Source organism: Mixophyes fleayi, chromosome 4 (assembly GCF_038048845.1).
Source record: "Mixophyes fleayi isolate aMixFle1 chromosome 4, aMixFle1.hap1, whole genome shotgun sequence".
NCBI classification, from domain to species: domain Eukaryota; kingdom Metazoa; phylum Chordata; class Amphibia; order Anura; family Limnodynastidae; genus Mixophyes; species Mixophyes fleayi.
In genome coordinates this window covers 205593813-205665901 of record NC_134405.1, presented here as the reverse complement: position 1 = coordinate 205665901, position 72089 = coordinate 205593813, and the positions used below count along the sequence as shown (strand labels likewise).

General features: G+C 40.6%; 1 long non-coding RNA gene across 2 annotated transcripts; it reads left to right on the top strand.

Moving 5' to 3' along the window:
- Positions 1-24069: 24069 nt before the first annotated feature.
- On the top strand, positions 24070-70501 carry LOC142152491 (uncharacterized). Of its 2 annotated transcripts, XR_012691345.1 has the most exons (6): positions 24070-24229; positions 25386-25473; positions 39173-39261; positions 66497-66568; positions 67117-67173; positions 68823-70501. It is a non-coding gene; the product is annotated as an uncharacterized LOC142152491 (long non-coding RNA). The 2 variants fall into 2 exon arrangements; XR_012691344.1 differs by lacking the exons at positions 24070-24229; positions 25386-25473 and adding an exon at positions 29336-29441.
- Positions 70502-72089: the final 1588 nt, after the last annotated feature.

Genomic DNA, 72089 nt, shown 5'->3' with positions numbered 1-72089 from the left:
GTCCTGGAAGCTGCTAACAGTGGCAGGCTTATCTCCTCACACTGGGATGTAAAAACCTCCAAACACCATTACATCAGACTCTGCGTCTTTTACTGTTACACTAGCTTATCAATGGATTCATTTGATACAACCTATTTACCCTGCAGTTATGAATTATCCCTTGTAAATAACTGCAAGCTCTCTAATTTACACCTAGGGGTTAGTTTGTGTTTATACTACCTATTGAAGGGAAGTAAATTAGCTAGGGAAATACATGATCAAATACAATGGATGTCTGATCTGCATATCTAAAGCTGGTCTCTGCACAAAGGGTTTACCTAACTCAATTACCTGTTCCTGGGCTCATTCGGTCACACCTTTATCTGAATTGAACATCAGGTGAATTTAGGTATTCATGCAAAGATTTATTTGGGTCCTGACATCCAATATTCTATTTCAGCATATCAGATCTATGCTTTATCCTGACACAGTACATGACTGTACTGACATTGAATCAGAATGAATAACACCCAAGTCATAAGGTTCCTATCGTAATCACACTGAAGGGGGCTGTGATGAGTGATTCATCTCTTTTAAATAAGAATTGAATATTCTGTGGATAGACACGACTGTCTAAAATTTCTGACAGATAGTGCATGTAGGCTCAGGGCTATAATCTGCCACTTCTTTAAAGCAGATCATAGGCCATCTAAACTGTCAATAAGGCATTTTATTCAAGCAAAATAACAAACTAAAAAAATGTTAATAGTGCAAATTAAGTTGTATTAAAATTAACATGATATATTTTAATTATTCAATTCTAAATCATGTCATCATTAAAACCTACCTTACAGAAAAGCTACTGGCAAAATCCTACCAGAACTGAAAATATGTGCGATAAAGCAGTGATCATTATTTAACCCAAAGGCAGTCTTTTGAATAAAACTGCATCTATTATTATTATTATTATTATTATTATTATTATTATTATTATCTCTGTTGTTGTAGTCTCCTTATAAGGCACCGTCATGCTTGGTAACCCCAAAACTTGATTTTACAAATTATTTTATAATATATACTATATTTATATTTTGTTGGAATTTGTACATACATAATCCTGATAGTTACAAAATACTTTTTCAAAACTACAATATAAGTTCTGATTTCGGACCATTGGCTCTTTAAATTGACAAATGTGCAGACAAAATTTTTAATATTAACTGATATTTGTATTGCTCAGTCAGAATATTGAAGGCATGATTTTGGTTGATATGGTTGCCACACTGGAGCTGTAATGCTGTTATACTGAATTCTGATATTCTTAAAAGGCTGACAAAAATTACTTTTCACATATATGAGCACTTATGAATATGAATTTCTTCATGTCATTGCATGTTCATGGTCTATGAACTTGCAGCCTGCAGGTTACATGATAAGTCAGGGAGACAGCAGCAATGACACTGGATAAGTTAGAAATGAAGACAATAAAAGGCCTCTTTTCAAATTAGGACATACGTACCTGTCCCCCCGGAGTGCACTCACCACTCACTACTGAAGTGAGTGGAGGCGGGCTTGATAACAATTCCTGTTGTCAAAGCCCTATCCCGACTATGCAATGCCACACATTTCACAGCAGGGGGTGGGTGGTGGTGGGGGAGACAGTGAAGCAGGGCCTGAATAAGAGTTCTGGCCACCCTAGGCTAATACACCTGTAGTGCCCCCCCCCCCACCCCCTCAAATCATTAAAGGAAAATTCAGGAGCATTATCCAGCCAACAAATTTAAACAGATTCTCTCTTTGATGTTCTTTGTTGCTTGTTCTTGTAGCTTTGTTGTTGTTGAGCTGTCTTCTGGAAACTTGGGGTTCTGTTTTGAAAATGTGCAAATATTACAAACCCTCAATTATTAGGCTCTTTAGAGAGCATCCTCATGAACATCACACAATACAGAGATCATGCACCCCCACCAGCCATTTCATCACACCCCAGTGGCCAATTCATGATGTCCCTGGCGATTTTATCACCCACTTCCCAAGTTAATTTATCACCTACTCCACAGCCAATTCATCGTCCACCTTAGTTCCCCTCACATACCTTCCACTTGACAATTTAAAACATTGGTGAAAGGATGTATGCATAAATGTCTCTTAACTCCCAGTGGCCAAATCATGAGCCTTTCCCCCCCCAGTTATTAAATCATTGTGACCCTTATCACACTGACCCCTCAATACACTGTGCTCTTTATCACACTCTGCCCTCCGCCATCACACTCTGATCCCCTTGCAGCACACTCAATCCCTTCCATCATACTTTCACCCTTGTAGCACACTTTGCTGTCCCCACTACAGGACACACTGCCCCCCACTGCAGCACACGCTGCCCCTTAGCAGACTACCCCCCTTGCAGCACACTCTGTCCCTCAGCAGACTGTCCACATTGCAGCACACTATGCCCCTCAGCACTCTGTCCCCCTTGCAGCACACATTGCCCCCTTCCTCACACTCTGCTGTCCTCCTTATTTAACTATGCGGATATGCCCCTCAGGGCTGGTGCAAGGTTTCTCTGCACCCTAGGAAAAATGTCAAACTACCCCACCCTCCCTCTTGCACACACCACATATCCACTTCCCAGACCCTCACACACTTGACTTGTGTAAAACAAAAAAAAAAAAAATCCTTACCTCCTCCAGCGGTCCAGATGCAGTGATGTTTGGTGCAGGGGCAAACACAGGACTTCTAGATGGGAGGTATCCAGGTGTTAGAATTCATAACAGAAAACACAATAAGCCTATGTATTACGCACTTGTTAAAAGCAATGGGCATCTTCTTTCCTTTATTGGTCCAAGTAGAAATGACAATTAATACGAATAGACAGCCCTAGCGTTTCCCTTCATCACACCACTGACCCCTTCCCCTCCCTTTCTGCATCACACCACTGACCCCATCTCTGCATTGCAACCACTGACCCCCTCTCTGCATCACACCACTCTGCTTTACACTCCCCCTCTCTGCATTTCACCCTTGCTCCCCCCCTCTACATCACATCACTGCTCCCCCCCTCTGCATCACATCACTGCTCTCCCGCCCTCTGCATCACATCACTGCTCTCCCGTCCTCTGCATCACATGACTGCTCTCCCCCCTCTGCATCACATGACTGCTCTCCCCCCTCTGCATCACATCACTGCTCTCCCCCCTCTGCATCACATCACTGCTCTCCCCCCTCTGCATCACATCACTGCTCTCCCCCCTCTGCATCACATCACTGCTCTCCCCCCTCTGCATCACATCACTGCCACCCCTCTGCTCCCCCTTCTCTCTGCATCACATCCCTGCTCTCCCCAGTGGCAGACTGGCCAGGGTGTCAGCTTGCCCGATGGCAAGTGGGCCCTTGATGCAGTGGGCCCCCTTAAACATTAGACAATATGTTAAAAATGTTGTTAATAATAGATGCATCCATAATACATATTCCCATTGACGTGTTCTTGCGGCGAGGTCCATTATGTATTTCTAGCAGAAATACATAACGGACCTCGCTAGTGTACTGTAGAAATTTGTTACAATATGCTACAACAGTTTACATACAAAATGCAGAATACAGCAACACAATAATAACAACTACAATTATTATCAAATACAAAACTACAAATAGCCAACTTATGGCAAAAGCTGGATTTAAAATTTATTGTAGATGTTCATTTTTCCCAGCGTGGAGTATTTTTAATTTGGTTTTAATCTCAGGAATATAACCCCTACCAGCATAGAAAAGAAAAAGCATAAATCAGTTTAGCATTATTATTTGGTAGGTGCTTAAAGGTGTTATCTGTGACAGACTACTTTCATTTGTGCCAAGTAATGATGGTACAGGACAGGGACTTTTTGATATATTGGGCCATATTCAATTAGCTTTTCGGTTTGCGATTACGCTCGACTGCACCAGTCCCGATACCGTAACATCGCAGATTTCCGTGCGCTCCCGATAGGGTTGCGAAGGGAAATGTAGTGTATTGTCACTTTACACACACAGCCATGCGTAATCGCTAATTGAATATGCCCCATTGACTAAAACATTACAGTATCTTAAAATTGATCCCAAAAAATGTTCATCTGATAGTACAGATGGAGCTGCAAGCTACCATGGCCAGTATAATGGTTTACACAGTATAATTACTGATGTGGCTGATCAGCATGTTCATATATGGTGCTATGCCCATGTCTTGAATTTGATGTTAACTGAAAAAACAAATGTTGCGGACCGGCAGTTACTTTTCACAAGTTGCTCCAGAATTTAGCAATGTTTGTGAAAACATTATACAATGGAATGGCTGTATGGAAAAAAGCTGCTGAAAAACATCTAGGACAAGAAAAAAAATGAAATGATTAAAGCTAATTGGTGAGACAAGAATGTCAGGAAAATCCAATGCAACAACAGCTATATTTGGACGTTTTGATGATGCCACTGTCAGTACTTTTGTAAATCTATTGACATGCTTATCAGTGATACAAGATTCAGAACAGTTTGCTGCAAAAATAAAACAAGAAGAAAATGTTTTACTTCAAAATCTTCTAAAGTTTTTAACAATATTGACAGCATTTAGTTACTTGTATATATTTGAAACTACAGTCCTGTTATCAAGCTATTTACAGACAAGTGGTTTAGATATGTTTACTGCATGTAGTTTAGTCGATTCAGCTACAATAAAGTTGAAGGAACAGACAAGAACATTTGATAACGTTCACAGAAAGGCATTGGATGTTGTAAATAAATGTAATGACAAAACTTCACAGTTGAATATGGATGAAAAACAAACATTAGAAAGTGACTCCTTGGAAACAAAATTGCCAGTTAAGAGGCAGCGGAAGAAGACAAGACTGGCAGATGAGCTTATAGATGATGAAAGAAATTCCTCAGATTCTCTAGCTGATTTTCAAGTAAATGTGTTTAACCTAATAATGGACCTCATTCTTCAGTCACTAGATTCACGCTTTGTACAATACAAAAAGTTGTATGAAGATTTATCCTGCTTGAACCCAGCAAAGTTTAAAACTATTGCAGAGATGAGAAAGATGAAGATGAAGCATTGGACATTATTATTAAACTGCCCCCACAAATCTGCAAAGATCAAGTAATACTGGAGTTGTTTTCTTTTGTTTTGAACTTTGATGTATTAAAGCTATTGTTTAATGATGGTGAGAATATGGGTTCCAGTTGCTGCAAGTGTAAAATTTGTAGCATTACCCATCGTGTGTACTTAAAATTGTGGCATCCAACAGACTTCATGACAAGTCATATGATAACCTTTATGAACTTTATAAAGTCATCTGCACACTATCAGTATTTCAAGTCCAATGTGAGAAGACATTTACAAAGCTAAAGATCATAAAAACAAGACTACCAAATTCACTGTCTGAGGAGAACTTGGAATCATACATGTTGCTATCCATTGAAAAGGAATTGTTAGATGGCTTGGATGCAGAAGCAATTATTGACAGATTCGAACAATCATCTAGTGAATTCAAACAATTGCTCTTCATATAAGGGATTGCATAAAATATGCTTTTCAACTACCTGTTAAAGTGTAAAATGTTCAGTACAAGCAAACTATTTAAAAATCTCCACCATTCATTTAATAAAAAAATCAATTATAAAAATCTGTATTTACATTTAGTATCTACTGTATACTGCCAATAATATATACAATATATGTACACTGTAATTACTAAAAAATATACATTGTGATAAAGTACAGCATTCACAGGAATCCGACACAGGTATGCTGAACCATTTAACTGTTTATTAGCAGTTGTCAGGATGTTAAACAGTTCCAATGCTGATTCAGCAATCATATCCAGTAACAGTACACAAAAATCCCCACCACCCTACATCTGGCTAGACATATCTTCTCTACCTGCAAGCCAGCCACTTACTGGCATCGGTGATCCCACCCACACGTACAGACAGTGTCTTTATCCTCCACTACAAACAAATCACAGCAAACCAATCACACCCATGTGGTGCAAATGTTTGCTCAAAGAGGAACCTAGGGAACCTTAAACCCTGTCTGCAGCCTGCTGCTGCAGACTGGCTGTGTTTTTAACAGTTCCCTCATAGGGGAACTGTGGCAAATATGCCTCTTTGCCACAATATTTATTTCGCCAAAATTTTAACTGTACCCTTTTTCCACTTATGTATTTTTTGAAAATTGTATTTGTTTCTTACAAAAATTAAATGAGAGCCCCCCAGGTCCCAGGCTGCAGCCTGATCAGCCTATTGGTTGATCAGGCTCTGCAGTGAAGCGATCACGTTACCCAACAACACTTGTCACTGAAACACCTGAGATCCCATAGGGGAGGTGTTAATTGTCGGCAAGTATGAATTAGGAGCAAAGCTAAAAAAGGAGCACATTATCACCTAGGCAAAGCCATGTTGAACTGTGAGGGAGGGGTCAAATTTAAAATAGGCAGATAGATTTAGAGTGGTCATAGGTGGTGTCCTAACGCAACTCTAATTTGCAGTGTAAAAATAAATCTGTCCAGTATTTATGTGCTACATGCAAAAGCAGCCAGTATTTTCCTTGCATGCCAAAAAATAAATGCAATTGCATCTTTGCATTGTAGCATGGTTTGTCCATGAGCAAATTTGTTCCTTGTTTCGTGCTTTTGCTCCTATCTCTAAATGAGTCAGTTTTGATAAAGAACCATCTGGACATTTTCTAGAGATGGCAGTAAGTTTAATATCTATTTCTGTGTGACACAGTAACAAGAACTTTTAGAACAGTAGAACAGAGGGAGTTACTGCAATAAGACCTAAGTTTAAAACGAATGCTGTCATGCCAAAAAGTATCAGGGATCAAGGGGTAATAAAATATGCAGGTGCCCCAGAAACTGCTCTGATCAACCACCATAGTATTTATTTGCTTTGAACGGTCTCCTCATTCTTACTCAGTATTAGGGTCTGTCAGTTACTGAGGGTATGAGCAATGTGTATAATTCATGCAACGGTGTCAAACTGGTAAATATAATAATGTGTTGCAGTGTTATATATTGCTACGGGATATCAGTGACTTGATGTATCTTAGAAATGAAGCAAAAAAGGGGTGTGGCTTGGCACAATAGATGCTCCTTCAAAATGTTGATACAGGTCCCAGCAATTTTTGTAAGGGACATTAAGGTCTGTGTGTCTTGAGTACCAGATGCAGTGCAATCTGTATTATGTGCTCTCCCTCCTTCCTCTGCGGGCTCCGGCTGTGCAGGTAAGTGTAGGGAGGTATGAATGGCATGTGGGGTAGGTTTGAGTGTTTTGTGGAAGAGTTGTGAGGGGCATTTGGGGAGTTTTGAGTGGCATTTGAAGAAGTCTGAGGGGCATCTGGGGATGTCTGAGGGGCATGTGGGGAGGTGTGGGCGGTATGAAGGGCATATGAAGAGGTATGAAGAGTATGAATGGGACATGTGGCTGGATCTCAGTGGCATGGGAGGGGAATGTGGGGAGGTCTGAGTGGCTTGTGAGGGCATTTTGTGACATGTAGGAGTCTGAGGGCAGGCGGGGCTATTTTGGAGCAGGTGGCAGGTCTAAGTGTCATGTGGTGTAATTTTGGAGCAGGTGGGAGTATGAGAACATTCTGTGATGAGTGATATGGAGGTGCTGAATTGTTTAGGGACTGTTTTTCTTTCATTCCTGAATTGAAGGAATAAATGGCCGCGTATGCCGTATTGTGCTGTTGTAGGCTGACTGTAAGTGTAACTGCTTTGTGATTGGGCTATGACTGTGTGTAAAATAATCACTGGGTGTCTCTTTATGCAGTCAACATATGGAAGCACTGACTGCAATAGTGACTGTGACAGTAGATATTGTGGTAATCGCCTCATGTACAAAATTAAAGTATACATTTCAGTGGATTTGCAGACGACTATTGACTGTATTGAACAAGTTAAAAGTGCAGGAGAAAAGTGCAGATGCAGTACGGCTGTGAGCATATACTGTAACATAGATAAACAACCCTCTGCACTATTTTTTACATCTTAATGAACCGCAAGGAATTTCATATATGCATTTATAATTTTAGTGACAGACGATCACCTCCTGTTCTAGCTCCCCAGGACTTAAGTCAAGTTGTTTCTTTGGAGTCCAGTAAGCCATATTAATATTTTGGGAGTCATTTTGAACTAGTAAAGAAAGAATAATTATCTTAATGTATCTATATGGCATCATAGTATCTGCAGCACAGTGGCTTAGTGGTTAGCACTTCTGACTCACAGCAATGGGGTTATGAGTTCAATTCCCAAACACGGCCTTATCCGAGTGTAGTCTCTATGTTCTTTCCATGCTTGCGTGGGTTTCCACCAAGTGCTCCGTTTTACTCCCACACTCTGAATCAACAAAAAAATCAGCAGTAGGGGACAAAAGAAACAATAGAATCAGTAAAAATCAATAGGAGAGACTGAAGAGAAAGCAACTACATGAGAAGACACAATTGGAACAAAATAAACTTTATAAAGAGGATGAGGAGATAGGAGGGAGAGAGGGCCACACTTGTGAAAGTTAATATTAAGAGGATTAGGGTATCAAACAGAGATGATAGAGGTGGAGTGAAAGGGGCAAATGGAGTGTGAAGAGGGAATTGTTATAGGATGTGGCCTGGTAGGCAAATGTGAAAAGGTGAGTTTTTTAAAGCACCGTTTGAACAATTTGAGGTTGGGGGCGAGTCTGATTAGCTGGGACATCAACCTTAAGGGAGATCAGAGATCAGAGGAGGGCATATGATGGTAGGTGGTGGATAAGCTCAGTTTTGGATTTTTTGAGCTTGACGCAGCATTAAGCCATCCAGGTGAAGATGGCAGTAAGGCAATCAGACAAACTGCAGAGGAGGGAGGGTGAGAGGTCAGGGGAGAAAAGGTATATCAGTATATAGGTGATATTTAAGATTATTTTTTTAATAACTGGTATTTAAAAGGGTCTTTAAATCACTTACATTAAGATCCAACAGTTACAGTATGCAAACCCTCCTATAGCAACATCTGTAAAATCCTCAGCTTGTATCCTTGCTTTTTGTATCCTGGGACCTGTAGTTCCACAACTTTAACACCAGAGAGATCACCTTGTGGTATAAACTAAAATGCTGCTTAAACAAACACTTGTTGCACACTTACCTGCCCACTCATCTATCACTAAAACGCCATCCTTGTGGCCAGATATAGTCCAAACCCCACTTGAACAATAACAGATAGGTAAATTAACCAGTTACTTATCAGCACCAGATATGAACTTGATTCTCTCCAAAATGGCTGACTTGCAAAATGTCCTTCTTTAGAGGTGCATGCAAACCTCCCTCTACAGCTTCAAACTGTGACTTCCCAGCAGGTTCTGTTCACCACTCCACTCTGCTCTAATATCCCTCAAGACTGCCTGTTCTCTCTGCTCAGACCATACATCCAGTGCCCTTCTGGTTAGGCTCACCTATCTAGACTTGTCACACAGCTCACTCTCTCTAAGGGTGCTCTTCTCTCTCCCTCCTCCCCTGCTCTCTGGTTTCTCAGTCTTGTTAGACTCTGCTCTCTTTTCACAGTAGCCTTGTGGGAGATATAGTTTCCTGGGCTGGTAAATGACAATATCCAACTCTTTTCTTACTGATGCAATTGTGGTTAGTAGCCCCTGGGTGCTCAAGTTCACCTGCAGCATCCCCAGGGGTTACATGTGGATGTTACTTTAACACATCCACCTACCTAAACATTGTTTCAGTTCAAGTACACCCTTTTATGGCAATGGTATTCCCTGATGGCAGTGGCCTCTTTCAGCAGGATAATGTGCCCTGCCACACTACAAAAATTGTTAAGGAATGGTTTGAAGTACATGTTAAAGAGTCAAGGGGCTAGATTTACTAAGCTGCGGGTTTGAAAAAGTGGGGATGTTGCCTATAGCAACCAATCAGATTCTAGCTTTCATTTTGTAGAAAGTAGTAAATAAATGAAAGCTAGAATCTGATTGGTTGCTATAGGCAACATCCCCACTTTTTCAAACCCGCAGCTTAGTAAATCTAGCCCAAGGTGTTGATTCAAAATTCTCTATATCTGAATCTGATCAAGCATCTGTAGAAAGTTCTGGAAAAGCAAGTCAGAGCTATGGAGGACCAATCTCGCAACTTACAGGATTTAAAGGAGCTGCTGCTAACGTCCCGGTGACATATACAACAGGATCCCCTTAGAGGTTTTGTGGAGGAGCTCTTGTGGCTGCACGAGAGAGACCTACACCATATTAGGCAGGTCAGGTGGTTTTAATGTTGGGGCTGATCATCGGCGTATATATATATATATATAAATATATTGTGACAAAGTCACTGGATTAGTGCTAAATCACAGAGATATTTGTTCCAGATCTCCTGCCTTGTATATGCTGAGCCAGTTGTACCAGAAATCTTCGCATTTTTGTAATTTATTGTTGCTGTTCAAAGCCATCTACCCCAGGTAATGGTACCTATTCACTGATTATGTCACATATGGTGGAGAAAAAGCTTGCAAAGATCAGCGCACATTAAGAACAGCAGCAGTTTCGAGATACTCGCAGGAACCAGCTCCGAGTGTGTGTTTGGAAAGTTTACAGGGACAGACACTGTGGAGAAATATGTGCATGTCTTGCAATGTGGATAAAAGCAGCTAAAATTGGAGTGTTTATGCACAGCAACAGTGGGAAACAGAGAACCACGTGGATGTGAGTGATAAATCCTGCTGTGAAGTACTGTTTAAACAGATTTGCTGCATATATGAAGATTTGAGAAGAGTTAAAATTTGTCAGTAAAAACTGGCTATTTCTGTTTTGGAAAAACAGAAGTGTGTGCAAAGACCAGTGAGCCACAGATTAACAGGAAACCTTTTTCTGCAATGCAAAGAAATTCATGGACTGAGTTTTGTTAATTGCTGAGAAGCAGGTGTGTTCCTTAAGTCTGAAATGAAAACCCAAGTATATTTTCCTAAAGTCTAGGAAAGGTGTGTTTCTGCAAAGCACAAGTTGGGTGTGGCCAGGTTCTGTGCAAAGAGCAAGAGACTTTAAAGAGAAACATTGGAGTGTTTTATGCTGGGTGTTGTAGTGCCACACATTCTAAGTCAAGTAAGGTGCTCCTTCTATAAAGAAAGTGCTTTGTCTTTATAAAGATAAAATTGACTGCTTCTCAAGCTACAATGGGCAAGAAAAAGCAGAAGAAAAAGCAGAAGCCTACTGTGTCAGACCAGAAAGAGTGTATACAGGTCTGTCAAAGTGTTGATATGGAGAGAAAGACAAAAAATCAGGACTTGGAGCACGCTGATGTGGTGATGGTTTATGGCCATTTACATTGTACTAGGTTGAAAGATGATGTTTCTGATAGAAACTTGCTACAAACTGTAATGGACCAGCAGACAGCCGTTAAGCAACTGCTGTTACAAAATGCTGCAGCTAGGTCTGATAAAGGGCCAGATACACATTTGTCTGGACTCTGGGAAAAGACTGGGTTGCAGTGCCCTGAGAAGGAGGACATGCTTAAAAACGTACTGCAATCTACTATGGCCCAGCAGGCAGCTATCGGGTAACAGCAGTTTCACCATGCCATGGCTCTGGAGAAAATCACTAGGGTGCAGTAGTTGGAACAAGAGGATTTCCGGAGACGACAGGCAGCTAATTCAGTTCAGCAGGCAGCCATCAGGCAACAGCAGTTAGACTTGGAGTAATCCTGCAGGCATCAAGTTAGTCTGGGAGGAATCCCGATGGGAACAGCAACGAGACCTTGAGGCCCTCCATAAAATGGTTAGCATTTTTCAAGAGGAAAGAAAGTCTCAGGAGCAAGTCATGGAAATGCTCAAATGAGAAAAGAAATGACTGAAACAAGGTTTGAAACTGCACAAGTGCAATTATTAAAATACCAGAAGTGTATAGAGCATATGGGGAAATAAATAAATGAGCTACAAGATAGTTTGAAGACAGAGCGGAAAAAAAGACCTTGACCCAACATGAAAAGATACCGGGTCATGAATTACAGCAACTTCAAGCTAAGATACAGAAACTTGAAGCAAATATGTTACTGTTGCAAGAATCTAACACTGAACTCAGCGAGAAAAGAGAGATGTTGCTAGCTGAAAAGAAGTTGCTTGAGGAAGATGCAAAAAGTTGGAGGGCACAAACACAGCAGCTCACTGATTGAGAATGGAAAGTTGAAAACTGATATTGCAAGGGTAAATGCAGCCCAAAATGCAAGTCAATGCAATGTGCAAAAGAAGAAGCAGTAAAAGTGAGGAATGAAAAGGAAAATCTGTAGAAGGATAACAGAGGGCGGGGATTAGCCCGAGGTAACATAAACGCTGAGGGGGCAGGTAAAAGAAAGTACAAGGATAGCAAGAGTTAACTTCACTGAGGAGGGGGGGGCAGGGGGTCCACCAATCAGTAGGAATGGAGGGGGCAGGATTACAGGATTATAGTGGGGGAAGCAGGATAAGGTCCAGGCACGAGCAGTGTCAGCTTCTCCTTTTACCGTCTGGAGAGTTTTCCTGCCCACCCAGGCCCTATTTTTGTTTCTCGCTCTGGTTTTATGTATCCATTTTTCTTTTTTTATGGTTTTTAGTGTTGGGTCAGTTTGTGTGAAATTTTCACAAATAAAGTTTCGTATTGGCGGTAAGCAGCCCAGTCAGCGGACAATTTGGTCACATTCAAGACGTGGTAGGCACTCTCCTCTAAAGGGATTGGGCAATTAGCGAGAACACCCCTTCGGGGTTATGGGCCCAATCTATTGGGGTGGAGTTTATAGCTCATGGGTGGGACCTAGGGGCTGATTGGTCTGCTTATATTGGCCACCTCTTCTCAATATATTGATCATTGCAATAAATTGCTGAGCTTTCATTTTAGCCAAAACAAGTCTCTGTGTCTTTATTTTATGGTGGTATGTTAACTCTGCCGGGAACACTGTAAAGGTAAAATGTCAACCGATAAGCGGAATAAGAACTTGATGCCATAGTCACAGATATACAAGAGATAATTAAGACGATAACCCAGGTTGAAAATATTGGAAAGCAATATAAGACTCAATATGAATAGTTAAAGATTTTGCTTGATAAGCTGGGTGCTGAGACCTTCTTGGCTCAGGCAGCACAGTTAGAAGACCAAGCTTATCAAACAGAAATACAAGAGTTAAGAGAGTCACGTACCCAGGCTTGACCCTGACTTTAAAACATTTTCCACTTGGGTTTTAGGGAAAGAAAAGCAGCTACGTGATCCAGGATTGTTCAAGATTTTACCGGAGTCTCGGGTCACAAGAACTCAGGAAATTAATAATATGCTTCAAAAGGTGCCGCAGATTGCGAATCTTAATGACTTGCCTCTGCAACAGTTAAATGGGCTGAAAAGTCAGCCTAGCCAGGAAGCTGAGCTCCTGTCCTCCTCTATCGCTCCACTGAAAGTGGTTCAGACCAAGTATGTTGCAGCAAAAGAAATGAAGAGTACACCCCGCAACGGCGATCTCCAGAGAACTCTGGTAAGACTGTTCCAGGGGAAAAGAGTGCTAAGCGGTGGAATGAACTGAAATGTACAGAGACTCTAGGCTCAGAAACTGGAGATTGGCCAGTTATGCCAAGAAGGTTCTGGCCTCGGAAGAGATAGAAATGTGACTACCTGTTTTAGATGTGGTGGTTTAGGCCATATTGCTGCTAATTGTTCATGTACCTTTGAATCTATGCAATATAATAATGCTTATGTACCTCGTGGAAGGTCTTCGTGTGCCCAGTTAGCCTATATTGCAGACCGACAGGCTAAGCCTGACAAATTAATGTGTGAAATTATTGTAGAAGGAAAAAAGGTAAAAGCACTGCTAGATTCAGACAGCATGGTTTCTCTTGTAAAAGCAGAGTTGGTGAGCCCCTTAAAGCGTCAAGGGAAAACTGTTTGCGTAACCTGCATACACAGGGATACACTGCGTTATGATGCTGCTGAGGTACAAGTAGAAACACGGTTTGGTCACGTGATAGTCACTGTGGGATTAGTTTCCGGTTTGAAGTTTGATGTGATATTGAGGAGAGATTATTCTCACTTTTGGAATCTATGGGAAACCCAGGTTATTGCTAAAGTGAATAGCCCAGTCCCAAATGGTAATGTTGCTGATACAGTGGTAGGGGGTGTGTTCCCCAAGTCAGAAGTGTTCCCTTTATCAAATGTTGTTGGGGAGTCAGGACATGACAAGGGTAGCAATGGACTGCAGGGTACTATACATTCTATTGAAATGGGAAATGTCAAGACTGCTAACTGTACACCTGATGTTAAAGTAAAGAAAGATGTCTGAGTCTCGGAGCAATTAAGAGACTCCACTTTGATAAAAGACAGAGGTAGTGTGAAAATTATTGATGAGAAGCCAGTAGAACCTGGTAATAGGTTGCTGTATCCTTAATTGGCAATAAAGCAGGGTTTCAAAAAGGTGTCTTTGATTGCTGATAATCCTGCTCTGAGTGTTGGTGCCATGTTTCCACGTCTCATTCTACAAATTTGCTGGCAACTACCCCAGTTTCTCCACTATGCTTTGTGTTGGAAAGAATCTGTAACCAATACCTTCGCACCCAGTTTACAGCATGAGGATAAAAAGGTTTTGGTCAGAAAAGAGGAGCGTTTAGGGATTATAACTGTTCCACCTATGGGTAAAAACAAGTGGGGAGTATGTGACAGAATTACTGAATTAGTGCTAAATGACAGAGATATTTGTCCCCAGTCTCCTGATTTGAATATGCTTACAGCAGGGAGATTGTTTAGCTCTGTGGGGAAAAACTGCCCAGAATATGTTTCACAGCAGACTAATTAAGAGGTCCACCTGTGGTCTGTAAAAAGTTGCAGCCCTGGTGACTCTGTCTCTGAAAACTGGGGAGGAGGTTGGCTGCCTCCTGAGAAAACCTGCTAAGGGTGAGCAAATAAACTTTGTTTGACGTTTGAGTCTGGGACACAAGGTCTCAGACTTGAAAGAAGGCCTCTAAGGAATGTTTAGTTAGTACTGTACAGGCAAGGCTTTTGTTTATGTTTTAAACAATACAGATGGTTTAATACATACACAAGGGCGCTTCCCTAGTCGCACTTCAAATCACGTCACTGGTGGTATGAACGTGAACTTCAGCATCTATTATATGTACTGAAACAGAAAAAGGGTTTTCATAGCGCAATACTGTCTAACACATGTGTCGGTGGTCTAAAAGTGGGAGAGGACATGTATCTCAGTCTGCGGGTCACCACCAATCACCCGTGCTCCCCCTTCCACTTCACACCCCAATGGGTTTATGCTCACAAGATGCAGATGAATGTAAGGCCCCACATATCACAGAATCCTCTTTCTGAGCCTTCCTTGGCTTTCTGGAGTCTCAATACATCCCTGTTGTACACCCGTCTGGGAGACACTTCACGTGTGCCGCAAGATGCACGTATTCCTTCGGATATTCCAAATGTCATACAAGAAGAGAGAAACAATCTAGTGTTTCACCTTTTAATAAAATCATATACACACAGATGTATTCACTTAATAAAAACAGGACCCGTACCATAATTTAGATTAAAACAGGCATGAACATCGTAAATCACATAGGCTCACCACAGCTTCATCTGATATAAGGTACCGTCGGGTCCGTAAATAAAACCAACGCGTTTCAACTTAAAAAGTATTTTTCAAGGTCCCAATTTAAAATCATTCCATCGCTTTATAAAGGGAAGTCCATCAGCTAAAAGACCCAATTGTTGTGCGTATCCAGAAGGAGGCTTGGCTCCCCCGTCTCTCCGGAAGTCCATTCATTATCACAACGAGGTTTGGTTTCTTAAAGCGATATGCCCTCTCGCTCATTAGTCACAAGCGATGATTGGCTCCTCCGTCTCCACGGAAGTATGGTGATTTCCACCTCTCGTTATCCCTTCTTATATTAATACAGAGTATCGCTATCTAGTACAAACAGTATACTATCTCCTCTATGTGCATAAATAATCACTAAAGCATTTTATTCCCCCCAAAGAATTGCGTTGAGTCAGTTTTCCTCGATATAAAAAAGAAAGGGAATATGTCAGTGTCATTTCTTGATCTAAACATACATATAGCCCTCATATATTAACATATATTCTCTCATGAAGACTCTATTATTACACAACTGGCATCAACCATCTATACATAATCTCCAAAAAGTTACTCCAACTTTTCCACATATCTTTCTATATCCTCCCCACAGAAACCATATCAGATGTAAAAAACAACAACATATGGTGCAAGATATCATACTGTCATGTGGATGTAAAGAAAAGAATATAACACCATCATATCTCCCTTCTATGAGCTTGATTTCAAAACGTACATGCTTATATTAAAATTGTCACACATTTCCTAGAGTGTACCATCCTATATCTATGTGTATGACATATACACGTGCGACTGCATCAAAGCCCTAGTCTTAAAGAAACCATTTTAGCTCAAAGTCCGCATTAAGCCCTTTCAGAATCATGGTATCTACGTTGTAGATCCATTTCATCTCCAATTTTGATAGCGAAGTTAGAGTATCCCTGTTCCTCCAGTTCTCTTCAACTATCTGGAGTCCCCAAAAACCTTTGATGTGTTCACACGAACTCGAATGAGCCAATTTAAAATGGTTTGAAAGTGCATGTGTTTCTAACCCTCTTTTTATATTATATAGATGTTCCCTCCATCTTATTTTTAGTGGTCGTATTGTTCTACCTTTATAAACTTTGTCGCAGGTACATTGTACTGCGTACACTGCATTTTTAGTGTGACAGGTTATGAAATCTTTTATCTTATATTCTTTTCTATTAAGTACCACATCCGTATATTTGCTTTGAGATGTTCTACATGTTTTACAAGCTGCACATACACCGCATCTATGGAACCCTTTCTGTCACTCACCGGACTGTGAGTGCCTCTTCCCCCGTTGTTAGGAACCGTGGCCGTCCGCCACCCTGACGGTCTGCGCATGCGCAGCCTCTATGAACTCTTCAGACCTGTTGCTTTTAGTTAATTGGCTGATCAGGCAACACTCCCTATTTAAAGCACCTGTGGTCAATACCTCGTTGCCTGATCTTGGAGTCTCATTCCCTGTGAGTCTCTGAAGGTGTTCCTGTGTTTCCTCGTGTCTTCAGCTCCAGCTGATTCCTCGCTACTGCCTTGCCGGTTTCCAGACCGCTTCAACTCTCCTGTGTTTCATCGTGTCTTCAGCTCCAGCTGATTCCTCGCTACTGCCTTGCCGGTTTCCAGACCGCTTCAACTCTCCTGTGTTTCATCGTGTCTTCAGTTCCAGCTGATTCCTCGCTACTGCATTACCGGTTTCCAGACCGCTTCAACTCTCCTGTGTTTCATCGTGTCTTCAGTTCCAGCTGATTCCTCGCTACGGCATTACTGGTTTCCAGACCGCTTCAACTCTCCTGTGTTTCATCGTGTCTTCAGTCCCAGCTGATTCCTCGCTACTGCATTACCGGTTCCCAGACCGCTTCAACTCTCCTGTGTTTCATCGTGTCTTCAGTCCTAGCTGATTCCTGTCTACTGCATTGCCGGTTGCCAGACCGCTTCAACTCTCCTGTGTTTCATCGTGTCTACTATTCCTGCTGACCTCCGCAAGAATCTTCATTGCTCCTCTCGTGTTATGTTCTCTGTCTGTGTGCTTCACAGACACGGATTACCGCTACCACTCTCCTGTGGTCTCTACTCGTGTCGGCGTTCAGCCGCTCAGCTATCCCTGTGTTTCTCTCGTGACAGCCTGCTCAACTGAACCGCGGTATGCTTATCTTTTATTGACTTTACCAGCTTATTGCATATCCGCTTGGACTGTGTTCTGCTCATCTACGGAGTCCTCTATCTCACGAAGTTATAGATGCTATTGACTTTGTCTCATATGTCCTGGATCTCAGTAGTGACTTTGTATCTCCAAGCAGCGCTAGTCATTTGCTATTGTATTATATATACCATTGGAATCAAGTTCCTTGTATTCTCCGTGTTACCCTTGAAGCTCCATTCATCTACCCTAGTGCCTATCCTCACCTATATATGCAGTGGTACAACTTGCTGAACACAGACCACTGACTCCCTGTTTCCTATTGGCACCAGTTACAAGTTTCCTCACTATAAGCAGTGGTACAACTTGCTATACGCAGACCACTGACTTCCCCGTTACCTACTTGCACCTGGAACCTGTCCCATCATTACAAGCAGTGGTACAACTTGCTGTACGCAGACCACTGACTTCACTACCTCCTATCTATCCCTGGACATTCCTATCACTATAGCAGTGGTACAACTTGCTCTACGCAGACCACTGACTTTCCTCACGTCTTCACGTCCATCAAGATCCTCGTGTTCATATTGTTTAACTCATAACCTGTTGCTGCTAGTCATAGACTTTCCTCGAGCATCCTCTCACCATCTGCTGATTCTCCTGTTCCGCTAGTCTCCCTGCTACCAGAAGACCACTGTGTGCATACACTACTCTGGTAAGACTACATCTGGTGATATCCTGGGCAAAGACTCCTAGCGCCCGTGACACTTTCGTTCTAATTGGCCTTCCCATGGTTTCCGGCAGATGGCTCCTGACAATCTTGTCTTTCAGGTTCTGAGCTTTCCTGTATATACAGTGGGGTTTGTCTGGTAGCATATCGCCTATAGTGCTATCTTTCTTAAGGATTCCCCAGTGTTTGGTCAAGATCTTCTCGACCTGTAGATGGTTACTACTATAATTAGAGAAGAATGCCCATTGGTATTTGTTAGTATTTTCAGAACAGGGCTTTTTCCCTTGCATCAGAAGTTCTTCCCTTTCAGTCTTTCTAAGATTTTCCTCCGCTGCATTTAGTAATTCCATATTGTAGCCTTTACTATGGAAGGCCTGCTTCATTTCTTCTACCTGTTTATCTGAGATGTTACTCTTCACTCTTTTCATTTGACTCAATGGGATGGCATTCAACCAAGTCCTATGATGATTGCTATTGTAATCAATATAGCTTATAGTGTCAGTAGGTTTATTAAAGGTCTTGGTTTGGAGGCCCTTCTCATCTACATACACAGTGATGTCCAAAAAGTTCACACTGGCCCTACTTGATGTGAAGGTCAGTTCGATACAGTACTCATTGGAATTCAGATGTTGAAGGAATAAGCTTAATTCCTGTTCAGATCCCCTCCATATAAAAAAGATATCGTCTATGTAGTGGAACCAGGACACCAAGCTCGCTCCAAATTCATGACCCAGCCAGACACTCTCCGTCTCCCACCGGGCCATAAAGATGTTTGCATAACTCGGAGCGAACTTGGTGCCCATGGCCGTCCCCACACACTGAAGATAGCATTCCCCCTGGAATCTAAAGTAGTTGTGTGTCAACACAAAAACAATCCCATCTATAATAAATTCTTGGAGACTATCTACATAGGAGGTATTTACAAAGCCACTCCTCACTGCCTCAACCCCAAGGTTATGCGCAATGATGGTGTATAGTGATTTTACGTCTGCCGTGACAAGGATAAAATCCCTATCCCAGACGATCGCTGATAGATTTCTAAGGAAATCTTTTGTATCTCTCAGGTATGATTTTGCGCTTTGGGCCATCGGTTGTAGGTAGCTATCTAGCACTTCTGATAAATTAATAGTGATAGAACCCGTTCCAGAGACAATAGGTCTGCCTGGTGGGTTCTTACTGTCTTTATGAATTTTGGGCAATACATATATAACTGGAACTCTTGGATGTTCTATACAGATATATTTTGCTGTATCATCATCTATGACACCTATCTCCTTATATTTGGCTATAAAGGTGACTAAATCCCTACTGATTTGTTCAGTTGGATCTTTCCTCAGTTTCTTATATGTTCCCTCTGAGTCCAGCTGTAATTGGACTTCTTTCATATAGTTGTCGACATCCATCACTACTACTCCCCCTCCCTTATCAGCGGGCTTGATGACAATTTGGTGGTTATCCGACAGAGTTCTTATTGCCTGCCTTTCTTTAAAGGTGAGATTGGATGTAATTTTTATTTTTTTTCTCGGGTTTCTTTATACTTAGCTTCCTAATGTCATTCGCTACCATTTGGTTAAAGGTTTCTATAAAGTTGCCTTTAATGTGTTGAGGGAAGAAAGTAGATATATTCTTAAACTTCTTTATCTTCTCATTTTGTTCTATTATCACCTCTTCTCCTTCCTTTTCCTTCATTTTGAAGAACTTTTTAATAGTCAATTTCCTTACGAACTTTTGTAAGTCTATATGGGTTTCAAAAGGATTGATGTCACTAGTGGGGGCGAACTTAAGGCCTTTTTTTTAGAAGGGATTCTTCTCCTTCAGTTAGAGTATGGGAACTCAAATTAAAGATATTGGTCCCTTCCTCCCTCGTAATTTTAGGGGATGGTATACTCTCTTTCTTCCTCCTCCTTTTGTGCCTGTTCTTTCCCCCCTTTTTTCCCCTTTTCCTCCTTTCCTTCAGTCCCTTCTTCCTACTAGTCTTGTTTATCTCATTCTTCTTCCCCTCTCGCCTCGGTCTAAAAAAGACGAAGAGGAAGAGGGAAGACCACTAGGAGAACAGGATCTTTCTTTGGGCTCCCTTTCCAAATTCTCAAATCTATTTTGGGTCTGTGTCCTCCATGATTTCCTATTCCATTTATTCATTGGGGAATATTTGACATATGGTCCACCTTTTCTTTCCTCAACTTTTTAAATTGAATCTTTTCTTAGAAAAGTTGGAGAAATTATCATATTCGTTCCTATTTCGTCCTCTGTTATCTGTCCTATTAGATTTGTACATCTCTTTATGACTCTGATCTCTTTTCTTTAGTGGGCTCCGTTCATTCTCTGTATTTCTGAATCTCCTCTGTTTCCTAGGTGGATATATAGATCCCTTTATAAATGGTTGGAATGCATCTCCTTCATCTCCCTTTGCTGGAGCTTTGACCATTTTTCTGTCTCTCATCAATTTTTTCTTTTTCCTATTGACAGTTTCCCTATTGTCTTTCTCTATTCTTTTCTGTATGATTCCTTCTATTCTCTTATACTCCTCCTGATCTTTAAAGGGATCGTTGTGATAATGAATGGACTTCCGGAGAGATGGGGGAGCCAAGCCTCCTTCTGGATACGCACAACAATTGGGTCTTTTAGCGGATGGACTTCCCTTTATAAAGCGATGGAATGATTTTAAATTGGAACCTTGAAAACGATTTTTTAAGTTGAAACGCATTGGTTTTATTTACGGACCCGACGGTACCTCATATCAGATGAAGCTGTGGTGAGCCTATGTGATTTACGATGTTCATGCCTGTTTTAATCTAAATTATGGTATGGGTCCTGTTTTTATTAAGTGAATACATCAGTGTGTAGATGATTTTATTAAAAGGTGAAACACTAGATTGTTTCTCTCTTCTTGTATGACATTTGGAATATCCGAAGGAATACGTGCATCTTGCGGCACACGTGAAGTGTCTCCCAGACGGGTGTACAACAGGGATGTATTGAGACTCCAGAAAGCCAAGGAAGGCTCAGAAAGAGGATTCTGTGATATGTGGGGCCTTACATTCATCTGCATCTTGTGAGCATAAACCCATTGGTGTGTGAAGTGGAAGGGGGAGCACGGGTGATTGGTGGTGACCCGCAGACTGAGATACATGTCCTCTCCCACTTTTAGACCACCGATACATGTGTTAGACAGTATTGCGCTATGAAAACCCTTTTTCTGTTTCAGTACATATAATAGATGCTGAAGTTCACGTTCATACCACCAGTGACGTGATTTGAAGTGCGACTAGGGAAGCGCCCTTGTGTATGTATTAAACCATCTGTATTGTTTGTTATATGTGAGAGTATTTAGTGGAACTCTAAATACATACTTAGGGCTGCAGTACCGAACGAAGCGCTAGACACACAGGCTGTATTTTATTTTGCTTTGTTAATGTTTTGTTTATTTGCATATGCTCAATAAAACTGGCTGTGATCAGTTGTACCAGAAATGTAGCATTTTTGTAATTTTATTGCTGCTTTTCAAAGACATCTACCCCAGGTGATAGTTCCTACACCCATGATTATGTCACTATATCTACACACACACACACACACGTGCGGGTGCGCACACACAAACACACACACACACACACATATATATATATGTACACACACACACATATATATACGCACACACACACACATATATATATGTATATATACACACACACACACACACACACACACATATATATACATACACTCATATATACATACCCACACACACACATATATATATATATATATATATATATCATGATACAAGTTATATTAAGTTTATGTAAATAACTAAATATTTAGGCTTAGGTCAAAGTGGAAATTTACAAGTGGTAGTGTATGGAGTTTAGTAGTTTTCAAAGTAGTAGAAGTAGCGGTATTGCATGTCACCGTTTACACCCCCACTTTAACCACTGCAGGTAGCGAACATGCTTTACCTGATTGGTGCAGGTATAATTATGATGAAAGCCTTAAAGTACCACTCACAAATTCGATAAGACTACCTGGGAATGGAATGTTGGCTGCTGAGATTGGAATATCTTTTGTCCTTTTGTTTTATCAGAATAGATAATCAAAATATATTGTAGAACTTAGATGTAGTGCTACGGCCACTTACTGTAATTATCTCTAATATGTAGGGTGGGGAATTCTTTGGAACCTCGTTGGTGGTTGAAGAGAGATATTTTGTCCCAGTTTCCTAGATGTGAAGAGTGTCTTGGAGGCGAAGTTCATTCTAAACCTTGGACAAGAATTGTAGATCCCCGTGTTGATCTAAACGTTACTGATTGTATGCTAGTAACATTACTCAAGCTAAGCAAAATATTTTTTCTAGTATGTTTTATGTCACCTGTTATTCTTTCTCTGTGCTAAAATGTCATGATTATAATCCTGTTATCCTGATACAAGGTGGCCTTGCAAAAGTAGGAGGACTGTCAATAAACGGACAATCAGCCACCATATTTCCCTATTGTTCTCTGGTCAAAGCAACGTTAGTGGGTCTGACCAGATCAACATAGAGGAGAGGTGGGCATGGGGTCCCCCTACCAAGCTTCTTCACAAATATAGCTGGAAAACACAGTGCCATTTGACACTAGCATTGTGTCTTGAGCCCCTATGTAAGGAAGTGGGGTGTTAGTTTGCAAAATGGCATGAAGCCTTGTTTAATCCAGAACTTGCAAAGAGGTCATATGATCAGGGGAGGGCTGGCAAATTTTAACCTGGAGGGCAAGACTTAAATCAGCAGCCTAACATCTTAAAGGAAAAAAAATGCAGGTGATCCAGTACCTAGCCCAAGGTAGCCCATTATGTGACCAGCCCAAGGGGCAGATGCCCCCCTGCCCCCAGCCCAGCCTGTCCCTGCACATGGTATAAACCTCAGTTGCAGAAACTCTGAACAGCCTCTACTACATTCTGTAACCTTTTGACATTTAGAGGAATCTTTATATTAACAGTATATGAAAAAGGCCTTTGCCACACTGTGCATGCTGTGAAATACGGCCAAATTTTGATTTTGAATTAACTTGTTCTTGCAGCCCCTGGCATTTAAACAGGCAGATCAGTGGCGAACAAGTGCAATAACTTAGTGTAAGGTGTATGGTGCTTGTTTTCTGCTAAGTAGTATTCTTTAAAGACCATTCCACCTTACAGTGGGAAAGTTGTCACAAGAAGGTTCCAGATCAAAGTCTATGTTGAGACCTTTGGGTGTGAGGGTGTCCAGGTTGTGGATCCATCTTGCTTCTTCTGTGGATATTCCTGCTTTTTTTTTACGTATTTAATGCCTAGGAAGTATAATCCTGATGGGTCATGATTGGGGTGGAGCCTGATGTGTTCTGATATACTGTGGGTTTGTAACTCATTCCTGTTGTTCCTGATATGCCCGACTATTTTGGTTTTGATGTTTCTGATGGTCCGTCCTATATACTGTAAGCCACAGGGGCATTCGAGAAGGAAGATGTGTTTCACGTGTTATTTTTTCTCTGATCCTGTAGGATTGTTTCTTGGTGTTTGATGTGAATTCTGTGATTATTCTTATGATTCTTTGTTTCCTGGACCCAGGAGTGTGAGCTCAACTAGCAGGACCAGAGCCAGTAATTGAGGGAAAAAAAGAGGAGGGGATCAAGGCAGGAGCCCAGAGTTAAGGTTGAGTAATGAAGATGGGGTACCGGAAGCAACAGGAAGGTACCAGGAGGAGGAGGACACAAGGGATAATGGGAGCCTACAATTTTACAATTTATGGTGTCCCCCTCCCACTTGGCCATGAAAGGTTGGTGCAGCTGATGCAAATTTTGTCACCATTACTGTTCCTTGTACCTGTTTGTAGTAGTCTTCTTCAAACCAGAAATAGTTACAGTTCAGGATGAAGTTCATGCATTTCAGTATTAATTCTGTCTGAGTTTGTGGCATTTCTAGTGTCTACTTTAAGGAAGTATTTGTTGTATGCATATCCTAATCTATGGTTGATGACTGTGTAGAGGTCACATCACAGGTACAAAGTATGTAGGCTGATTTCCATTCTAGGTTGTTGAGTAGCTTCAAAACTTGTGTGATGCCTTTCAGGTAGCTTTTCTGTTTGCAGATGAGAGAGGCTGGAGGAAGTGGTAAATGTATTCTGAAAGGTTCCAGGTAAGAGAGCCAATACCTGATACTATATGTCTTCCTGATGGTTTGTTAAAATTCTTGTGGATCTTGGGTAGCTGGTAGAAAACTGGTATTCTTGGGTGTGGCTGGATAAGGTAGGTGTGTTTTTTTGTTGAGGATCTCTGTTTTACTCCTTTGTTTAATAGCTTGCCAAGTTCTTTGTGGTAATTGAAGATGGGATCGCTTTTGAGTTTCCCGAAGGATTATGTCATCTTCCAGAAGTCTATGCACTTCTTTTAAGTAGTCTGACTTATTCTGAATGGCTATCCCTCCACCTTTTATCTGGTTTAATCAAAATGTTCTTGTTGTTCTTCAGTGTGTTTAGTGCTTGTTGTTTCTGTGGGGAAAGATTGCATGTACTTACCTTTTTTAGTTTGGCTATTTTCTAGGCCTTTTTCCACCAGGCTTTCAAATGTCTTGATAAAGGCTCCTTTTAAGTGCTGGGGATAGAAGCTGGATTTCATCTTGAGATTTGTTTGGAAGTAATCTGTTGTATTTGGGCTGATCTCGCTTATTGTTTCTTTGTTGCTCATGTATTTCTTTTTTCAGACAGATTTTTCTGGTGAATTTGTGCAAGTCTATGTAGGTATTGAAACTATCAAGCTTATTGTTAGGCGCAAACTTGAGGTCTTTGCTGAGCAGGGATATGATGGGTGCAGTGAGGGTGATGCTACCCAGGTTGAATGTGTCTTCTAGTTATATATCTTCTTCTTAGTTAATCCTGTTTCTTGTTCCTCTTTTTCCCACTTTCTATTTGTCTCTGTCCCTATCCACTGACACAGATGACAAAGACCACCACAAAAGTAAAGAAACTCATTCCAGAAGACTACTAGCCTGTCTCAACAATAGAATGGAATACTATACTCAAAGGTAAGCTACTAGCCTCCCCTGTTCCAAGGTATACCCCGTGTTTCTCGTGCCTCAGGAATGCCATTATTGAAATTTTGTCTTTTCTCTCCTCCAATCTGCTAGAATAATTTTTAGATGGGAACATCTTTTTTAAATAAATGTTGAAACTGACCATGCCCCAAATGTTTGATAGTTTTCATTTTTCTAGATTTCCAAATGTATTGATATGTTTATCTACGTTCTTATTCATTTTATGATATTTTCTCAAATTTCACTGTGCAATTATGGGATTGTACGATTATGGGTAGTGTATTCAGAGTATAATGCACCATAAACTGGAGATTTTCTTTATAGTGATGGATATACTTTATAGGGTGTGGGACAATCTATTGGACTGTCAAAAAATATTGGTGTCTCAAGACTCAGTGGGAGTTTGCCTAAAAAAAAATTAAATTAATTTTAATTAAAAAAAGCAGTGTTTAACATGCAGTTAATAATATAAAAAGCATCATATGCTGGCTTATTTGGGCTGCATAATTTACAGTTGAGGGACACACTCATATCTGTAACAGCACCCACTGTGCACAACAGCAAAATGTCCCTGAAACTTATTTTAAACTTGGCAACTATAGTATATAAATCTGGTACTGCATTATTTAAATTGCCACTATAAAAGCCTCAGGGAAGGAGATGAGTTTATATAGTAGAATGTTTTATTCATCTGGAGAGCTCATAGAAAATCAATGTATGCTAACGTAAAAAAAAATATCTATGGCAATGTTGAGCATTGTAAATCGCCCCAGAACACATGAATTAAAAATAAAATAGATTTTTAATAGATTGGAGAATTTGTAGGATGAATTAGCGATGTATTTATTGCGATTGTGTACCAGTGCTGGATTATCTGTTAGTTGGTTTGGGTGGCTGCGGAGTGCCTGGTGGATCCGAGGGGGCCAGTCTGCCATGACCACAGGTCCAAGCTGTGCCCAGGATCCAACACGGGGTGTGTTTCGGGTCATTACTATGGATGAGAAGGGAGTAGCTTGTTCTCTACTCCTCTGCCCACCACTGACTCATCCCCCACATGTTTGGCTAGCACTCTGTTTGTATCTAATTACTGTTTTTCTGTCACCCTCTTTAAGTTACTTTTTCTGACTCCAATTTTGTATGTGTACGTTTCCTTCTAACTGTCCCTCTCAAGTGTGCTCCTGCCCCCCCCCCTTTGTGTGTGTGCCTCTGCCCTCTTAGCATGTTCATCTTCTGTACCCCGCTTCGTGTGTGCTGCTGTCCTCCCATTTGTGTTTGTGCATTTCTGTGGCCCCCCTTTGCGTATGCACCTCTGTCCCTCCCTTTGTGTCTGCACCCTGGACCCCTTTCTGTGTGCCTCTGTCTCCAATTTTGTATGTGTACCAATGTCTCCCCATTTGTCTGTTTCCCAATATGCATTTCTCTACCCATGCTCTCAAATTGTTTGTGAGTTTCTGTCTCCACATTATGCCTGTCTTTCTTTCTGCCCCTTTATGTGTATGTCTTCCTGTCTCCCCTCATGCTGTTGCCCCTTCTTTTTCTGCCCCCACAACACACTGTGCATCACACTTTCTCCCCTTCTTCTTCCAATGCTCCACTCTTCACACCTTCCTTCCTCATCTGGTGGTGGACAGAACCAATGCTGGTGGCTCCAATCGGAAGTAACATGAATGATGAATAGAGGAATAACCATGCCACATAAGAATGGCAGGGAAGCACAATATTTTAATTTTAATAACTTTTGCTGAGTGCCTTAATAGTAAACTTTTGTTACATTATGGATCTCATTCATCGTGCTCAAAATCCTTATAGTGCATAGTCTGATGGTGGTTAGAGACACTGTTAGTCAGGGATTCCTCATTGAAGATTTTACATGCAATAAGGGACCTATTTATTAAAGGGTAAATAGAGCTTTTTCTATCGTTTAAGGATTATAGCCAGTGTTAATGTGCAAGAGATTGCCTTTGCAAATAGAAGCCTGTTTAACAAGTATGGCGGTTGTACTAGTAGCATCGCAATAACCCTTCTAATATCTACATCTCAAGCATTTGTCTCACTTACCATCAGAGTGCTAATCACGCCTACATTGTGTTGGCCCCGCCTACATTTGTTCTGGTCCTGCCTACATGAGGCCACTTTCAGAATTCTTCCAGAACTCAATCTGTTCCTTTGTGCCCTGTGTGTCTTCCCGTTCTACTTACATCATGTCTACCCCTTGGTCTTCCCAGTCCCATTGCTTCATGTTTAATTCCCCTTGCCTCCCTGTGCTTTTTCGTCTACTCCTTCATAAACCACACAGTCTCTTCTGTGACTTTAATCCTAAAACCTCCTACTAACTCTAATAACAACAACCACAGACATATAGCATGCACATAAACCTACTGCACCAAGTTTAAAGGCAGTTATAGCCATTGTTGGTGCAGTTATCTTTTCTTCTTGTACAAGCATGATTAGAGCACTGATCCCATGTCCACCACGGTGTTCTCAATTGTGTGCCCCGTGTGTCTTCAGTTCTCCCCCAACTTACCTCAGATTTACCCCCTTAGTCTCAACTTTCTCATTGCACTTCTATACCTGCTGTTTCATCTCTGCTGAGGATGTGAAAGTGCTATATCTTAAACACTGACAGCATCCCAATTGCAGCTATCCCTCAATCGCATCTATTGGTGTATGGACTCGGGGAGACATGTGGATCCCCAAAAGTATCAGTAGGACCAGACTAACAAGAGATCCCATAATGTTGAAACTGAAAAACATTTTTGGTGCCCAATGCATTCAAATTGTATTATTCCAGGAGAACCAGAATCCTGAATTCTAGGAAAATAACATTATAAGTTTATGGCATTCCACCCTGTTCTGCCATCCAGTGTTGCACCCGCACCCTGCTGCGAGTATACGGTTTGACATGGTAGGAGCAGGAAGGGCAGGAAATTAAGTAAGTTTCCTCTCTTTCTCTCATGTACACACTACACTCATGCTGTCAGTCTCCTACAGTGAGTCGCCAGTGACTAGAATGATGGTGGGGGGTAGAGAGAGACATATTGGGAGCCAGGAGACGAGACCCTTTTTAATGGCACTACTAAGATGGTGCAGTCTGAATTGAGGTTCTCAGCTTGTTTCATGGTAGGTACTCTCTTGGTTAATGACAGGGCCGTAACTAGGGCTGTGCCACAGGGGTGACCGTCCAGGGTGCAACGCTGAAGGGGGGCGCAGTTTAGGAATATTTTAGGTTCATTTGGTTAATATTGAGGGCTAGGGGGGCGGCATTTGTCTTTCTCGCCCCAGGCACTACAATTCTAAGTTATGGCTCTGATTAATGATGTCCAGTATGTAAAACTAGAACTACAGTGGGAAAACTGAAACACATGTGATTTCTGAGGATAGCGATATGTATTACTAAAACCCCTTGCATGACTCTAGGTACAGACATTTTTACATCTATAAGTTTCATTCAAATCTTGCTATGAGTAATGACTTACTGGTTTAATTACTAGTAATATTATGTATAATAAAAAAATGTTTCATGTAAACAATTAAAATAAAATACCATAATGCATTGGTCATAGCAGAGGTTTTATGAAATGTTCTTCTCAACACGCAGCCTGCACTCAAACAAATGTATTACAGTAGACAATGAAACCATTACAGTCAAAAGGAGGAACAAATCTCGAAATGTAAATGCAAAAAGCATTACTCATTTACTGATAACAACACTGTACATTCCATACAGGTATTTTTCCTAAAGAAATATTTGAATGAAATACAATGTCTAACAATTTGCGAAGGGCTCTTCCAGCAAAGCAGGTGTTAATAATAGTAAAGCCTATTCTGTTGGTTGGCTTGAAAAAAACATGTGACAGCTGAGAACCTGCCTGTACTGTCTGCTGGCAGTGTGCATAGGAATCTGCAACAAGAATGCAGACAGGAGCCCACAGCAAACCTTAGGAATAGCTCACTGACAGGTAAGGATGCTTCAGGGCTCTAACTGTCACCGCAGGGTATGTAATGCAGATAAGGAGAGAAAACATGTTACAGTATTAACAAGAAAACAGATATGTGTACATCTGAGCTAGGATTAGAGTTCGTTCGGGTATTTGAAGAGTTCCGTATTTCTTTTCATTCATTCATTTCAATAATGAGTCACAGATAGTACAAAAATATGTAATTCATAGCAAATCATTGTAAATGTATCTTAAGGAAAATTGTAATTATATGTATTCTGGTTTAGGTTTATCTATGTAAATATTTTATGTATATATGTGTTTCTGCTGCTGCTGCTTTTTCTGCACAGCTCTGATTGAGCCTCTAGAAGACTTTTTCTATCCCAATAAATTAACAAGCAGGCATCTCATCTTAATTTATAGAAAGCAGACCCTCCATTATTACAACCACTGGCAATCCTGCTGTTATTTGTACTTGCTGGAAGATTGTGAAGAATGCACCAATTAACATTCAGTAACATCCTGTCTAATTTAATGTGAGGAGGGGATTTTTAAATGAGACTCAGGTCCATATCAATGTGATATAAAGCAGTTAGTTTTTCTATATAGAAACATACAATATTTTTAATTAGCAAAAAGCTATACTATTGTTTGTTCTACAATTTAAGGTATTTTATGACAATCTTCATTATGTTTTTTATATAAAGACAGGTTTGTGTCTGAAAATAAATTCAGCATTCACAAGTAAACATACATACTACATAAAAGAGGCTGTTAGTCTTAGGCGTTCCTTGGAGTATTGGAAAAAATTGAAATAATTTAATTCAATGTACCATAGCCACATTTTCAGTACCGTATATAATAAGATTTCCAAGAAATTACAAAACAGACTCTAACCTATAGATTATCCCAAGGATTAACAAATCAAAGCCAAGACCCAACATTTTGATAACATGAAGCAGGGCTTTCTCTGGGTGGAGGGGTTAATTGCAACATATCAGCATTATTGGTTGATGAACTAATTGGTGGCATGACTTGCTCACATAAACATGGACTCTGTAAGCCAACTAAGCACAGAGAAGATGACTTACGAAGCCCACCGCTGATACACACCACAAAACACCTCAGTTTTGCACTTCAAAGGTATGCGCCACCTCTCAGTAATAGAATGAAATTTCCTCCAGTGACATTCGGATGTGCGAGAGTGCCAGAGCTGGCATTTAGACTGCCTGTGAGTGGTGGCAGAGTGGCTGATGTGAGAATGCAGTTATACAGGCATACAGCCAGATGACATGAGTAGTGATAGGAGGGAGGAATGGTTAAAGTGTGGAGAAAGAGATGGCAGGGTCAAAAGCATCAAGATGTTGCTGAGTGTGTGTGGATTTGGGTGATGGGAATGGTACAGGAGATGGGAGTGGCTGATGAAAAGGATGTTATGGTCAGAGAGTGGGAAGGGTGAATTGGACAGAACTGGGAGAAGACGAGATCAAGGGAGTTACCGCTAAAGTGGGTGGGACAGAATGTCCACTGCGAGAGGCCAAAAGAAGAAGAGAGGGAAAGGAATCTGGCGGCAATAGAATTGATGGGTTTATCAATGTGAATATTGAGATTACCCAGGATGAAGGATGGAAGGGAAGAAGTGGGGGAGTCAGGCAGAAATATATATACCCTAAATACTGTATTAATTTACATTTTTGTATTCTTCAGACAGATGTATAAATTTGCCATTTGGTGAGGATTGGATTTGATCTAAAGGCACTTTTTTAGATTGATACCTAATATAGAGGTTTCAGTTGGTATTTTGGTTACCTCAGGTAATGATATAGGGGTAGACAGTGGTACACAGATAACCATTAACCACCACAGTCCAGCTAGTTCTCCCGACGACCTCCCTCATTCCATCCGTCTCTCTCCTACTCTGTGCTCCTTCAAACGTGCAGTCAAAACTCACCTCTTCCTCAAAGCCTACCAACCATCTACTTAACCCCCATCTCCTCCCTTTGCTCGTCCTCCCTTCTCTCCTCTTGCCTCAACTGGCTCCTCTTGTGCCTGGTCTGTTTACCCTCCCTTAGGATGTAAGCCCGTATGAGCAGGGCCCCCTACCCTCCTGTCTCCATACCTGTTCTTCCGCTCCGTCTTTACTGCATATGACTAGCCATAGTCTCTGAAGTATTGGTACTTTTTGTTCATTGTTCTGTATGGTTTCACCCTGTATAGTCTACTGTTAGTACTGTGTGCAGCGCTGCGGATACCTTGTGGTGCCTAACAAATAAATGATAATAATAATAATAATAATAATAATAATAGTTTTATTTTCAAATTGCAGTTTAAAAAAACTAAATAATCTTAAAATAGAAACCCCTGTCTTTCTGGCTCTAACTAACTATAAAATTATAAGTCCCTTCTTTATGATCAGGAGTGGGAGCAGCCTAATGACCATCCAGCACAATACAAACAACAACAATCACATTTGCAAAAATTACAATACAGCATGATCATAGTATTGTATTTTCTGATTTCCTTAGGCATTATGAGAAACCTATGGTAGATAGCCCCAGCCTGTCTAAAGCGCAGAGTAAGACACAGCCCTTTTACCTGACCAAGTGACCAAAAACCTAGGACTGGATTAATGAAAAAGCACACTCTCCTCTATTCACTCCAGGGACCCTGTGAATTACTTTTACTTCAGCTGTATAACATGGAAAGATACATTAATATCCATAATAATTTACTGTAGGAGTACATTATTTCTTATAATAAACACATTTTTATTGTAAAGCACCTGAACAAAAGATTGCTAAAAAATTGCTGATAATTTCAGTTTGTGATACATTTTCATAAAACGGATATAATATTGACCTGAATTAGAGTTCAACTGCGGCCAGTAAAACTCCATTGTACTGTACTGAGCATGTGCAATAAAATGTGGCTGCAGTTAGAGTTTTAATAGCTTTTACTTGAAGTCCTTTATGCCCGCAGAGACAGATTATGAACATGTAAGTGCAAGTTGAGTATAGTATGGGCATGCACTTAAAAGTAGCAAGTTCTTTGGAGGTCCGGTCTAGTTAGACTTGCCTACATCTCCAGATATGTCTTTTAGGATTGGTATTTATTGCGGGTCCCAAAGGTCTGTGTAAAGATTCATATTGATGATGATGATGACAGACATAATAAACCTGTGTATCACAACCCCCAAATAAGTAACCAGTACCAGTACTATAGCCTGGACTGGTTACCATTAAAGCAGGGGACAACCGACATGTAAAAAGCCGAAAAGCTGTAACTAGCATCCGACTATGCCAGGCTGGGCTTATCACACCATAACAGGGAGACCCTCAGAGTCTGGTCCTCAAAATGTAAAATGAGCCTACACCTGGTCAGCATGGAGCTGAAATCCTTAGGGTTTTGGGTCATCAAAAAACATGTGGGAACCCTGCCCAGGTAACCAACTCTGAGGGTCAATGTATTAACTGCCAATTTTTTTACCTCAACACTATTCTGTGAATTTGCAGTGAAAATTTAAAGCAGTAATGGCTTTAAAGGCAAAACGGTGCCTTTGTTATTCAACATGTCACAAAACAAATAACAGTTTAGGAATTTTGTTTCAACAATATCAGCAATGTGCAAACATAAATCACTACAACACATAGGTCACTGAATAAAATATATCTCACTTTGAAATTAGGCACCAGTGCTTCAGTGAAATGGGTTTCACTGGATAACTACTTTTGAGAGACAACTGCTAACAGGTTAATTAGACAATTACACTAAGTGCTGATGCAGCAGACTATCTAGACAAATCAATCACAATAGACTTTTACTGTAATTATACAGATTACACTTATCACTCAATACAGAAATCAATACAGATGCAACAAGGATTAATCCAAATTGATCAGGTTAGATGCTTTAGAGAAAATGACTGTGGACTAGGGTCACTTTACAATAGACAGAACCCCTGTGGATAAATTGTAATATGCAGGTTAAAGTAAAGTTTACCTGGCAACATGAAGCTTATTGACTTGATGCATACATGACTCCTGATCTCGGGGTAAGAAACAGTAATTCTGCAGAATACATTATTTCAAGTGTAAGGAAAACAATCATCACTTCGTAATCCGTTTAATGGAATAAGCAGATCTCTCCCAGCAACTGTTGAGTTAAACAACTTGCAATTCTCTGCTCAGTAACCATTTTAGGCAGTTTCACAATAGGGTCAAACTTCTGACAAACACTTGTAACAAATGACACGTCTCTATATCCCTAGCACAATAAATATAACAGATTTGGCTGTCATTTAGACAGCACCATAGCCTCTCAATGTCAGGCGCCGTCCCCGCATTGTCAGGAAGTGCTGGGGATGGGCGCCTTCCTGTTCTGCCCCTTCTATACCCAACTTTTGATCCGGCTTTCCTGACTCAGCCCTTGGAATCTCCTCCTGTTATATTTCGGATCTCCTGGTTTGACCTCGTTTTTCCCCCCTGACTCCTGCTCTGTCTGCTCCACTGGCTCTCATTTTCCTGCACTGTTCTGACTCGGATTGTATGACCTCTCTTTCCTCTCCGCCTCTCTGGTGGCTACCTGGGAGGGCCACGACCTGCGTGCCTCTGCCGTGAATTCCAAACCTCCTTGTGGGGGTCCCTTGTGAAGACCAGGGGCACATTTAGACTCCACGCCTCCTGGAGTAGCAGTACCAATACCAGAAGGTGGGTCTATTCTCACGGCATCGTGACACTCAATAGCTATGTTACAGTCTTGGTCAGAGGTTTTAATTACACTGCTTAATGTCTCAATTGTTTCACTTTAAAAACTTGAACATAGCAAAGCAAAATAAAACATAAACTTATCTATTTTCATATGAGTCCTGCTGATATTTGAAGGACAGTGGCAAGCTGGGTCTTTTCCTTTACGCCAAAGATGCTTCCTTTTCGGCTGGCTTTTAAATTTGGAACTTTAACTGCACACATCTCTCAGGACATCAGTCCAGCAAGAGAATTCAATGGGTTCTTGTGGGTAGATCTTACATGAACACAGATGGCAGTCACATCACACTCACAGCAACTAGCAACTATCCACTAGCCTCTAGCAGTCCGTTTTTGTCCCAAAGAATCTCCTGGAGATTTCTAGTACATTCTGGTGCTAAAATGCACGTTTTTCGCTGACTTTTATAACTTGTTGTAAAGTCTAACTGTCTCTGCATACTTCCAGTGCAGTCTGGGTCTTTAGTGTGCAGCCAGAGATTATAGTTTGCAGTTTTTCCACCCCAAAATGGCTGACACGTTTGTAATGAACTTTTCTAGAAGCATTTTGAGAAATGTAGTTTTCTGAATGAGTGTATGCAGCAATATACCTGTGATGTGCAGGGTATTACAGTAGAAATACAGGTTCAAGTGGGCCCTAGCTGCAAAGACATGTTGGCACTTGTAGTTCCACAAGTTCCAGCATGCTAAAGCAGCTACTGGCAGCCATGGGCATGCTGGTCAATGTATTTCCAAAAGTGCCGGTATAACCAAGAAGTCAATGATGGCCAGACCTTGCCACTTTTCACTCTAACCCTGACACCCACTACACCAGAGGTGCCAGGATGAGCTTATTCAGCTCCAGTGTTTGTCCCTAGGGGGTCACATGTTTATTGCAGGCCCGAATCCTCTTGAAAATTCACCCCTGTGCTGATGAGGCTAAGGCTCATTTCGCATTTTGACAGAGGGACTCCACACTGCAATACTGCAACGACACACATGTTGTGGAGTATATGCATGGTGTTGTAACATATATAGTGTGTATGTAAATTAAATTGCGTCTGAATAGACACTGCACACATAGTGCCATATTACACTTTATATGTGAGTTAAAAAGCATTTAATTTAACTGCCAGATTTAACATTCAGAAATCTAACACGGTTAAATCTAGGATGCTAATGAATGCTAAGGAATATCTTCTCTGTGAAAACATCTGAAATTCATGCCCAAAGCCTTGTCTAGATTTAAAAAAAAAACACAGACATGTAAGACAAGTAGGCATCTCTGGCTTGCTGTAATGAATAATGTAATAATTCAATGCAAGCCAGTGATTTCCTTTAGAGGTTTGCAGAGGAGGGCATTTTGGAAAAAAATGTCCCTTTGATATGAAACCTTCATAAGATTTTAGATCAATTATTTGTTACAAATGTGTAGTCAATGTTGTTTAAAACTAACAGTGATCATAATCATAGCAGCACTGTGAGCTGGGAGTGCCTTCAAAAATGAGCAAAACTTTAAGGCCTCATACCCACTGGTGCTTATTAAATGCATTTTACTTGCATTTTAAATATGTTAACCATTGTTTCTAGTGTAATCATACCCTTTGCCGTTTTTTTACTAGCGTTGCTGTAAAATATCATTTGCATTCTGCTTTTTTAGAATGCATCTTGCTCTGTTTTTTGCATTTACTCTTGGTGAACGGAATTTGGAAGCCTACAGTGATCTCCCACAAACACCAGTGGGTATGAGGCGTAAGTTCTCCATTAGTTCTAAACCAGAGGGTAAAAGTATCAAGCTGCGATTTTGCATTTCCATCAATTTTCTCGGGTGAGTTTAAACTCGCCAATGTATTAAACGGAAATTTTATGCAAAATCGCCATAGAAGTGTTTCTTTTAAAACCTCCATTCTCCAAATCGCTACAAATCGCAGTCTCAACATTTTGCCACTCCAGCTATACAAATTGCTAACTGTATGAATCTGCGATTTTGCACACTCGCCCGAGTTTGAATTGAATCGCCAGAGATAACAAGCTGCTTTCTATAGATGACATTGCCAAAAACATCACTGTTATACTGCTGGGCAATGTTATTATAACAGGAGGCACAATGGGCGTTTCAATAAAGCATGATTTATGATTTAGAGGGGCAAAAATGTTTATAAATTAGCTTACGGTTAGCAAATTATTTACTAATAAATTAGTTGTGCACATTTCTGTAACGTTTTTTAATCAGTCTACAGTATGTGCTCCATCATTATTATTATCTTTTAGTTATAAAGCACCAACATATTACATATTAATGTACATTGAGGGGATCATAACACAAAAATATTAATTGCAATGAAGTGGAACCAAAGGTAAAGATGGGCCTGGCCAAATTTTTACAATTAAAAAAGAGTTGTGGGAAAGACCTGCAGGTAAGTAAAGTGCCTGTGGCTATTCTTAGCCACCTGCATTATGATCTGCTGACAAAAACAGGCATTGGTGGCTGGCATTTCTGTGCAACATCTGTATGCATCTACCTATTTGCATTTGTTTAGTTTAGAGTTGGATGTGAATCATAGTTGCCTACTCTCACGGAATGTCTGGGAGACTCCCGAATTTCTGGGAGCTCTCCCGGAGTAGTAAAGTGGCAGGGGTAAGCTTAGGATGCAAATTGCGCATTAAATGCAGGTAAAGCAACCCCTCCCCTTGAGATGCATCTTATTTTGATATACACTTATCTTTGAAATATGTTCCTTACCAAGACCAAATTCAATGTCTACACATGATGGGTGCAAATTTCTTTAATAAATATGTGTCTTTTTTTTTTTTTTAAATATTTTATTATATTGGCTTGCTATCTTATTAACAGTGGGGCAATAATTTTTTTCTCATGATGTTAATATTTCCTGATGGGGACACCATTTAAACTACTTACTTGTGACACTACTGTGCTCATATGCATGCTGACAGTGGTAGTGCCACAAGTATTAATGGTGTTATTAATGTATTAGTAGTAATAAGTTTTAATGGTGCCCCATCAGAAAATATTAAGTGTTTCCACATCATAAAAATATAAATATTGCCCCACTGGTGATGAAATATTAAGCCACTGTAATATAATAAAATAAAATAAAAATCCCTCACATATAATCTTTAATTATATTTGGCCCACTAAATTATTCATAAAATATTTTGTCCCCGTGAGAAAATTAATAATCATTTTTGCCACTTTACAACAAAAAATATGCTTTATTTAAATTGCCTCCTGTCATATTAACATTGACCAGATAAATAAATTGTGATGATGATGATGATAGATCAAACATCATGCTTTTATTTCTGTTCAATCTTCGGCGAGTTTCAGTTTCTGTTGAAACTCAGGCAAGTTTGATTTTAATCTCCGGCAAGTTTGACTACAACATGGGAGAGATAGGTGTTTTAAAATCAACACAAATCGCCAGAGATTGGATTATGGAAAGTCAAAATTGCAGGTTAATGCATATAGCGTATTTGGACTTAAAATCACCGGTTATCTCTCGCGTTTTGCGACAATTTTAAATCACTGAAAAAAATCGCTGCTTGATACATTTACACCGAGGAACCAATAATGACTAATCATGAGTGACAACAAATCACAATTCACCTCTGTGGATGTTCCTTAGCTACCTGATAATACAAAGCAGCAGCCACTTCAGTCAATAAGATTGTTTAACACAGTGGAGGCCGTAGACAGCACAGTGATCATTTACAGAACTAGTGTTTGTGTCCATCCTCACCACCCAACACGAATCCTCCACCCATTCCAATAAAAGTAATACAATTGCCTCATTAGATGTTACGCTCTACAAATTAATTTAAGCACTGCAAATTAATTTAAAGCATCACCAAAGTAAAGCACAGTGTTACAGGTTAATATAGTATATGTTAACCTGAATTCCAAATTAATTAAAAATGTTCCAATTATTACCTCTACCAAATAAACGTAAAATTGAAAAAATTAATTGAAAGCCCTAATTCGAATTTACCTTTTTTTTTTTGCAAAAGTTTAGATTTGTGGAGATCATGTTGTTTGCCCGTTTTTTGGTTTTGTTTTTTATTAAAAAGATTTGTACTCCAGAATATTGTATTATACCATTGGGCTATCACTCTCAGGGTGCATTGCTGAATCTTCTTTCTGTACACTAATCAGCTATCTATCTGCAAAGTGCATTATTGTGTGATGGCAAAAGACAGAAGTGATATCAGACTTCCACTGGGGGTTTGGAAAGTGGGTTGGGTCCCCCAAAACACTTGTGAGGTATGCCCTTATCAGTTCCAGGGCTCAAGGAGTAGATGTGTAGGTTGGGCTGGCTATTTGGCCACCGAAGGCTAGAGGGGTTATTTATACTCATGGCCGGATTAAGCCAATGTGGGCTAAGAGGCCCCCAGTAATTTGTCACGGCCCCCCTCAGCCCCGGTATATCACCTCCACTCCTGCCATACATAGAAACTTACCTGGTACTCTTCGCTGCAGCCCCCAGAGTTCCTATGTGGCACCTTTTCTTTCTTCTTGCCCTGCTGTCAGTGAGGGCGAGGTTGTCAGTGAGACTATGTCAAAGTCTCATAAGACCTCTTCGCTAAGCAGCACGCTATGCACAGCGCCCGTACTGACTGCGCCTGCCTAGTTTGAATGAATGGGGCCCGATCACCGGCATTAAGTTAAAATCTTTGTTAGACCCCCCTGCTGCCCGATGCCCCTGGGCTATAGCCCAGAAAAGACCAATATGTTAATCCGGCTCTGCTTATACTCTGCTAAGAGATTTGTCTGAAGTTTTAGAACACATATTTCTATAAGTACAAATGATAGTACTCAACTGAAGCTTGCAAAACTCTAAGTCAACCATTACCATAACCATTATTGTCACTAACAAACACTATTATTATTATTACTAAATACTATTCTATTACTGTTATTCAATGTATAGACTCCATCTCACAGTGAAATTGCAATTAAATCATGTTCTTTTTTCTACTTCTTCTTATTGAAAGGAAAAAGGTTCTTGTCTGGACAAGAAAAGTCACACTGGTCACATAATTGCCTCCGTTGTCAGACTGTCGGCTCGGAAATGGACCCAAAGGTGAGATAGGTCACAGCTATTATTTCAGTCATACTGAGATAAAGGAGCCAACATCCTCACATTCATTATACATTGGCAGAAAAAGCTTTACCTAGAGTAATCCATTAGAAAGAATCATAATCTCTGCATAATACTAAGACTAATGAGTTTTAATGAAGGAATTCAATTCCAGCTGATTCTTTTGCTAATTTGCTTTAAATATTTAATGACTGTAGATTCTGTGTGTTTACATCTGTCAGTTCTATAACCAGAGAGTCAGTTAGCGGTGTTGGTGGGGATGTATGTGCAAATGCACAAATTTTCCATGACCAGATTATATAGAAACAAACATGACATTGAAGTTCCATAAGGTATACTAAGTTTAAGGCTCTGTCAGTTATTTGTTCCACTGGACATCTATAACTGGGAAAACATTTCTACCAATAATACATATTGCTAATGAACCTGCAGTAAGAAAAATACACTTAGTATCTAGAGATGAGCAGTACACATTCGGAGAAATTCGACAGTTCCGAGATTCATTACTCTGTTTTGCGTGTCAATTTCAGATCTCAAAAAGAGGCACAACGTCATCTCAGGAAAGATATTCATGCAAAACTATATAGACCTCCCTTGTTTTCTCATGTGCCATTTTAGAACAGACAGCGTATAGTGAGGATGTTAGCTGTAGTGCGCTGCTCTGAAAATAGCACTTAAAGTTACAGAATACAGCATTAGACAGGGTGAAAGAAGGACAGAGAAAACGATAGAATAGTTGTGATTATTGTAAAGCAGCTTTGTAGGGATCAGTCAGCTAGAATAGTTTGCTGATCAATTGGTTTTTCAGAGAGTTTACATGTTTAGTGGCTACTGGTTTTTATTAATGCATATATATAGTACTTGTATATAGACTGAGTTAGATATCATTCTGAACTAACTAGTATATTTAGTGGATGAAAACAGTTTGGTTTTGGTGTATGACTATTAGCAACAAATAGATTTATTTATTTTAAAATTTTAAGTTTTACTAGTAAAAGTAATCTTTTGTGTGGCTGCAATATATTAATTAAGTGGGAAATAGATGTTTGCTTGTTAGAATCACTGCAGCAGAACCCCTCCAAAAAACTTTATATTCTAAATTTTTTTCTATTTTTCAATATTTGTTGAAGTAAAGCGTCATTCAGTGACATCTATATTAAGTGGGGAAAAAAGGGTGTTTACATGTGAGGTTCAGCAGCAGAACCCATAAAAAAATTATATATTCTAAAAAAAAATTATATTTTTCAATACTTGTCAAGTTGTAAAGGGTCATTCAGTGACATTTATGTTAATTGGGGCAAAAACTTGTGCTTGCGTGTGAGGATCAGCAGCAGAGCCAATCAAAAATACTCTATTCTATATTCTAAGCTTTCTTCTAATTTTCAGTACTTGTTAAGTTGTACTGGGTCATTCTGTGTCATCTACTTTAAGTTCATTGAATCTCAACGCAGCTGAGTATTCTTGTCATTTATTTAGAGCAGCGCAATCCCTCAATAAAATATAACATTTGTTTGTTAACAAATAAGAACAATTTTTCTAAATAAGAAGTATTGTATATTGTGGAGCAGTGCAATAGAATTGTAAGATAACATTACCTCGTTTCCCTATCTCATTGGATGTTCCCTTGGTGTGGTGGCAGACAGCTACAAGTAGCTCCAACTTGTAGTAGTAATACTCCTCTTGGCAACCATGTATCACTGTTCAGATCTGGAGCACCCCAGTACCAGTACTGGCAGTAGTAATACTTTTACTGATACGAACTCTACTAGTAAAAAAGGTAATGCAGGAAGAAAGCTGACGAAAGCATCCTCAAAATCCAAACACTATTTGTCAAATTCAATCTCAAAGAAAACTCTCAGCTCTTCCTCAGTTTCTGATGAATGTGGTGGTTTGTCCAAAAAAAGGAAAATAGCCAACATTCCATACACTATCTGCAGTGGCAAGACAAGGCTCAGGCTTTCTGCTAGCAGGGGTCCTGCTACTACTGGTACTGGTAAACCTAGTACAATGGCAATTTCAAAACAGAGTGCATAACACAGTAGTACATCTTCCTTAACTTCCCATGCACCATCTTGTCTCTCAGAGTGTAGGTCTGTCACTTCCATCTCCAAAACAGCCAAATCAGTGCCTGAAAATAACAGAGGCTGAACAACTTGGCCAGTTACAGAATCCTAAGGACAGTCTAAGGAGGGTATCCATGAGTGCTAGATGTGAGTCTAAGATTTCAGATTCTGACACTGCCGTAGTAGTACTAGTATTGATGATGATTTACACCTAGAAATTTAGGTGGCTACTTTGCAAATGTGGCAGCCACCAGCTCATGCCCATGATAAGCACATTATCATGTCAGGACATAAGAGCACCTCTTCTGTTTGGAAATATTTTTATCCAAACCCAGAAAACATTTGTCTAGGCATATGTAGCCTTTGTCAGGCCAAAATAAGTAGATGTAGGGAGGTTGATCATCTAAGCACCTCTTCTCTGTTATGTCATTTGTTCATTCACGTCGTATTTCCAAAAGTAATGAAAGAAACACTGTGCTCAAGAAACCAGACTGACCTAGACTGGTAAAGCTGCAATTAATTTACAAGGTATCCCTCCTTGATTTTGACAATGCACAAAAAAACACACAATTCACTGTGTTCATACCAGATGGGTAGCCTGAAAGAGTAACTAATAATATGGTATACTGCTTTATTATATTAATATAGTTTGGTCAGAATACACTCACTTCACACTAATAGAATGACAAAAAATATGGTGGTGAAGGGTATGGGAGGCATAGGACTATTAAACAGTTGGTGGATAAAAACTAGAGTTTAATGATACAAATACAGACGTAAACCAAAATGCAATACAATCAGACAATAAGAGAAGGAAATAATATAAAGTGCACAATGCCAATCATAGGCAAACCGAGGGGGGTTTCTTAGCGCCTGGAAACCCCCTCCAAGCCTGTGACACTGTATAATTGAGGTGGCTGGACCCTGTCCCCGCTTCACACAGCTCTGCTTGAAAACAGTAGTGCACGCTGCATTGCCCATGTATATTATGGGGATAGGAAGAGTTGGAGAGCAGCCAAGCACTGTCTAATATTATAGCCACGCCCCATGCATGCTGGTCACGCCCACTGGTGGCGTGATGTGGAAACCCCCCTCTGCAAATCCTGCATTTGCCCCTGCCAATTAAAATTGTACAACCTTACTAGTTGTACTTATTGACTTGTGAGGACAAACTAATGATCACATAACCTAATAATTGCACTGATATATTGTTAGGCCAAAAATTAAAAATAATAATACATTAATAGATCACGAATCTTGCAAAAAACCAAAACACAAAACACAAAAACTTTAGCCCCGCGTGGTACGCATAGAGCATTTGATGTAGTAATAATCTGTAATCCAAGGTACCAGCTAATGGAATTGTGTAGCATTAATGCATCACAACTGTCCAGAACATAAATCTAAATTGGCCAGGCAAAAAAGTCCCATGAAAGATGATATCAAAATCCAATGGAGTGTATGTATCAGAAATACCGTTAAGTACTGTGAATGTCTGCAGGTCAAATTATTTTTCATATAATCAACTGTATATCCAGTATGAATAATTTTGAACTGATGCTTGCTGTATATTATGAATGGATCCGATGCTGGGTAACCAGGTTTCCAATAATGAATCGCCCCATTTCCCTTCTCCCATTTGCCTCCAAAATACTCAAGAGACTTGTCTGCAACCGTCTCTCCACCTACCTCTCTGAACACTCTCTCCTTGACCCTCTCCAATCAGGCTTCCGCCCCCTCCATTCCACTGAAACTGCCCTGGCTCAAGTTACGAACGATCTACTCTCGGCTAAAGCCCTGGGCCACTACTCCCTCCTGATTCTCCTCGACCCCTCAGCGGCCTTTGACACCGTTGACCACTCCCTCCTGCTTCACACCCTTCAGTCCATTGGCCTCTCTGGTACCGTCCTCTCCTGGTTCACCTTTTACCTTGCCGACCGTTCCTTCTCTGTTTCCACCTCTGATTCTCTCTCCCCATCTTCCTCCCTTCCAGTCGGGGTCCCTCAGGGCTCTGTCCTTGGACCCTTACTATTCTCACTATACACCTCTTCTCTGGGTGCACTCATCAGCTCCTTCAGCCTCAAGTACCACCTGTATGCTGATGACACTCAACTCTACCTTTCCTCTCCTGATCTCTCTCCCTCCCTTCTCTCCAGGGTATCCGCATGCCTCTCTGCCATCTCCTCCTGGATGTCCTCTAGATTTCTTAAACTCAATCTTGCTAAAACTGAACTCATTGTCTTTCCTCCCTCTCGTACCTCCTTCCCCTCTGACCTCTCTATCAATATTGATAACTCATCTATCTCCCCTGTTCCCCAACTCCGCTGCCTAGGTGTCATCCTCGACTCCTCTCTCTCCTTTGCCCCTCACATTCACTCTCTCGCCAAATCCTGCCGTTTCCAGCTTCGCAACATTGCCCGCATTCGGCCCTTCCTCTCCCAGGATGCCACCAAATCTCTCGTCCACTCTCTGATTATCTCCCGCTTGGACTACTGCAACCTTCTCCTTTTCGGCCTCCCCCTCTCTAATCTCGCTCCCCTTAGATCTGTACTTAACGCCGCTGCTAGGCTTATTTTCCTCTCTTGCCGTTCCACCTCTGTCTCCCCACTCTACCAAGCCCTTCACTGGCTCCCCTTCCCCTACAGAATCCTTTTCAAGCTCCTCACTCTGACTTACAAGGCCCTCGCCAACTCCACTGCTCCCTACATCTCTAACCTTATCTCTATTCACACTCCCTCCCGCCCTCTGCGATCCTCCAATGATCGTCGCCCCCTTCCCTCTGATTACCTCCTCTCACGCACGTATCCAAGACTTCTCCCGCGCCGCTCCCCTCCATTGGAACAAACTCCCCCGCTCCATCAGAACTTTCCCTAATCTGTCCTCTTTCAAACAAACATTAAAAACCCACCTTTTCCTTAAAGCCTTCCAGTCTCATGCCTAAACTCCCACCGGTCGGCTACCTCTCTTTCTCATCCCTTCTTCCCTTCTCCCCCTTCCTCGACTCAATCTCCGTTTCTCCCGTCTCTCCGTCTCATCCATGTGTCTGTCTGTCTTCCCCTCCCTTTAGATTGTTCGCTCCTTTGAGCAGGGCTCTCCTACCTCCTGTTTCCATCACTTTTAACTGCGCTCTCCAGCTACTCTGCTCACCTCCTCTCGGTCCCTCTGCCCTCTGTCTCCTCTCGCTTCTCTCTGCTCCCCTCAGTGACTCTCTACCTGTCATCCATGCCCACCCTCTCGGGCCATAGTTACCTGCCTATACTCACTTTTCCCCTACCTCTCTTTCATGCTGTGCCTGAGCCCCCAGAATTATAGTGCTTACTGTTACTTGTACTGTGCTGTTTCACCTTGTACTGTGCCATTGTTTGTCCTTGTACGGCGCTACGGATACTTTGTGGCGCCCTATAAATAAAAATTAATAATAATAATAATAATAACTACAGTGCCGAATGTCTCCTGGTGCGTTCTACTGTGGAACGCATGCGCCGTCTACCACTTCCTGTATTGCTTGTGTGTCGTCAATTTTGTGGGTTTGGGCCAACGTGTTTTTTCAAGGGTAAAAGAGTGAATGTAAAGAATGTCTGGATGTATTTAAATGTCCCATGACCCTCTGATTGATTAAATGAACCACATGTCCTTTATCTCATTTAAATAGATTGGGCAGAACTAGAATAGGTTGAGTACACCGCAAACATATTGTATAAACCATGGTGCCTAGATTGAATGAATTTATGAGTTAACATGATAATGCACAACCAATTTTTAACTTCACATGATAATGCACAACCAATTGTAATGAAATTTAAAAGCTCAAGCAATGAATAAAAACCCCAAAAAATCTCATATCCTATTATAATTACAAATAAAACGCTAAGCTTTATTATACAAGAATGACCATTAATAAAATCACAATCATTGGTATATAAAAAATAAACATAGATAAGGACACAACCATTAATGAAAATATAAATATTCCAATGATGTCTAAACAAATATTGTATATGAAAGATAAAGAATTAAAGGCTTTTGTTGATTGTATATCGGTGAATAATGGTAGAACCAAAGAAATGGTAGAACGATCCTCCACCTTAAGACTAAAATAGTCAGGGCTTTGACTATAAAAAATACTTCCGTATTATTATTTAAAGTAGGCGGAATACTCATAACTAGGAAACTAATAGCAAGCAGCCCAACATCAGGTAGCAGTTGAATGACTGGACAGTTGCAATCCTCACTGATGTCAACATCATCATCAATCTCCTCATTATTGGTACATAGTCCAGCATCCAATTATCAAATCCCAAAGGACTTCCCTAATGCATTCCCTGATTCCCAAGAGACATCCTTGCATGCTACAGCTGCTGCTGCTGGGGGGATACATCTATACAGAAGGGGAGAAAGAAGACTAAGTATATTTTTTCACAATTGTCTGTGAAGCAAGTGTTTGCAACAGAAAACAAGTATGACAGTCAGCATCCTGTAACACAGCAGATCACTAAAGCCATGACAGCTATGTTAGCATTGGATGTGCGCCCAATTTTCACTATCAAGGCATTAGGTTTTAAATAATTAGTTGAGGTCATGTGTCTACACTATCAAATTCCATCTTGATTCCATGTCTCCAGAACATATTTTCCTCTGCTGTTCCATGAGGTTAAGAAAATGCCATTGTACCGACTGTCCACTGAACTACGATAATATGTGAACAAGCGGTCCTGCTCAACACATATGCTATAGGATTATGACAGCCGATTGGGTAGGTGTATCGCCATCAGCAGCAGCAGCGCTGGTAGCTTCACAATTATCCTCCTCATCCTTTCTGCATAGTAGAGCTAGCAATCAATGCCAAGTCATTCACAGGCAAGCTACTCTTTGTATCACTTGTTTTACAAAGAAACATACTGATGTCAACCTGTTGGTACAACTCAGGAATGTCATAGCAAAATGGCTCACCCTGCACTCATCTGGATTGCTCATTGCTGATAACGGAGACAACATTGTGTGTGCATAACGACTTGGTGAATTTCAACACGTACCATGTTTTGCACACACAATAAACTTGGTGGTTTAGAATTTCTTTAAAAAATGGGAGGTCAGTGCAGGAGATGCTGTTCATGGCCCGTAAAATTTCTGTGCATTTTCGACATTCAGCGACTGCATGTACAACATTGTACCAACTGAAGTAAGATATAGTAACAAGGTGGAATTCCACACTTTATATGCTTCAGCGACTAGAGGAACATTGGGGAATCCTTATTGGTTTATGCAAGCTACTGAAACCCCTTTGAGATTGTAACAAATGAAGCGAGTTCAAACATTGCTGCCGAGTCAAGTCATACCCTTGATCAAACTACTGGAAAAGCAGCTGGAGAAACTGAAGGAGGAGATGAAACTTCAGCAAAGTATATGGACCTTGTAGATCGAGTTCTTTATTCACTTTGCCAGGACCCAAGGGTTTGAAATATCTTGAAAATGAAGCACTACAGTTTGACAACCATGCATGATCATAGGTTTAATTCATATCTAATGTCTTTCTTTTCAAATGTCACAAATCTTCACAGATGTAAACAGCTACTTGTGAGCAAGCCTTCGGATCAAGTCGACACATGACAACCAATAGCATCTCCTCCAAATGCTACTGCCAAAGAAAACTTCACCTTTCTAATAGTCACATTGATGATGAGTCAACAACACAGCAGCACACCAATGTGAAAAGTTATGGCATCTGGTCAGGTTTAAAAGAAATTCCCAAAAGTATTAACACCTCTACCGTGTCTCAATCGGATACACTTTGTCTTAGTAGAATGGTGGAGGATTACTTTAATGATAAACTAGAACTTAGCATCCTCAGACAGTCTCTTTGAATTTTTGGAGGGTAAAAAGAAAATTTGGAGCCCCTTGTACAAACTAGCTATGGTGTACTTAAGCTGCCCACCCTCACGTGTGTACTAGGAAAGAGTGTTTAGCGCAGTTGGGAACATTGTGAATGATTGTTGGCGCAGACTACTTCCCAAAAATGTAGAAAAACCGGTGTTCATCAAAATGAACTACAAATTGTATGAGGAATACCATTCTTGCCGCCAATTACCAAAAGAATGTGTAGATTCCACTGGGAATGAATTAATATTGTGTGATGATGATGATGATCATGACATCAGTGATGAGGATGATAATGAAGGTGATGACATTGTCAACTGTTAGCCAAATGTCCATTAGTAATTTGTTAAAAAATAAATAAATCACAATCTATTCTGTCCAGTTCATCAATCAACAACCGAAATGTTCTCTTCTGTAGGAGTCCAAACAAATCAAGCACTTCAGCCACAAAAATGGCAGCCCCTGTCACTGAAGTGCTTGGTTTATAAAACTATGTGCATGTCCTTTTTAACATTCAGTACCAAGGACAATTTCATCTTGCACTATTTTACATATTGGCCGTGGTCTATCAGCTTTGTAACAGTAAAAATGCTATGCGTTCGACAGCTAAACATTCATTTATTCGACATTCATAAAGTCAACAAAATTGCCGACAATTCAGGTGTCAAAAATATTATTAGGTCGCCAATTCACATGGTGGACAGTATGATTGGGTGGACAATTCAAATGTCAACAGTATTATTATAGGGTTAAGGAAAGGCTAGGGATATGGTTGAGGACAAGGTTAGGGATAGGGGCAGGGTAAGTGGGAGGGAGAGGGCTAAGGATAGTATTAGGGACAGGGATAGGTTTAGGGACAAGGTCATGGACAGGAACAGGATTAGGGACAGGGATAAAGAAAGGGATAAGGACATGGATAGGGACAGGGCTAGGGATAGAGGCAGGTTTAGGTTTAGGGACAGGAAAAGGGTAGGGATTATAATGTCTACATTTGAATTGTCAACCTAATAGATACTGTCTACATTTCAGTTGTCGTCCTAATAATACTAACAATGTCATTATATTGTCGACTTTACAACCCTGTCTATTAGGGTTCCCATCAATCATATTATATCAGTTCTGTAACTGTAGCACATATGTATGTATCACACCCGGGTGGGTGGCCCCAAGGACAATGCCATCTTGCACCATTTAACACTGTGCCCTTATTCTCTCATCTGTTAAATAATGTCTACTGATACCGATGCTATCCGTCTAATGAGCTCTGGTACTGATGCTGCTGTGCCTATCCAGTGTATTTGCTGCTGACCCTCTCCAATGTATTGATACTGTCCCTCTCCAATGAATTTGCTGCTGACCCTCTCCAATGTTTTGCTGCTGACCCTCTCCAATGTGTCAAACATGTTACTTGCTGTATATTCTTTTTTCAAATAAAAAATGTAATTGATGTAGACATCTTTGATGAGGGTGATGCTGAGGGTGATGATAACATTTTGATGTGTAATCATTAAGGAAGATGACCACTGTTATCCAAAGCTGTGTCTAGTTTTGTGAATTAGTGCAAAATAAGGTTTCAATTTCCATAGCCAGATTATTAAAAGGCGATAAATGGGCTTTTGCACTAGCTCAGACTTGGCAGAGATCGAGTCTCATTCCATATGTATATAGGACTCATTTTGCACTCTCCAATTGCATTTCAATGGAGATATTTGGTGAAAAGTGATGTCTGTGCAATGTGTTTGTTCCACTGCTTTGTCACTAATTTTAGCCATCCCGATTGCTGCAGACCTTGGTCAAAATTGGTGAAAATTTGGACAGTTGTGAAGGGATCATTAGAAAATAGACTGTAAATGACTGTAAATAAATGTTAATGATATAAATAGTAATATAGGAGCAAAAAACAGCTCAAGCTCACATAATTTTACCTATTTTTCATAATTTCTGATTAAATCTAGATCCAAAACCGAAACCTTTCATGATTTCGGGTCAAAGCCTATAACAAAACCAAAACACAGAGTCATTTTAGACCAAAACCACAGTCAAATCGAAAACAGGGGGGGGGGGGGTTCTTGGGCTTCATCGCACATCTCTATTACTAACAATAGGTTTATTACAGATATGTGTCTCTTGATAAAATGCATTGCTTTAACTTATTATAGGTAATGTGAGGTTCTTTTGAAGGTTAGAGGGTTGCACCATGCAAAGTTTTTCAGGTTGCCCTTCACTAATCTAGACAATTATATCTGGTTGGTTGCCATTGGTTTCTGAATAGTTGAACTTTGTAAGCAATAATATCTTATATGTTTGTATGCAGAGTTCTGGATTGTGCTTTGCCAGTGTGTTTACTAGGCTAATAAAGTACCGGTTCATGGCAACCAATCAGATTCTAGCTTTCATTTATTTAGTGCATTCTACAAAATGACTGCTAGAATCTGATTGGTTGCCATAGGCAACATCTCCACTTTTTCAAACCCGCAGTTTAGTAAATATAGCCCCCAGTGTCCAGCTGAATGTATAAAGCAGAGCGATAGCAAGCAACTTTGCACCATACGATATACTATATAAAAATATTTATTTTTCTTTTCTTGATCCAGTACGTTGTTTTTATTTGGGTTTTAGTTACAGATGCAACATAACAACATTTTCATAATGTGCAAATAGCATTACATAACATACATACCCTACGATAGTCTGCTCCCCTGTTCCGCCTCTAAAGTCGTAGGCTGTTGTAATGTCATTTGCATTCAGACATTAATTGCATGCAACTGCGTGCAGTTGTGCAGAGCTGTTTCACACAAGATACGCTACGCAACGTACGTCTGAACATGAATCAGTCCCTATGGGCCTATGGTTCTCAAGTTTAACGGAAACATTTTTGGGGGGCCACACATACTGCAATAATGATTAATTAAACAACATTGCCTGTGACCTCAGAGCGTTTTTTGTCTAATTTAGGGTCTATAATGTCCAGGGCCTGCTCAACCACTAGGCTGACCAGGCTGCAGCCTGGGGCGCTGGGTCCTGGGGGGCGCGGCGCTGTGGGTATTTTTTTTTTTTTTCTTCTTCATTCATTTTTTGTTTCGGGGGGGGGAGGGGGGGGTCGCCGCGGGGGGGGGTGGAGGGCTCGACGATCAAAAGCATTGGTGGTCAGTGGTTAGCAACACACAGCCAATCGCCAGGGTGCCTGTTGCTGTGCAGCAGACAGGAAGCAGGACGTCTTCACTTCCTATCTGCTGATCTGAGGAGAGGAGCGACGCTGGCACAACTACAGGTAAGTGAAGGGGGGAACTGCCCTGCATATCTATAGGGAGGGGGGGAACTGCCCTGAATATCTATAGAGGGGGGGGGGGGACTGGCCATAATGGAGTGTTTTGTTTTAACTAAAGGGCCTAATCATTCAGGGTTTGCATTATAATACATTTTTGCATTTTCAAAACTGGACGCCAACTTTCCAGAAGCCAGCGAGAGGATAACAAAGTTGCAAGAGAGAAGAGCAAGAACAGGTAAAAGACAATGGCACAATCTGTCTAAATTTGAATGCTGGAGAATACACCTGAACATTCATATTCAGGAGTGTTCCTATACACCTATATATTCGGAGGGGGGGGGGCACTGCGGCCGTATTAGCCTAGGGTGGCCAGAACCCTTAATCAGGCCCTGATAATGTCCATAGAAGTCTACCAACGGTCCTACAAAGCTAAGCATTATCTGCCTGGCACCAGCTATTTTGTAATATTAAGAATTTCAAATGTTGATGAAGAGGTTGCAGGGAGGACTTTTTCCCTGTAGGGAAAATAAACCCTATTGATCTATTACAGCTATTTCAGAGAGCAAAAAAATGCGTTGAAAGCAGTGGACACTAATTACAACTGTGAATGAAATTAACATAATGCCCTGTACATCATTTGTATTCAGGGACCAGCAAAAAAAGCATAGGCTATAAATATGTACATATATAAATTGTTGTGGAATTGCTGTTGACATTTGCATTCAATCATTTGCAGGTGACTTTATCACTAACTACTAAATCATTTCAGAATTAATGTGATAAACGTTAGTGCTTTCTAAGCAAGAGATAATAATAATAAAAATATATTCACAAGAGGATATTAAATCACTGTTTCCGCATTTTCTTTTTATATCTGTTGGTTGGGATTATCCTGACTTTAAAGTATCAGCTTGTAGTTCACCTGTCATTTTTAGGTAGACTAATATTTCCTTTCCTCATTTTCATGCTATATATACAGAATATGAAAGAGACATAGGGGCTGATGCGGAGTGAGTACTAATTAGGGATGTGCACCGGCGACTTTTGGTGTCTTGTGTTTTGGATTCGGATTTTCGTGATGTTTTGGGTTCGGATTTGTTTCGCAAAACACCTGCCGAAAGGTTTTGGTTCGGATTTAAGGTTTTGGATTCGGATTTTTTTTGAAAAAAGCATAAATAGTTCAAAAATCAAGTTTTTGGGCTTATTTTCACTCCTACGCTATTATTAACCTCAATAACATTCAATAACAATCATTTCCACTAATTTACAGTGTATTCTGAACACCTCACAATATAGTTATTAGTCCAAAACGTTGCAACGAGGTATCTTTCTGGACTGCATAGTGGAGTGGGTCACCACAATACAATAAGAAAACCATCAACTGGTCTGAATCGCACCGAATAATGTACCTGGACTGTGTAGAGGAGTGGTCACCACAATATATATAATAAGAAAACCATCAACTGGTATGAATCGCACCAAAAAATGTACCTGGACTGCGTAGAGGAGTGGTCACTCACCACAATATAAATTACAAACCCTGAACTTGTATGATTCGCACCAATAAATGTATCTGGACTGCGTAGTGGAGTGGTCACCACAATATAATAAGAAAACCATCAACTGGTCTGAATCGCACCGAATAATGTACCTGGACTGCGTAGAGGAGTGGTCACCACAATATATATAATAAGAAAACCATCAACTGGTATGAATCGCACCAAAAAATGTACCTGGACTGCGTAGAGGAGTGGTCACTCACCACAATATAAATTAAAAACCCTGAACTTGTATGATTCGCACCAATAAATGTATCTGGACTGCGTAGAGGAGTGGGTCACCACAATATAATAAGAAAACCATCAACTGGTCTGAATCGCACCGAATAATGTACCTGGACTGCGTAGAGGAGTGGTCACCACAATATATATAATAAGAAAACCATCAACTGGTATGAATCGCACCAAAAAATCTACCTGGACTGCGTAGAGTAGTGGTCACTCACCACAATATAAATTAAAAACCCTGAACTTATATGATTCGCACCAAAAAATGTATCTGGACTGCGTAGAGGAGTGGGTCACCACAATATAATAAGAAAACCATCAACTGGGCTGAATCGCACCGAATAATGTACCTGGACTGCGTAGAGGAGTGGTCACCACAATATATTTAATAAGAAAACCATCAACTGGTATGAATCGCACCAAAAAATGTACCTGGACTGCGTAGAGGAGTGGTCACTCACCACAATATAAATTAAAAACCCTGAACTTGTATGATTCGCACCAATAAATGTATCTGGACTGCGTAGAGGAGTGGTCACCACAATATAATTAATAAAAAACCCTCCACGGCTCTGAATTTCCCCAAAAAAAATTCTGGACTGTGTAGTGGGGTGGCCCCGGTACTAAATTTGATACCGGGGCCACAATATAATAAATAGTTACACCCTCAACTGGTCAGAATTCCACCAAACAAGTATCTGGACTGCGTAGTGGGGTGGCCCCGGTACTAAATTTGATACCGGGGCCACAATATAATAAATAGTTACACCCTCAACTGGTCAGAATTCCACCAAACAAGTATCTGGACTGCGTAGTGGGGTGGCCCCGGTACTAAATTTGATACCGGGGCCACAATACCTCCTCCAAGTTCCAAGTGTAGTGTTTATAACATATTAACACTACACTAATTCTAGCACGTCAAACCCTCTTGTTTTACATAATGACAGGGCATTTAACTTTTGATTAAATTTTTTTAATTTGTTGACATTTTCTTTTACTTTTTGAACATGGCAAATGACTGTTGAATGGTCACATAATGCCAAAAAAATAGTTGCAAGATGGAATTGTCCTTGGGCCCTCCCACCCACCCTTATGTTGTTGAAATAGGACATGCACACTTTAACAAACCAATTATTTCAGCGACAGGGCCTACCAAACAACTGTGGCTGAAATGATTGGTTTGTTTGGGCCCCCACACAAAAAAAACAATTCATCTCTCCCTGTACAAACTAAACAGGCTCTACTGAGGAAAGATGTGGTCCTCATCCTCAACCTCTGATTCCTCTCCCCCTACAGTGTGTACTTCCTCCTCCTCACACATTATCAATTCGTCCCCGCTGGACTCCACAACCACAGGTCCCTCTGTACTATCTGGAGGGCAGTGCTGTACTTCATTGAGGAATTGATTATTCATTTTTATAAACATCATTTTTTCAATGTTGTGAGGAAGCAACCTCCTTTGCCGCTCACTGAAAAGGTTCCCCACTGCATTAAAAACTCTTTCCGAGTACACACTGGAGGGGGGACAACTCAGCTAAAATAGAGCCAGTTTGTACAGGGGCTTCCAAACTGCCTTTTGGAGTTCTACCACGTCACTACCTCTAGTTAATTTAGATTGCAAGGCTTGTAAATACTTTGAAAAATAAAAAAGCAGGCTGCACAGACTGTGGAGCTAGAAAGTGAAATTAAATTTTTTGTAGGGGGGGAGGAGCAGGGCTTAGATCCTTGGGTGAAGCTGGACCACTAGTCATAAACAGGGCCTAAGCCGTTCCTTGCCACTACGTGTCGTAAATGGCATATTGCCAACTTTACGTTTCTCCTCAGATGATTTTAAGTTTCTCTCTTTGCTGTTTTTTGAGAACTTGGGCTTTTTGGATTTTACATGCCCTGTACTAGGAGATTGGGCATCGGGCTTGCCAGACGACGTTGATGGCGTTTCATCGTTTATGTCATGACTAGTGGCAGCAGCTTCAGCATTAGGAGGAAGTGGGTCTTGATCTTTCCCTACTTTATACTCCAAATTTTGGTTTTCCATTATATGTAGCACAAGAGAGCGTACCCCTAAGCCACACACACTCGGCAAAGCCTTTAAAAATTATATGCGGCACAGGAGAGTACCACTGGACTTATACTGCTGAATCAGTGAACTTTGTAATAGCAGTACCACTGGACTTATACTGCTGAATCAGTGAACTTTGTAATATATCAGTACCACTGGACTTATACACTGCTGAATCAGTGAACTTTGTAATAGCAGTACCACTGGACTTATACTGCTGAATCAGTGAACTTTGTAATATATCAGTACCACTGGACTTATACACTGCTGAATCAGTGAACTTTGTAATAGCAGTACCACTGGACTTATATTGCTGAATCAGTGAACTTTGTAATAGCAGTACCACTGGACTTATACACTGCTGAATCAGTGAACTTTGTAATAGCAGTACCACTGGACTTATATTGCTGAATCAGTGAACTTTGTAATAGCAGTACCACTGGACTTATACTGCTGAATCAGTGAACTTGGTAATATTGCAGTACCAATGGGCTTATACTGCAGGATTGGTTTTGCAACTTTTGTTGTAATTAATTGTTTTAAAAAAAAAAAAATTAAATTTTTTTTTGAAAATGGGGAATAATGGGGAAATAACTATGCCCTTAGAAGGACAGAGCACAGGACAGAGCACCACTGGACTGATACTGCAGAACACAGCACAGCACAGCACAGCACAGAACTAAACAGCACAGCACGAGATCTACCAGGACAGAGGACCACCTAACACACCCTCCCTCTACCCTGATCAATGCCCGAGTGAAAATGGCGGCGACTAGCGGGGAATTTATAGGTTCCGAGTATCGCGAGATCTGACAGCGGGATTATGACTCCGAGCCTCGGTTTCAAGTTTTCATTTGGCGCCAATACCCGGATCTGTCTCGGATCCGACTCGGATCGGCAAGGTTCGGGTGGGCTCGGATTCAGGAAATCCGAGTGCGCTCATCTCTAGTACTAATTGATCAGCACTTGTCCAGATATGTAGCCATAGACATATGTGCCTATGCAGATTTGTGAGATTCTGTCTCTTGCGCCTGCAGGATGGGGGTGGGAAGGGGCTTTTTCATGTAGGCCGAGCACAGTAGCGGAGTGTTCGTGCAATTGCAAACAGATGTAGACAAGAACAGGGGCGGATCTAGAAAAGTATCCTACCCGGGGCGATTTAGGGGGGGGTGATTTAGGCCCCGCCCCCTTTTTGACTTCAATGCTGCCGGCGGCTGCACAATATGTGCAGGTCTGCTCGGCAGTGACAATGTGCTGTCCGGCTGCTCTGATTGTGTTTTAAACACAATCAGAGCAGCCGGGCAGCACCGATCGCCCCCCCCCCCCCCTGTTTCCGCCACTGGACAAGAACACGGGTCCATATGCTCCTGTCCAAGCCGTATTATTTGCGGGCGGTCAAAGGCAGGTGTAAATTGAGGATGATGATAATGATGGTCGCCAGCAATTACAAACAGATTTTGATTGGCTTTTTGTGAATGCATCACTGATGCTGATAGGTGGTTTCATCTTTGCATATGTTATGCCTTTGTGTGCATGTTTAAGTAATTTTTTTTATTTTCACGTTTGTGAGAAGTGGTGTCTTTAGAGAGGTTTATTGCTAATATCAAATAACTATTTTGCAAACAATGGTTATAAACCTGAGCATAAGTATGTGTGACGTTTGCCTAGCGGAAATCGGGAGCATAAGCTACTGGTGCAGACCTGCATCTTACAATTGGTGCAGCTTTGCATATGCTCTCCTTTACGTCTGTTTATAGTAGGCACAATTTGTACCTGCGATTTGGGGCACAATTGCAGCCAATTATGCATCAGCCCTGAAGTGCAGAACCATGCTTTCCCCTTTTAACAAATGTTTTCTCTTTAATTCTTATAAATATTAATGCTCATTCATGATGACACTGGAAAGAACATATAATATATTGTTTTTGAGGACAGCTATAGGTAAGCTAATGATTGCTATTCTTTTTAATGCATATCAGGCCCAGATAATACATTTTGCCACATTCCTCCCAAAATTTCACATGACAAATTGTACAAACGACTGCAGTTCAATTGCCCCATTCCTTAAAGGCAAACAACTAAGCTATCAATTACCTAATTCTTCTATCGCCTACTTATCAGGAAGAAACCTTTTCACAGTTATGCTATATGTGTCTTGTTATATCTGCTGTCTCTTCTCTCTCCCTGTTCTCCTTGGGAAACCTTTATAATCTACAGTAGAGTATACATCAGGGGTCGGCAACGCCCGGGCGTGCTAGACATGGCACACAGCACAGTGTCATCGTGCACGCTGCCCAGGGCTGCTTGTAAAACTGAAGATGGAAGAAATGGATCTGCGCATGCACAGCAGATCTCCCAAGTTCCGTTGCGGATCTGAAGACACGTGTGCTGACAGGATGAATTGCACACCTGCTGTCTTCATGTATTTGAAAGCGAACTGGGGGCCAATGTTATCTGGCTTAATGTGAACTGGGGGCAATGCTGTGTGGCTTAATGTGAACTGGGGGCAATGCTGTGTGGCTTAATGTGGCCTGGGCCAGGGATGAACACTATTGGGAAAAGTACAGATATCTAAAAAGACCTGTAAAAACATACCCTTTGAAAATGTATCCCAAATAATCAAATCCAGGCATAAAAATATGATGATCATACTGGAACTAGATCAAATCCTGAGCAGAAGATCCCTCTCAAATACCTTATTTGCTGTACACTAGGATTCCAGTAGTCATTGTATAGTATAGCCATATAACTTTATATAATTGTTCTACAAGATAAATAACAGGTGGAATTTTCTAGGATATTAGGATTGTATTTTAGTTACTTTCTCACTGATCATTTAGCATGGAAAAGTTTGGCCTTTCTCAGTCACTTATGATACTGTAAGATAAAAGTTAATTCAACTAAAACCGATGATCTGGGGAAAGGTCTGTTTAGGAATGTTTCCTCAATATAGTGGGCAAACCAGGAGTTCTCCTGTTTATTGCTTACACGTTACTCAATGCCATAAACATTGCAGTATATTAGTGATATACATCACTTAATATTTATCTGTACTAAATAGTGTTAAAAAGCATCTACATTTAATGTAAAACTATCAAATTCCCTTAAGCTTCGGGGACCCTGAACCATTCATTTGCATTCTCCATACCGCCACTCCTATATTTCCATTGCAACTACTGAGTACAATGTAGTAAAAAGCTTCTCATGCACAAACGTGAAACATTATAAACACGATAAAAAACAGTCCTGGGGTAAATGTATCATACCCCGGTTTTTTCAACTCGCCGGGAATCGGCAAGTTGACAGCTAAAATTTAAAGCGGCGCTGGCTTGTAAAAAAAAACGGGGTATGATACATTTACCCTCTGGTGTCCTGTCACTCTCATGATAATTTTAAGCCATAAATATAGCTAAACCATGCAGCATTTTAGGAAAAATTCTGTTTTTTTTTTTATTTAATGAAAGGGGTATAGGAGGTTTTACATGGACTGAAAGGTTGGACTGGGATGCTTACACTTTTTTTTGACACTGAGCACACCTATGTATGCTTCTTGGTTTGCTCTCGGAGGACCATCTAGATGTAGTGGTGCTAAACCAAGACATTTTGTGTTGTGTACCAGTACAATTCATGATGAGGATCTAGAACAACACAATAAACATAATGGGCCTGATTCATTAAGGATCTTAACTTAAGAAACTTCTTCTTTAAGTATCCTGGACAAAACCATGTTACAATGCAAGGGGTGCAAATTAGTGTTCTGTTTTGCACATAAGTTAAATACTGGCTGTTTTTTCATGTAGCACACAAATACTTGATAGCGTATTTGTGCACTGAAATTTAAAGTTGATATTTATGCGTTACATGAAAAAACAGTCAGTATTTAACTTATGTGCTAAACAGAATACTAATTTGCACCCCTTGCATTGTAACATGGTTTTGTCCAGGAGACTCAAATAAGAAGTTTCTTAAGTTAAGATCCTTAATGAATCAGGTCCAAAATAATTTGTGGGACACTGTTTGATGTTGTGATACCATGAAATTTGTACAAATAAAGTTTTAAACAAAATATATTCTCCTTGTGGCCTTAGCCAATTACTATGCGAATGGAGTCTATCTCTTCACTAGCAACAGTGAAAGCATTGAGGCACTGAGGCATGTGAATGTGAAGGGAATTATATGCATCTCAGTGACATGAATAATACATCCTTGCCTAATTTTCATTCCTCGCTTCTGGGGGATCTGGAAGTGGGTTATGCACTGCAGTGATATGTGCTTGATGACAATTACATGTCATCATAGCTTGTCCTGTCCCCCTTCTAGGAGAAATAGCTGAACTAGCAGGAGTTGGGGAGGTCTCCCCAAAATTCAGGAGGCTCCCAGACATTCTGCAGGAGTAGGAAAATATCCACTTATTCCAATGTCAGACTAGGATTGGCAGTTGTGTCAATAATACAGGGAGGTGCTGGGTTTGCAGCCACTAAGGAACCTGGAGGTGAAAGGGTTCTGACAAAAGAGGATTGTCAGTCGGGATGTTGAAATCACTCAATATAATTGTGGGGATGTCAGCAGATAATCCTGCATATCTGTGTGTATCTAGCAAAAAGAAAACATAGATATTAGTTCATATTTTGATGAAAACATTTAAGCCTGCTTCCCAGCGTCAAGGGCACCTCATTTTATGCAGGTCCTACACTGACCTTTATGTTTTAAACACTATTAGTAGCTGTCCATCAGGCCTATTTAAGGCACTTTTATGTGTGGCTTACAAGCCAGCCCTTGCTAGATGCAAGCCCCTGTACCTGAGAGTTGAGTGCATCTGATTTTAACTGCATTTTATTGGTGTTTAAAGCATATAGGTCAGTGTAGGACCTGCATATAATGAGGTGCCCTTAACGCTGGGATGCAGGCTTAAATGTTTTCATCAAAATATGAACTAATACCTCATGTTTTAATTTTGCTAGTTACACCCATATATGCAGTGTTAAGGATAAGTGCTGACGACAACTGTCTTTTTGTTTTGTATAGTCATATGGACATTTATATTCCTATGCAGCTGGAACCATATATAATGTAGTGTATACTGACCGCAAGTTTATTGCCATGCAGCTGGTACCATATATAATATGAGATATACAGAGCATGGGCGTATTTCTTCTCTGGTTTTATGTCAGAAGATAATAACTGAGCTAACCAGGCAGAGAAATGTTCACGACAATTTTAGGGTGATCCAGAGACCAATAGATTATAGCAGCACACAGAGAGATGGGGTTGAATCTCTAGACTTCAAAAGATGGAATCGTGAGTGATGGAACAGTTGGTAGAATTGTGAATGTGCAGTGTGGGAAAAGTAGTATTCCAACCCTACCTACTTGTCTACTTCCAGGAATGTAGGTGTCTATGAATGTCATGATCTTAAGCTGTTCCCTCTGGTGCAGGTATTAGTGCAATATGATGCTCTGTCCTATTCCCTCAGCAGCTGCAATCGGAAGGAGCCTTCCGATTGTCTTCCTGCACCTTATAATTAGAGATGAGCGGGCTCGGATATCTGAAATCCGAGCCCACCCGAACGTTGCCGATCCGAGCCGGATCCGAGACAGATCCGGGTATTCCCGCCAATTGCAAATCTGAAACCGAGGCTCTGAGTCATAATCCCGCTGTCGGATCTCGCGATACTCGTATTCTATAGATTCCCTGCTAGCCGCCGCCATCTTCACTCGGGCATTAATCAGGGTAGAGGCAGGTTGTGTTAGGTGGTCCTCTGTCCTGCTATATCTCGTGCTGTGCTGTGCTGTGCTGTTCAGTTCTGTGCTGTGCTGTGCTGTGCTGTGCTGTGTTCTGCTCAGTCCAGTGGTGCTGTGTCCTGTGCTCTGTCCTTCTGAGTTCAGTGGTGCTGCTGGGTCCTGTGCTGTGTCCTGTTCAGTCCAGTGGTGCTGTGTCCTGTGCTCTGTCCTTCTAAGGGCATTGTTATTTCCCCATTATTCCCAAGTTATAAAAAATTTTTTAAAAAAATTAAAAAAAAAAAATTATAAAAAAAAGAAATTTAAAAAAAAATATCCAAAAACAATCCTGCAGTATAAGTCCATTGGTACTGCAATATTACAAAGTTCACAGATTCTGCAGTATAAGTCCATTGGTACTGCTATATTACAAAGTTCACTGATTCTGTAGTATAAGTCCAGTGGTACTGCAATATTACAAATTTCACTGATTCTGCAGTATAAGTCCAGTGGTACTGCAATATTACAAAGTTCACTGATTCTGCAGTATAAGTCCATTGGTACTGCTATATTACAAAGTTCACTGATTCAGCAGTATAAGTCCATTGGTACTGCTATATTACAAAGTTCACTGATTCTGCAGTATAAGTCCAGTGCTACTGCAATATTACAAAGTTCACTGATTCTGCAGTATAAGTCCAGTGGTACTGCTATATTACAAAGTTCACTGATTCTGCAGTATAAGTCCATTGGTACTGCTATATTACAAAGTTCACTGATTCTGCAGTATAAGTCCATTGGTACTGCTATATTACAAAGTTCACTGATTCAGCAGTATAAGTCCAGTGGTACTGCAATATTACAAAGTTCACTGATTCAGCAGTATAAGTCCAGTGGTACTGCAATATTACAAATTTCACTGATTCTGCAGTATAAGTCCAGTGGTACTGCAATATTACAAAGTTCACTGATTCTGCAGTATAAGTCCATTGGTACTGCTATATTACAAAGTTCACTGATTCAGCAGTATAAGTCCAGTGGTACTGCTATATTACAAAGTTCACTGATTCTGCAGTATAAGTCCATTGGTACTGCTATATTACAAAGTTCACTGATTCAGCAGTATAAGTCCATTGGTACTGCTATATTACAAAGTTCACTGATTCTGCAGTATAAGTCCAGTGCTACTGCAATATTACAAAGTTCACTGATTCTGCAGTATAAGTCCATTGGTACTGCTATATTACAAAGTTCACTGATTCTGCAGTATAAGTCCATTGGTACTGCTATATTACAAAGTTCACTGATTCTGCAGTATAAGTCCATTGGTACTGCTATATTACAAAGTTCACTGATTCAGCAGTATAAGTCCAGTGGTACTGCAATATTACAAAGTTCACTGATTCAGCAGTATAAGTCCAGTGGTACTGCTATATTACAAAGTTCACTGATTCAGCAGTATAAGTCCAGTGGTACTGCGATATTACAAAGTTCACTGATTCAGCAGTATAAGTCCAGTGGTACTGCTATATTACAAAGTCCACTAATTCAGCAGTATAAGTCCAGTGGTACTCTCCTGTGCCGCATATAATTTTTAAAGGCTTTGCCGAGTGTGTGTGGCTTAGGGGTACGCTCTCTTGTGCTACATATAATGGAAAACAAAAAGTTGGAGGATAAAGTAGGGAAAGATCAAGACCCACTTCCTCCTAATGCTGAAGCTGCTGCCACTAGTCATGACATAGACGATGAAATGCCATCAACGTCGTCTGGCAAGCCCGATGCCCAATCTCCTAGTACAGGGCATGTAAAATCCAAAAAGCCCAAGTTCTCAAAAAGTAGCAAAAAGAGAAACTTAAAATCATCTGAGGAGAAACGTAAAGTTGGCAATATGCCATTTACGACACGTAGTGGCAAGGAACGGCTTAGGCCCTGGCCCGTGTTCATGACTAGTGGTCCAGCTTCAACCAAGGATCTAAGCCCTCCTCCCCCCCCCCCTACAAAAAATTTAAGAGAGTTATGCTGTCAGCAACAACAACAAAACAGCAAAGAACTCTGCCTTCTAAACAGATGACATCACAAATCCCCAAGGCGAGTCCAAGGGTGTTGGTGGTTGTGAAGCCTGACCTTCCCATCACTGTACGGGAAGAGGTGACTCCATCCAGCATTTGCAGCACACCCTCTGCATATGTTGGAAGGATCACCCACAGTGTAGATCCAGATTTGGATAATCAAGGTGTCAATGTTGTACACCGGGAGGAGGCTATTGATGTAGCTGGCGCTGTGGAGGAACTTGATGATGAGGATGGTGATGTGGTTATTGTAAATGAGGCACCAGGGGGGGAAACAGCTGATGTCCATGGGATGAAAAAGCCCATCGTCATGCCTGGTCAGAAGACCAAAAAATGCACCTCTTCGGTCTGGAGTTAATTTTATCCAAATCCGGACAACCAATGTATGGCCATATGTAGCTTATGTAAAGCTCAAATAAGCAGGGGTAAGGATCTTGCCCACCTAGGGACATCCTCCCTTATACGTCACCTGAATAACCTTCATAGTTCAGTGGTTAGTTCAGGAACTGGGCCTAGGACCGTCATCAGTACAGGGACACCTATATCCCTTTGTCCTGTTGGATACACACCACCAACACCCTCCTCGTCAACTTCCCCCACGATCTCCATCAGATTTAGTACTGCAGGCCATGTCACCAGCCAGACTGAGTCCTCTTCTATACGGGATTCATCCGAGGAATCCTGCAGCGGTACGCTTACTACTGCCACTGCTGCTGTTGCTGCTGTTAGTCGGTCATCTTCCCAGAGGGGAAGTCGTAAGACCGCTACGCCTTTCAAAAAACAATTGACCGTCCAACAGTCGTTTGCCATGACCACAAAATACGATAGTAGTCACCCTATTGACAATTTTTTTGTTAACAAAGTCAACAAATAACACTTCGACCCTGTCTGTCTTTCACATACTTGATGGGATCTCAATGATGAATGCTCTGTACCATGGTCGTCTAAAACAAGAGGTATTGACGTGCTTGAACTACTGTAGTGTTTATAACTTATAAACACTACCCTTAAAAGCTTGAGCCTTTAAATGAAAAAGTCACTCTTCATTGCACGAATATTTGCAACAGGGACAATTTTTTGGTTAACAAAGTCAACAAATAACAATTCGACGCTGTCTGTCTTTCACATACTTGATGGGATCTCAATGATGAATGCTCTGTACCATGGTCGTCTAAAACAAGAGTTATTGATGTGCTATAACTACTGTAGTTTTTATAAATTATAAACACTACACTTGAAAGTTGGAGGAGGTATTGTGGCCCCGGTACCAAATTGGGTACCGGGGCCACTCCACTATGCAGTCCAGATAGAGGCGTATCAGATATTAAACAACGTTGACTGTTGCTGCCAAATCATAAATTAATGAAAATGACCTGTCATCGTCAAAAACAAGAGGTATTGACATGCTCGAACTACACCCTGTATATGCTGCAGAGGATGTAGGAGCAGGCAGCTGTGCAGTGGAATTCAGACCATTTGAAGGCGGAGGTATTGTGGCCCCGGTACCAAATTGTGTACCGGGACCACTGCACTATGCAGTCCAGAAAGCTACCTCGGTGAAACGTTTTGGACTAAAAACAATATTGTGAGGTGTGAGGTGTGAGGTGTTCAGAATAGACTGGGAATTAGTGGAAATGATTGTTATTGAATGTTATTGAGATTAATAATAGCGTAGGAGTGAAAATAAACCAAAAAAACTTGTTTTTAACACTTTTTATGTTTTTTTCAAAATAAATCCGAATCCAAAACCTTAAATCCGAACCAAAATCTTTCGTCAGGTGTTTTGCGAAACAAATCCGAACCCAAAACCTCAAACAAATCCGAATCCAAAACACAAAACACGAGACACCAAAAGTGGCCGGTGCACATCCCTACTTATAATGCAGATGGCCCTATCTTCCTTGCCTCTGTGTTCCTGAACCTGCATTCTTGTCTCTTTGAGCCTGGAAACTGACCACTGCTTGCAATGACCATTGCCTCGACTTGCACCCTGCCTGGCTGCTCTTCTGGCTGGTCTCTGAGTTGGCTCATACCACTTTTCTAGACCTTGGCTTGGTACCATACTGTTTACTGAACACCTATTGCTACCTTTATTAAATTGAATATGCGAATGATTCCTGATCTATTTATCTGTTTTGCTATTGTGGCAGTTGTTGTCTTGGGGATATATTTACTAAACTGTGGTTTTGAAAAAGTGGAGATGTTGCCTATAGCAACCAATCATATTTGAGTTGTCATTTTGTAGAAAGTACTAAGGAAAATGTTAACTAGAATCTTTTTCAAACCCACAGTTTAGTAAATATACCCCTTGGTCTCCAATATATTATCTCTGGGGTGGCACATGCTTTTATTGATCTCATTTCCCATGGTATTTTCAGCATTATGCTGACCAGGTTAGGGCTAGTTTCACATTATGTCAATTGGATCCCATACTAGTCCACATGCATTTGCAGTAGCTAATCTAGGCTGTTCATTCATTGTCATCCTCATCAGCACATGTCTTTACAGCAGACCATTTAGATAGATACAGTCCCAAAGAAGCACATCTGGAGATGTGGGTAAAATTAACTAAGCCAGGTCCCTTATACCACTTTCTCACATTGCAGTCCCGGCAATATCCTGGGTATATGAACCTGGGATATTGCCATGTGATTGAGCCCCGACAAATTTCAGGGTCAACCGGGTTCGGTGGGAGCCGGGTTTAATTAGGTTTTGGTGACACCCGGGTTGAAAAACCTGGGTTTCACTGTTCAGCCTGAAGGCTACCCGGGGTCGGACCCGGGAATAACCCTGCAAAAGTCCCGGGTTCAATTCCCGGGTCATTTGACTCGGTTAGATGCAGGGGACACCGTTCACACTTGGGTCGAGACTGAGTGAACATTAATGAACTTGCACATGCATGTGCACCTGCCTCTCTATGTGTAAGTTGCAAGTTACTTAAAACTCTAAATACAGCCACATTGTCTGCATATGCACAGTTTAGCAAAGCAGATATTTACAAGCCACAGTTGGACTTACAGGCAGCTCTAATCAGGCCCATAGTGTGCAACTTAAAAGATTTTAAAAAAAAAACAGAATTTTTAAGATTATGTCGCTTTTACTTCGACATGCCCCATTTGCACCACACACACCATTCTAAATACTATCATAATAAGTAGCTCATGACCTGTTGTTATGCTGCCCAAGCGCCACCAAGACATACACCCAGGGCCGGTGCTAGGGTCCACGGCGCCCTAAGCATTTTTAAAAAAGCGGCGCCCCCCCCCCCGAAAAACTCGCCGCCCTCCTCCCTCCTCCCTCCTCCCTCCTCTCCTTACCTTGTCTCACCACCGCCGCCTCTCTGCTCCGTCTCCTCCCCTCCACTCACTGACACTAGTAAGTGGAGGGGAGGAGACGGAGCAGAGAGGCGGCGGTGGTGACAAAATAGCCTCTTCCCCCCTCCCCGTGCATCTGATGCTGTGCGGCGGCCGTGACAGGTATGGTCAACGGTCGCCGCACAGTTTTAAAGTCTATTATTATTCTGTGGCGCCCTCCAGGCGCCCTCCAGAGCGCCGGGTCTGCATACACCTGCTAACAATGTGCATCTGCGGATGTGTCCACCTCTATTTAATTGCAGTTATGAGAACTTGCTGTTACTGTACTCAGTTTGCGCTTGCATGCCCCTTCTCTCCCCCATTCTGACTTTCTAAATTTAAGGAGTCATAAGTGTAAGATGAATAAAAGGACTTAAACACAACTTTACATGAGGCTTAGATAGTTTTACATTAATAAAATTGTATTCAACAACATCATTTGAATTCAACGTGTTTTGCCATTACAATACTTTTTGTTTTATTTTGGCAAATAGTGCTTGATCTCCCTTTGAAAAAAAAACAAACTACACAGTTGTAATAGTTCAGCTCAATAATGTTTTAGAACAGATTAACAAAGGATGTTTGCTAGTTACATTTGTGAAAACTAGACAGAAAAAATTAATTTCAATGGGAAAGTACATTTTAACAGGAACACTCCATTATTATCTGGGAAGCTGCTGGAGGGATCTAGGACTCTGAGTCCAAATAAATGAGACACAGAAATCCAGGGAGAGTTGGCAGGTTTTCTTTATGGGTGATTGCTGACTGACTGCTGGAAGGGACCATGGATCATTTGGTATAAACATCACCCAGGCTATGAAGTGTATTTAGCAAACAGGATAAAAACAGTACTAAGTCTCTATAAAAATTGTTTTAAGAATTATATATATATATATATATATATATATATATATATATATATATATATATATATATATATATATTCTGCAAGTTCCTTATCTATGTAGCCGAGATTTTAGACAAAGTTATGCAATTTCCTTCCTATAACATTTAATTTTCTGTGCAGGCTTCATCTCCGCAGAAACATGCTGTGAAGGGACGTTCAAAATCCACAGAAGAGATACAGCAAGCAAAAAAGGTGAATTTACCATTTTAAATATAGAAGACAGGCACGAAAAACTCAAAAGGCATGGAGTAACACTCAGTGATGGCCACATTAGTGCACTGCCCAACATCCTAGGGCAAGCAATTGTGTCACAAATGGTACTCACTGTATCCACCCAGAAAATGTTCCGATCAGCCCTGACTATGCCCTCATTGCCAAAGATCACACCTAAAACATTTGAGTCCTGCCCTTTTGGGACCCAAAAATCAGGTCTGTCCTTTAGAATTCGAGATTGTTAGGGGATATGCATTATGTAGGCAATGTACAATCTGTTGGAAAAAATGCTGACTCCTGTAGGGATCAACTATCCTCTTATTACTTATTTAGAATTTTATCGACTTTAGCTATCGTTAAGCTTAATTCAATTTAATACAGTTCAACATCAATTGTGAAAGAAATTCTTATAAAGCAGGACAAGAAAGGGTGACAGGGCTCCTTCAAAACTTCAGTACAACATGTCTGATCTAAGGGAAGTTAAATAATTTCCTGTGCTTTACTGATTCTATTATGTTCATTCTTAGGCGTTCCATACAACACAGAAGTCTCTGCCAAGTACAGGGGAAGAAAGTAATGTGCAGGTAAGAAGAAGAATTTACAAGCATATTGCTGTGCTTACTGTAAGCGATGATCCTAGGTCTGAATCAGACCTAGAATCAGAGGGCCTGATTCAGGGATTAACGCAAGCGTATGCGCAACTTGAATTTGACAAAGTTTCACATGTATATGCATTTTTACGCCGTCATTCAGAAAGAGGAGTCCAGGTCTGAATGATGCGTCCGCATGAGAACAGACACACACCTCGGAAACTTACGTTTAACTTGCAAACATGTACAAAAACCTTTTATTTTATATATTATAAACGCAATTGCTATGACGTATCATTTAAACTTGAGTAACCTAGGTAATACTGTAGGAGCAACTTCCTGACATATAAAAAAAAAAAGAGTTTTACTATGTTTGCTACAACACGCTCGGCAAATCCTAATCTATGGGCGAAGGTCTACTAAAGCCTCAATAAGCTTGTGCAAATCATTCGTATAAACCTCTAATTACAAGTGGTTTGCTAGTTCGAATGTTCATCATCAGGACCCCTACATGCACCTGCCCTTGACCACCCGTAAATAATAAAACACTTTTTCAGCTATATCTGTGACAACATCTCAGTCTCAGTACATGTGCAATTGTTCGAACATGCCCATATTATACATTGCCTACACTACGACAACCCTTCCCTCCCCCATTACATCTTTTCAAGTGTAAGGAGATGTTAAGTGTCAAAAAGTCCCAGGTCTTAGCCACCGTTGCGTATGTTTACTTTTTGAGCATGCAGGGATACGCTACGGGCGTAACGTCTCACTCTGAATCAGGCCCAGGGTCACTACAGTTTCTTTACAAATATGTAAGAGTGTAGCAAAAATTAGATTTTGTGATGTTACATGCCTATTTTTACATGAATGCTCCCCTCTTCATGGATTGGATCCCACGACTGCAGCCAGCATCTGCTGGATTTTATATGTTTGCATTTTATGCTTAGAACAGATGGATGGATTGGGGTGTTTCTTGCTGAATGCGGGCTAAGAACTTTACTGCGCCTATTTCTGTACCCATATGGGTCTTAAATGCTATTTAAGGGTTGGAGAAGGCACATTTAGGGGAGAGGGGTGTTGACTGTTTAGGAGGTGGTCACAGAAATTTTTGCTCCCCTATAAAGGACTTCATTTTGTCCTGAGTTGTTGGAAACCAGGCATTGGCCTTTACTTACAATTAAATACTTTCCACACCTTATTTATTTATTAGCTGTTATTTATGTAGCAATACATTACTAGGGCCACTAATTTTAAAGCTGTTCCACACTAATGCTGATTATTACAAACTTCTACCAGACTAGTGGCAATTGATATCATGTTAGCCTATTGTTGGCTGATTACCGAGTTATGTCCATGGTCTGAATGCTGGCGGCCAATCAGTATTCAGAGAAAGAAGTAAAGTAAGCGCTATTATCCTATAATATGCTGACATCTGTGCAGGATTGAGAGAGAAAGGCTACCAGTCGCCAGATACTGTTCCTTGGTCTCCACGGCAACATGGTGCCTGGGATTTGTAGAGGCCTACTTCAAAGTTACTTTGTTTTCCTCTTCTGATGACGGAATTGAATAGAATTGCATAATACTCATTTTAATCTTTTGTTTTATTGTATCTTGTGGTTCTGCATGCTGTATTTCTGTAGGATTCTGGGGAAGCTACAGATGAAAATTCTCCAAAGGGGAGAACAAGTGAAGGTCAAACACAGAATTGATGTGAAGAAATGTGTGTCAGGAAATTAGCAATGGGACTTCCCAACTTCTTATCACAGAGTCTGTGTGATTCCTGCTGTATCTTCATGTATGCTTGTGTGTCTTTTGTAGACATAGGTGTGTGTATGTTTCTGTAAATGTACTTGTTTTCATGTTTGTATACTTCTGATAACCAAAAGACTATATCTACCATACATGTTCTATTGAGGTGTCTTCATGTTAACTCTGGATTCCTAAAACCCATCCATCTATCCTACATCAATAACTTTTGATCGAGTATTTTCTTTTAACCTCACAGCACATACATACTTAGAATTATTTTATTGTGTGTATATTATTAAACATCCTGTTTTTCTGCTCTATAATATGTAAGCATTACAGAGAACGCATTAAATCTAATACAGTATCTATTTTATGTACTTTCTAAAACTGTAATGTAAAAGATTACTTAGTATGAAATATGATTCACTTTAACAAAACTCCTGCTGTATAAATAATTGTTATCTGGAACACAATGTCAGTACTGTGAACCATAGCTGTTGTGTCAAAATGCACATATATTTATAGAGGTTCTAAAGAAAACTACAAGTACCTTTTCCATTAAATTAATTTATTGTACAGGCATGTAACCAGATAGTATCTAGGTGTGGTTGGAAAGTGTCCAGTATAATACTCAGGGGGTGATTTTCACTCCAGAAGCTCCGCATCATCATCCATTACATCTTTGCATTTGGGAACAGATTAAACATTTCAAAGTTTAAAATAAAACAGAGCAAACTCATTTCCACCTGATCCAGACTTCAGTCAAAGCCCTAGCACTTGTCACCAAAATCTTAATTACTCTCACTTATTATCCAACATTCTTGTCTTTCAGACCTCCTTAGTAATGAAGGGGAGTAACCCACTTAAGATCATAATGTAGGCAAGAAATACAAGCAGAGTTTTATAAAAACAAGTAATAAATATATCTGACAAGGTAAACCCCATTCTACCAGCCACTGTTTGCTGGTCACTGTGACCTCTATACTACTCTAGGGTTACATTTACATATACTGCACATGTGTTGTATGGGTTTAGCATTTACATTTTGCTGCAAGCTTAGACTGGTCATTTAATGTACCCCAGTACACAGTGGTAGATACCAAGCTACAGGGGACCCCTTTAGCATTTTCATCACAAGAAAAACATGAGATAAAGTGTCTTTATATTCTCCTCATGCCTCGTATCCAATACCAAGATATGTTTATTATGTATGTCATTTTGTATTTGAAATATAATATATGCATAATTAAATTACTTGCTCATACAGAAGTCTAAAACTGTTGTATAATATACCTGTATCTGTAGAGCGGTGTTATGGGACCAGAGCCTTTACTGACCTGACAATCATTAGCTGTCAGCATTCCATTTCCTATCCTACAGTGATCTCCATCGGCCAATGATAGTTCAGGTTGTTCATGCACCCAAGTTTACTACTTTGTACACTGCTCACATACACTCTATAAACAGTCTGTCTGTCTGTCTGTTACTCTCAGGCTGTACTTTGTGAAAACCCTGCCATTGCAACTGCTTTCACATCAATTTTCTTGAGTAAACTCTTGGAACACTTCTACTTCCGCTCCTCAATTCCATTTTTGCAGACTCTCCGTACAATTTTAATGACATGTAACAATGCTCCAATCAATGTGGGTTGCTCTGGGGAATACAAATGGAGTTCTTCTTAATGTAGTATACAGTCTTTATAAACTGTTTTTCATAACTAAGACTGTAAGTATATTCACCAGAGAAGTGTTTGGCATCACAAAAGATGAACATTCATTTTGAACCTTTTACAACTCCGTCCGGAGTAAGACGCTATAGTCTAATGTTCTGCCAGAGATTGTGTTTTCTGTCAGAGGTTTAATCCCAGAGCAGCGTTGTGCATTATAATGTTACAAGAAATCAAACTCGGTTGAGTGTTTTCCACTGCATAAATAAACAAGCTATTGTGTTTCCTTCCAACAGTTGATACTATTGTCAAGAGGACTGGAACATTTATTTTACTGGAGAATTATTAATGCTAATTTGAAATGTCTTGTGGTATTAGACAAGTAAAATACTTCAGCCTGTAGCGTAGATCAGTGCAGCTGTACACTTTTCCTATACACACAGAAGACACATAGGTAGAATTGCAGCCTATCAGATAATTCACAAAGGTGACAAAATTGTTGAATATGAATTTACATTGATTTGAAGTTGCACTTTAGCAGTTACAGTGTTACTCATTTAGAACTATTTGAATAGCTCCATCTGCTTATGTGCTAATCAAACCTTGTCCTCTCATTATATTTTATTTTCTACCATGACCAAATCATCATCATCATCATCATCATCATTTATTTATATAGCACCACTAATTCCGCAGTGCTGTACAGAGAACTCATTCACATCAGTCCCTGCCCCATTGAAGCTTACAGTCTAAATTCCCTAACATACAGACACACACAGACAGAGTGAGAGACTAGGGTCAATTTTGATAGCAGCCAATTAACCTACCAGTATGTTTTTGGAGTGTGGGAGGAAACCGGAGCACCCGGAGGACACAGATGCAAATACAGGGAGAACATAAAAACTCCACACAGCTGTGGAACAATGACAGTTTACTCAAACTAATTTTATATTAGTTGCCTGTTTGCATATGTACAAATATGGGTCTGCACAATTATGTTCCCACATCTGTATTTTGAGTTACACACAATATTTGGAGTCTTAAATTTAGCATATAGTGCATGCATCAATCATCAACTTGAAACTGCACCATCTTGTGTAGGCAGCTGGTTACAATGTATTTCCAATATTTTTGTAACCCAAAATAAGAACTGCACAGCGGTACTATGGTACCCTCCTGGCAACTATATTGACAATGTCTCTTCAGAGGGAGGCTCATTAAAAACACAGTGTGACTTATTGTCACTTTGCACATTTTAGGATTAAGGATTCTGCATGCTTTGCTGTATCTTGCTCTCTCCCAGAAGCACTGCTCACTTGGTATTTGGACAAAGGCCCTGCAGCTGAACATTCTCAGATGTCCCACGCTGGGTTTCTTGACATTATGCTGCTCATAAGGTGGTACTGTTTTTATTAGTAGGCAATTTTGTAAGTACAGTCTTTCCAAGAATTTGTTTGGATGGTTGGCATCAATTAACATACTTTTTCTCCAG